Source organism: Bidens hawaiensis, unplaced genomic scaffold (assembly GCF_021521415.1).
Source record: "Bidens hawaiensis isolate Kalapana, Puna unplaced genomic scaffold, B.hawaiensis_p1.1 tig00025638_1, whole genome shotgun sequence".
NCBI lineage: Eukaryota > Viridiplantae > Streptophyta > Magnoliopsida > Asterales > Asteraceae > Bidens > Bidens hawaiensis.
Window position 1 is genome coordinate 186,658 of NW_027494107.1, and position 72,089 is coordinate 258,746.

The 72,089-nt window shown below is 38.9% G+C and overlaps 4 protein-coding genes across 4 annotated transcripts; 1 reads left to right on the plus strand and 3 right to left on the minus strand.

The window, feature by feature from the left end:
- Positions 1-19,350: 19,350 nt before the first annotated feature.
- LOC143571975 (uncharacterized) lies at positions 19,351-21,292 on the minus strand. Its single transcript, XM_077057260.1, has one exon. It carries the CDS (start codon positions 21,290-21,292, stop codon positions 19,454-19,456), a length of 1,839 nt encoding a protein of 612 aa, XP_076913375.1. The 3' UTR covers positions 19,351-19,453.
- Positions 21,293-24,300: 3,008 nt separating this feature from the next.
- LOC143571965 (protein TIC 40, chloroplastic-like) lies at positions 24,301-31,402 on the plus strand. The gene is made up of 14 exons (XM_077057252.1): positions 24,301-24,565; positions 24,664-24,763; positions 24,858-24,915; positions 26,643-26,660; positions 26,757-27,096; positions 27,376-27,479; positions 27,564-27,627; positions 27,746-27,824; positions 28,515-28,555; positions 28,665-28,710; positions 30,090-30,184; positions 30,378-30,481; positions 30,608-30,655; positions 31,123-31,402. The coding sequence occupies exons 1-14, from the start codon at positions 24,367-24,369 to the stop codon at positions 31,180-31,182; spliced, it is 1,356 nt and encodes a 451-aa protein (XP_076913367.1). The 5' UTR covers positions 24,301-24,366; the 3' UTR covers positions 31,183-31,402.
- Positions 31,403-32,920: 1,518 nt separating this feature from the next.
- Positions 32,921-33,990, minus strand: LOC143571966 (small ribosomal subunit protein eS21y-like). The gene is made up of 4 exons (XM_077057253.1): positions 33,974-33,990; positions 33,358-33,437; positions 33,138-33,270; positions 32,921-33,004 (listed from the first exon to the last, which is right to left on the minus strand). The coding sequence occupies exons 2-4, from the start codon at positions 33,405-33,407 to the stop codon at positions 32,942-32,944; spliced, it is 246 nt and encodes an 81-aa protein (XP_076913368.1). The 5' UTR covers positions 33,408-33,437; positions 33,974-33,990; the 3' UTR covers positions 32,921-32,941.
- A 3,158-nt stretch (positions 33,991-37,148) lies between these two features.
- On the minus strand, positions 37,149-41,326 carry LOC143571967 (putative methylesterase 12, chloroplastic). The gene is made up of 5 exons (XM_077057254.1): positions 41,057-41,326; positions 39,900-40,139; positions 39,197-39,340; positions 38,306-38,440; positions 37,149-37,563 (listed from the first exon to the last, which is right to left on the minus strand). The coding sequence occupies exons 1-5, from the start codon at positions 41,324-41,326 to the stop codon at positions 37,291-37,293; spliced, it is 1,062 nt and encodes a 353-aa protein (XP_076913369.1). The 3' UTR covers positions 37,149-37,290.
- Between the last annotated feature and the right edge of the window lie 30,763 nt (positions 41,327-72,089).

Here is a 72,089-nt window from a genome sequence, read left to right on the forward strand (position 1 = left end):
TTAATAACTTGTGTGTGTATTATATTGAATAATTGTGCTGAAAAACTAAAAGAGAAAAAAAAATCAAAGTTAGTAGATGACATGTGGTTTAATTATCTAAACTTTCAAACGTACAACACCTGATGCAGGTCAAAGCCAAACATCTCTCAAAAAATTGCATATATAAATAAATTGGGTTTTAATTATTGAAATGGTATTAGGTTAATTGGGTTTAAATGGGTTTAAATGGGCAAATATATAGTTTATTGGATTATAAAAAGGTTATTGGGTTTGAAATCTAAATGTTATTCGGTTTTAAAATTTTATTGGTTTAAAAAGGTTATTGTGGTTTTAAAGGATTATTGGGTTTTAAAAGATTATTGATTTTATGTATGCTATATACTTTACATAAATCAAAATTTTCGGGCTCCGATGACATTGAGCTATGTGCAATCGTCCACCCCACACTTCTTCAGACCTGCCCTTAAAGCTAGTGATAATACATCCAAATATCTAATCACAGTATTAAAAGTTACAAGATGGGCTCTATTTGCAAAGATCTAGTTGTCACCAACACATGACCTAAAACAAAACAAAAAAAAACTTGATTAAAATATATAGTAGACAAAACTAATATAGTCTTTAATATAATAAAAAAATAACTTAAAGACATAAGAGTGATTACTTTTATTCACAACCTAACCCAACTTAACATTTTAATAAAAAATTAATTTCTCTCTCTTTCACCTACATAATCCAATCCAACCCAACTTTTCATTTTTATTAACAACTCAACCCTACCCAAACAAATTATTTTAATACATATATCTTATTAGTTTTTAATTTATTCTACAAAATTTAGTGAAATTAATAAAAATATTTATTTTTTAAACAATATTATTTTAAGTATAAAAATCATTAAAAAAGATAATATCATAATTCTATTAAAAAAAACCTTAAATTTTTACAACTATTAAAAAAACAAAATTTTATATATAATAATATTAAAAAATACATATTTTTAAAAGTGTTTCGTTTCTAATAAAATTGATATCGAAATATTCATAAAAATAAACTAAACAAGACTATGTTTTTAGATTTTTGAAATAAGTCAAATAATATAAATTATTAAATAAAACTCAAATTATATAAAAAACAAATTGTTTAAAAGAAAAAAAAATAATATTTAATTAAAAAGTGGGTTGTGACTTAGGTTGGGATTGCAACCTGGGTTGTAGTGTGAAAAGGATTTAATCTTTTTATTTATTCCTTAAATAGTGTCATGACCTCCTAAGAGGTCACCAATAAAAGTAGTAATCAACTATCAACATTTTAAAAAAATACATTAATTTTAATAGTCTTTCTTGTAAGGAAGAAAAAATAGATTTTATAAGGTATCCATGTATAATTTTACATAGTACGATACAAAGTAAAACGCGTACAGTGTGAGGTGTGGACCCCATTTCACCATCCAAAGGGGGTGAAGTGGCTGCCATATCCGTCAAGCATCAGTGAGGAAGAAGAGAAGTTAGTGAACAGCTACCAGGACTGTTCAAGTAGTAATCAACTATCAACATTTTAAAAAAATATATTAATTTTAAAAGTGTCATGACCTCCTAAGAGGTCACTAATAAAGTAGTAATCAACTATCAACATTTTCAAAAAATATAATAATTTTAATAGTCTTTCTTGTAAGGAAGAAAAAAATAGATTTTATAAGGTATCTATGTATAATTTTACATAGTACGATACAAAGTAAAACGCGTACAGTGTGAGGTGTGGACCCCATTTCACCATCCAAAGGGGGTGAAGTGGCTGCTATATCCGTCAAGCATCAGTGAGGAAGAAGAGAAGTTAGTGAACTACCAGCTACTAGGACTGTTCAAGTAGTAATCAACTATCAACATTTTAAAAAAATATATTAATTTTAAAAGTGTCATGACCTCCTAAGAGATCACTAATAAAGTAGTAATCAACTATCAACATTTTCAAAAAATATAATAATTTTAATAGTCTTTCTTGTAAGGAAGAAAAAAATAGATTTTATAAGGTATCAATGTATAATTTTACATAGTACGATACAAAGTAAAACGCGTACAGTGTGAGGTGTGGACCCCATTTCACCATCCAAAGGGGGTGAAGTGGCTGCCATATCCGTCAAGCATCAGTGAGGAAGAAGAGAAGTTAGTGAACTACCAGCTACTAAGACTGTTCAAAGGGTAAGACCTTACCCTTTTACCTAATACCCTACCCGGATTCTTTACCCTTTTAGGAAGAAATATGGACCCGAGAACTTACCCTCTAAACAATAAAAGGGTCGGGTATAAATAAGAGTTTCAAATATCCAACCCTTTACCCTTTAAAGCAGTAATCACAGCTCCTTTTCTGCATTTACTAGTTGCATATCTCGTATATGGCTTTAATAAATGAATCCTAGAACAATTATACTTTCATTTAATAACACAGTAAACTCTAACTTCGAAAGTTTATCAGTAATTTGAACCGATGCAAATAATATCACATTCACAAATTACATTAGAGAACAATTTAGTGATTTATATATATATATATATATATATATGTGTGTGTGTGTGTGTGTGTGTGTGTGTGTGTGTGTTTCCAATTAGTAGTATGACCTTTTATTTTTATTTTTTTTAGTAGTTGGGAAATTTACGATGAATCATATATAAAATAGAAACCTCTCATACATTTCAGATTAATCGCGAATCTGATGCATATCTATCTGGAAACTAGTAAACGGGTCAAGGGTTTGAAAAAGGGTCGAACCCTTGAAACCCTTTTATCCTTTAAGGTGAAATTTAAATACCCTTTACCCTACCCATATTATATATTCGGGTCTAATTAAGGATTTTACGAGTCGGGGGGTTTCAAGGGTCTGACCCTTATCTTGCTCACCGCTGCCAGCTACATAGAAAAGGAGGATAATAAAGGACTAGTATGTGCCAGATATCGCTTGCGTGCGACTGGAGGGGCCATCATCACCCCTAGAGAAAAGACACCGCCTCGCTGTGTCTGGGACGCCTAGCCCTCATATGACTACATAGCATCTACTAGGTTAGAAACATGTTAGGACATGTTGGTTTGATTTTAATTATGTACCCTGTCCCGAACAAAGAATTTAGATATACCTGTTGTTTATGTTTTGTTAGATGACAAAAATTGATAAATTTATTGCATATATACCTTACAGAAACACACTAACTGGCAAAATTGATCACTTGATTGCAAATTATACATGAGGAAACACATTAACAAGATTTGAGTTGACCATTGTTCAACCATCATTAGGCAGAGAATGTTGAATGGTCAATATCATAGCCTATGTGGATGTCCAGGTGGAAATGAGTCAGCATTTATTTTTTCGTTTAATCTTTACTTTTCCGTTCCTAAGAATAAGTATGTAGTTGAGTAGTGGTTTACTTTTTCTTAGAGTAGTTGCTGTTTTTAAGGATGTGGGTACTGTCCACGTTTATGTTTATTTGTTTCCTATTTAATGTAACTTGCTTTAAGAGTTTAATGATATTCAGAAAAAGAGCAAACTTTTTGCTCAGATCTCCTTTTTCTTACTTTTCATCTGTTTATATCTACACTCACAAAAGCAGCACTTTGCTTACCAATTTATCAATTGGTATCAGAGCCAATACCCATAATGTCTGAGTTACAGTTGATCGGTGGAGTGAAGAAACTCAACAATCAGAATTATAATTCCTGGGCTACCTGCATGAGCTCGTACTTGCAGGGTCAGGACCTGTGGGATGTTGTTGACAGAATGGATGTTGAACCACCAAGGGAAAATGAGCAAGGTGCTCTCCGTAAATGGAGAATTAAGGCCGGTAAATTCTTGTTTGTGCTGAAGACGACAGTGGAGGAAGAACTGCTGAGCCACATACGAGATGCAAAGTCACCAAAGGAAGCTTGGGATGATCTCAAGATTCTGTTTTCAAAGAAGAATGACACAAAATTGCAATTACTAGAAAATGAATTGCTTTCCGTGTCACAACGAGAACTCACCATTCCGTAGTATTTCCATAGGGTTAAAACTCTATGCAGAAAGATCGGAGAACTTGATCCAGAGGCTAGAATTGGTGATATGAGACAGAAGAGAATCATAATTCATGGACTCAAACCAGAGTTTCATAGCTTCGTGGCGGCCGTTCAGGGATGGCCAACTCAACCCTCGTTGGGAGAGTTTGAAAATCTCTTGGCGAGCCAAGAAAATGGGAGATATGTCAATGAAGGCTGTACCAAAGGTTGAAGCAGAAGCCCTATATGCAGATCGAACAAAAGGCAAAAGCCGATATAAAAGTTTTAAGCCCAACAATAGTGCCCGACCTGTAACACCCCGACCAAAGGCGGATTATACATCGGGGCGCCACATATTGTTTCATTACTCGTGACACTATTGGGTGTCAATATTTAATAAATACATTCATTCGCGCAAACGCAAAGTATAAATAAGATAACATAAATCATCACAAATTATAAATCATAATATTCGAACAGCAATAACTTGTCTTGATACATTTTAATCTAGGTCCAAAATAAAGAAAACTTCCTACGTGTCCACAAGCTCCAAAACAGCTACTGCAAACCTGAACATGTGTTAAAATAAACGTCAAACACTTGCGTGTTGGTGAGAAATCAAGTTTAATACAATACATAGATAACAATAAATCTGCGCGCAACATGTGTATGTCTGGGTTTCAACAAGGGTGTAATCAGATCGGGACCAACTCTAAGAGACAAGACTGCCAGTGCTCACAATTGAGCTCACAAACAAGACTAACTGTGCAAGTGTAACAAAAGAGAAAATCATAAACGATAGTTCTCCCGTGTTCATCTAATGGTACCATGAAAACTGCGGAATAGACCGACAAGACGGTTAATGATCCACACATACAAATAACAGCCAAGTCTACGTCCTCAACACATGGGATACTGCGCGACTAAAGTTCATAAACAAGTTTAAGACTCCAAGTTTGTATGAACACATGAACATCCCAAAACATTAAAAGCAAAAAGGGATTAGGTACGAGATTACTCACTTGATAAACGATGCGGTGTAAGATAAAGCAAGAACCAACTTTAAACAAGCACAAGTTAACCTATAAATAAGATTATTGTTTTAACGATCGGTTTTAAGTCTTGATTATAAGTTAGCATAATTAATAAGTAAATTATTATATATATATATTACCGGAAAAGCAGGGCAGAACAGGGAGGAAGACGGAGGCAAGAGAGGAGGGAGGCGGCTGAAGAACAACGGCAGAGAGCAAAAAGGGAGGAAGAGAATAAGTGTAGTGTGTGAAGTGTTAAGAAAATAGTACTATATATAGGCAAACCCTAGGGGACACAAACCCTAGGAAAGATCTCCAAAAGTAAAAGAAAAGATATCAACAGTAAAAAGTTCTGAAAAATAAAGATATCAAAAGATATGGTAGCAGGGAAAAAGAGAGGCTGACAGGATTCAGAAAAAGGCATGGGAGAGGACAGATAAAGTTACTGGTTAAAACATGGCAAAAGCAGATCTCAAAAGATAATGTCAGTCACTTTTTCTACCAACCAATGGGGTTGGTACGCATGCTGCGCCGAAAGTAACTATTCAGACATTAGATAGGTTAGGTCAACAGCTCAGAAGAAAAGACATTTACAAAAGCAAACGGCTAGAATAAACAGAAGATACAAGGGTTAAGCGCGGGAAGGCTGAGTGCGCGAGCGCGAAGGCTGGCACAACAATCCTTAGCGCACTGCGGGAAGAATCACAAATCCTTAGCATGCTGCGTGAAGAACTAGAATTCTAAGCGCATCGCGGGAAGAACATTTCTTAGCGCATTGCGGGAAAAACATGCATTCTTAGCGCGCTGCGAGAAGAGTTCTCTTCACGCATCGCAGGAACAAGATGTCTTCACGCAGGCTTCCATGAAAGGAGTCTGGCGCGTGGAGCTGCAGACATCCTTAGGCGGGAAGAACCAAAGGACAAGCAAAGAGTTAAAGAGGGAAACAAGGCGTAAGGGCGGGACGGCGACAAGAGGGAAAAGAAGGCGGAAAGAGAGAAGGAAGAGGGAGGGGACGGCGGAAAGAAAGAGAGAGAAAGAGGCGGGAAGGAAATATATATTATTATTATTAAAAATAAAATATAAGTATAAATAATAAAAGAAAGAGATCGGGTCAGAGAAACGGGTACCTGGGTCGGGTCGGATCGGGCAGATGTCACAGTCTCCCCTACTTTAAGAAATTTCGTCCCGAAATTTATCTCGAAGTAGGTTGCGCAGAGAACAGGTGCGGGTACTTGATCTTCATTTGATCTTCCCTTTCCCATGTAAACTCGGCTCCGCGCTTGGACTCCCAGCGAACTTTCACGATAGGGATACGACTGCGCTTGGTTTGCTTAACCTCGCGATCCATAATCTCAACAGGCTTCTCAACGAAATGCATAGATTCATCAATTTGAACTTCATCAAGTGGAATGTGAAGGTTCTCGTCAGCTAAACACTTCTTGAGATTGGATACATGGAACGTTGGATGCACATTACTGAGCGCGGGCGGCAGGTCAAGTCTGTAGGCAACTTTTCCCACACGCGCGAGAATCTTGAATGGACCAACATAACGAGGAGCAAGCTTACCTTTCTTCCCAAAGCGGACAACACCTTTCCAAGGCGACACTTTGAGGAGAACAAGATCACCAACTTGAAATTCGAGAGGCTTTCGCCTACGATCTGCGTAACTCTTCTGTCGGCTTCTGGCAGTCAGCAGATGATCACGGATCTTGGCGATTTTATCGGTTGTCTCTTGAACAAGTTCGGGTCCTGTGATTTGAGTTTCACCCACTTTGCTCCAACAAATCGGGGAGCGGCACTTACGACCGTAAAGTGCTTCAAATGGGGCCATACCAATACTGGAATGATAGCTGTTATTATAAGAGAACTCGATCAAAGGCAGGTGCGAATCCCAATTACCTCCAAAATCAAGAACACAAGATCGGAGCATATCCTCAAGGGTTTGAATAGTTCGCTCAGACTGACCGTCAGTCTGAGGATGATATGCCGTACTCATGTCCAAGCGAGTTCCTAGCGCAGATTGGAGAGATTTCCAAAAGCGAGATATAAAACGGCCATCACGATCGGATATGATGCTCAAAGGAGTACCATGGCGGCAGACAATTTCCTTGACATAAAGCTGCGCGAGATGCTCAACACGGTAGTTTTCACGAATGGGCAGAAAGTGAGCAGACTTAGTCAATCGATCCACTATCACCCAAATGCTATCATGTTTGCTTGCTGTCAAAGGTAACTTGGTAATAAAGTCCATTGCTACACATTCCCATTTCCACGTAGGAATTTCTGGTTGTTCGAGCAAACCAGATGGGCGTTGGTGTTCAGCTTTTACTTTAGAACAAGTCAGGCATTTAGCTACGAACACAGCAATATCCTTTTTCATACCGGGCCACCAATAAGTTATGCGCAAATCCTTGTACATCTTATCAGCGCCAGGATGAATAGAATACCGAGATTTGTGCGCTTCACTCAGGATATCAGCGCGAAGATTCTCATCAAAGGGAATCCAGATGCGATTGAGATAGCAGAGAATTCCACTCAGATTAGGGACAAAGAGTGCTTCCGCGCCACACGCTAACTCGGCGCGAAGGTTACCATTACTGATGGATGCGCGCTGCGCGTCGCGAATGCGTGATTCAAGATTGCTCTGAATCGGCGCAAAGTGAAGCTGCGTGCGCGGCAAAATACAGTTAAGCTGGCAGGGTTTTCGGCTGAGCGCATCGGCTACCACATTAGCCTTACCAGGATGATACCGGATCTCACATTCGTAATCGCTGATGAGTTCGTTCCATCGGCGTTGCCTCATGTTAAGTTCCTTTTGATCAAAGATATGCTGAAGGCTTTTATGGTCAGTGTAGAGGATACACTTAGTACCATAAAGGTAGTGTCTCCAGATCTTCAAGGCAAAAACAACTGCACCAAGTTCGAGGTCGTGAGTTGTATAATTCTTTTCATGAACCTTAAGTTGCCTTGATGCGTAAGCGATAACCTTGCCTCGTTGCATAAGAACACAACCGAGACCTTGGTTGGATGCATCGCAATACACGACAAAATCATCATTACCCTCAGGTAGCGCAAGAACAGGAGCTTCACACAACAAACGCTTGAGCGTTAGAAAGGCTTCTTCTTGCTTCGAGCCCCAAATATATGGTTTACCTTTGTGCGTTAGAGCTGTTAAAGGCAAAGCGATCTTTGAGAAGTTCGAAATGAAGCGCCGGTAATAACCAGCTAAGCCCAGAAAGGAACGGATCTCGGAAGGAGAGGATGGCGTAATCCAGTTCTTGATTGCTTCAATCTTGGATGGGTCGACATGAATACCCATCTTGTTCACAACATGGCCAAGAAACTGTACTTCATCAGACCAGAATTCACACTTGGAAAGCTTAGCATAGAGCTGCTCGGTTCGAAGCTTTTGCAACACCAACCGAAGATGTTGCTCGTGCTCGGCCTTGGTCTTAGAATACACCAGAACATCATCGATAAACACAATCACGAATTTATCCAAGAAAGGCCTACACACCCGATTCATTAGATCCATGAAAACGGCGGGTGCATTGGTTAGACCGAAGGACATGACCAAGAATTCAAAATGGCCATAACGAGTTCGAAAAGCAGTCTTCGGAACATCTTCATCGCGGATGCGCAACTGGTGATAGCCAGAGCGGAGATCAATCTTCGAGAAACAAGAGGCACCTTGGAGTTGATCAAAGAGGTCGTCAATACGCGGCAAGGGATACCGGTTTTTAATGGTGAGTTTGTTCAACTCGCGGTAATCAATACACATGCGAAACGATCCATCTTTCTTTTTAACGAACAACACCGGAGCACCCCAGGGCGAAGAGCTAGGGCGAATGAATCCTTTAGCAGTCAACTCTTGAAGTTGGCTTGCCAATTCTTGCATCTCAGCGGGCGCAAGACGGTAAGGAGATTTAGCCACGGGGGAAGCACCAGGGACAAGATCAATACGAAACTCGACTTCACGAGCGGGAGGGATACCAGGAAGATCATCAGGAAAAACTTCAGGGAAATCACGCACAACAGGGATATCGCGAAGCTTCTTTTCTTCAGCAGGTTTAACCACATGGGCTAGAAATGCAACACACTTCTTCCGCATGAGTCTTCGGGCTTCGGCGCAAGACATAAGCTTAAGACCGCGGGAGGGTTTCTCGCCGTAGATGTGAAGATCACCATTTTCTCGAGGAATGCGAATCAACTTCTTGGCGCAAATAACTTCGGCGCGATTATGCGAAAGCCAGTCCATACCAATGATAACATCAAAGCTTCCAAGAGGCATAGGGATGAGGTCAATCAGAAAATCGTTTTCGTTAAGGTTAAGCGTGCAATCTTTAATCACTGAGTTTATTAAAACAGTTTCACCGTTAGCCAATTCAACTGAAAAATCTTCTTTTAAATCGTTGCGCGGTCGCGCAAGCTTCTGCTCGAAGGCGCGAGAGATAAAACTTCGATCGGCGCCAGTATCAAAAAGTACAGAAGCATAAAATCCGTTAAGTAAAAATGTACCATTAACTACGTCATTATTCGCTTGCGCTTGGTGCGCGGTTATGTTAAAAGCTCGTCCACGCGTTACTTGGTTTGAAATCTGGTTCACCGGATTCGCTTGTGTGATTTGCACTTGCAGTCTCGGGCACGCGTTCCGGAAATGACTGGGATCACCGCAGTTAAAGCACGATCTGGGTCGTGGGTTTTGGTAGGTTGGTTGTGGGTTCTGCGGGTAGACTGGTGGTGTTGGCGCAATTGGATTGGCGGGAAGGACTCTACAGTTCTCAGCAGTGTGACCAGTACGGCCACATCGGTTACAAAGTCGACACGGGGTTTGGGTTGGGTGGTGAAATCTACAGGTTGGGCAAAAGGGGTGGTTTCCTGTGTAAGGTTTCTTAGTTGGCGGGGCAGGGAGTGCTGGATTGGTTAAGGCATAGTTGTGGACTATAGGGGGAGTTGGGTAGGCTGACAGAGGGTTAGGCGCGTAAACTGGGGGTTGGTATGCGGGTTGCTGGACAATGGGCGGGTTGGTAAGCGCATAGGCTTTGCGCCTGCGCTTAAGGTTGTTACGGTTTGAGGGTTCTGGTTTGGTTTCTGTTGGTTCAGGGACAGTCTTGGTGAGTGTGGTCTTTTCTGTTCCCCGCAGGAACAGGGTTCCTGCTCTGACATGGTTGTCGCTGAGCACAGCGGCCAACTCGATGGCGTCAGAGAGGGTAACTGGGTTTCTGGCCCATACAGAATCTTGAATTTCCATGGGGAGACCCCCAAGAAATTTCTCTATGGCTCGGCGGGAAGGGGTAACAAGGTGAGGGACAAGCAGGCTTAGTTCATGGAAGCGCGTCGCGTACTCGCGCGCTTCTCCGCTGTATTGCTTCAAGTTCCAGAATTCTTCCTCCAGGCGCTTAACTTCGTTGGGAGGGCAGAATTCTCGCGTAAGAATTTCCTTGAATTCCTCCCATGTCATGCTAGAAGCAGCCTCTGCGCCACGCGCATGAGCTACTCCATTCCACCATGTAAGCGCTCTGGATTCCAGGACACTGGAAGCATATAGGGTTCGTCTGTCTGAGGGGCATTGGGTATGGAGGAAAGTGTTTTCAATCTTTTCGAGCCATTGGAGCATCACGGTGGCTCCTTCAAGACCTGTGAACTTTGGAGGGTTACCCGCGTTAAAGGACTTAATGTTGTAACTGGAGGTATTGTTTTGGCTCAAGGCTTGGGCTATCACGGCGGCCATTTCCTGGGAACGTTGCTGTCTACGCATGCGCGAGGCTTCTCTTCTCTGAAATCGGCGAGATAGCGGAGGCATTCTATAAAAGTTTTAATTTTAGTTAATATCTTGGTTTTATCGCAAAGTATAACTTTATAAAGCTTGGTTTCGCAGAGTTAGATACTATCAAAAGTTAAAGTAAAATAAATGACCCTAAATGCAGACTTAATAAAGGTAACAAATTCGAATCAAGAATCGACAATTCATGTATCACCATGACTTTCCGAATTCCCAATTTAAAATATACGAGCAAACGAGTATTGGAGATTGACGATTCATGTATCACCATGACTTTTCAATCTTCAATATAAAATACACAAGAAAATGAGTATTGGAGGTTGACAATTCATGTATCACCATGACTTTTCAAGTCTCCAACCTCAGAACATAATCGTAAATGGAAATTGAAAATCAACTATTCATGTATCACCATGACTTTTCGGATTTTCAAACCCAACAAACGAATATGTAAGAAAAATCAATAAAAATCGAAATTCACAAAAATCGAAATATCGCGGAATAAAACATAAAATCATATACTGCGCAAGCGCGAGCATATTCATAAATAACGAGTAATTAACAATAAGCGCGCAAACATGAGATTTCTCTCATGCGCGAGAAGGGACTCTTAGGTATTCTAGGCCGTTACGTCTAACCACCTATCCTAAAGTCAACGAGCTCTGATACCAATCTGTAACACCCCGACCAAAGGCGGATTATACATCGGGGCGCCACATATTGTTTCATTACTCGTGACACTATTGGGTGTCAATATTTAATAAATACATTCATTCGCGCAAACGCAAAGTATAAATAAGATAACATAAATCATCACAAATTATAAATCATAATATTCGAACAGCAATAACTTGTCTTGATACATTTTAATCTAGGTCCAAAATAAAGAAAACTTCCTACGTGTCCACAAGCTCCAAAACAGCTACTGCAAACCTGAACATGTGTTAAAATAAACGTCAAACACTTGCGTGTTGGTGAGAAATCAAGTTTAATACAATACATAGATAACAATAAATCTGCGCGCAACATGTGTATGTCTGGGTTTCAACAAGGGTGTAATCAGATCGGGACCAACTCTAAGAGACAAGACTGCCAGTGCTCACAATTGAGCTCACAAACAAGACTAACTGTGCAAGTGTAACAAAAGAGAAAATCATAAACGATAGTTCTCCCGTGTTCATCTAATGGTACCATGAAAACTGCGGAATAGACCGACAAGACGGTTAATGATCCACACATACAAATAACAGCCAAGTCTACGTCCTCAACACATGGGATACTGCGCGACTAAAGTTCATAAACAAGTTTAAGACTCCAAGTTTGTATGAACACATGAACATCCCAAAACATTAAAAGCAAAAAGGGATTAGGTACGAGATTACTCACTTGATAAACGATGCGGTGTAAGATAAAGCAAGAACCAACTTTAAACAAGCACAAGTTAACCTATAAATAAGATTATTGTTTTAACGATCGGTTTTAAGTCTTGATTATAAGTTAGCATAATTAATAAGTAAATTATTATATATATATATTACCGGAAAAGCAGGGCAGAACAGGGAGGAAGACGGAGGCAAGAGAGGAGGGAGGCGGCTGAAGAACAACGGCAGAGAGCAAAAAGGGAGGAAGAGAATAAGTGTAGTGTGTGAAGTGTTAAGAAAATAGTACTATATATAGGCAAACCCTAGGGGACACAAACCCTAGGAAAGATCTCCAAAAGTAAAAGAAAAGATATCAACAGTAAAAAGTTCTGAAAAATAAAGATATCAAAAGATATGGTAGCAGGGAAAAAGAGAGGCTGACAGGATTCAGAAAAAGGCATGGGAGAGGACAGATAAAGTTACTGGTTAAAACATGGCAAAAGCAGATCTCAAAAGATAATGTCAGTCACTTTTTCTACCAACCAATGGGGTTGGTACGCATGCTGCGCCGAAAGTAACTATTCAGACATTAGATAGGTTAGGTCAACAGCTCAGAAGAAAAGACATTTACAAAAGCAAACGGCTAGAATAAACAGAAGATACAAGGGTTAAGCGCGGGAAGGCTGAGTGCGCGAGCGCGAAGGCTGGCACAACAATCCTTAGCGCACTGCGGGAAGAATCACAAATCCTTAGCATGCTGCGTGAAGAACTAGAATTCTAAGCGCATCGCGGGAAGAACATTTCTTAGCGCATTGCGGGAAGAACATGCATTCTTAGCGCGCTGCGAGAAGAGTTCTCTTCACGCATCGCAGGAACAAGATGTCTTCACGCAGGCTTCCATGAAAGGAGTCTGGCGCGTGGAGCTGCAGACATCCTTAGGCGGGAAGAACCAAAGGACAAGCAAAGAGTTAAAGAGGGAAACAAGGCGTAAGGGCGGGACGGCGACAAGAGGGAAAAGAAGGCGGAAAGAGAGAAGGAAGAGGGAGGGGACGGCGGAAAGAAAGAGAGAGAAAGAGGCGGGAAGGAAATATATATTATTATTATTAAAAATAAAATATAAGTATAAATAATAAAAGAAAGAGATCGGGTCAGAGAAACGGGTACCTGGGTCGGGTCGGATCGGGCAGATGTCACACGACCCAGTAACCACAACACCAAAGGAGAAGCCCAGTTTAAGAGGGGGTACGAAGTGGAAAAGGGTGAAAGTAGTAGTGATAGGAAGACCAAAGTTTATGGGAAACGGTTTCCTTTTAGATGTCATCGATGTGGCCAGAAAGATCACATGGTGAGAGATTGCCGGCAAACAAAGGAAGACCAAGGGAATGCCGCCGTTGTGAAGGAAGAAGAAGATTGGGAGGTTCAAGCAAACTCGCCTGTTATTGAGGTAAAGGGAGAATTGGAGTCTCAGGCCCTAGAGGCTGATGTTCAAGAAGTCGATGCTCTTACAGCATCGATTAACGGCCGAAGTCCAAATAAGCTTGATCAATGGATTGTTGATTCGGGATGTTCCAACCATCTCACCGGCGACAAAGATCAACTTCGCAACCCAGCAAAATACGACGGAAGGGGGGTTGTTATTCTGGCAGATAACTTAAGGCACTCTATTTCTCAAATAGGTGATGTTGTCTTTCCATCCAATGATCGAAGACGTGAATTGAAGTTGTTAGATGTCTACTATGTCCTGGGGGTGAAGAAAAATCTATTGTCGGTTCCCCAACTGACCTCTGAAGGCAAGTACGTTTTATTTGGTCAAAAGGATGTCCAGGTGTTTAAAGAGTTTGAAACACCTTCTATACCGATTCTCAAAGGTCATAAGAAGGAAACTGTGTATGTTTTGTCCGCTGAGCATGCATATGTTGAGAAAACTAAGGGTACACATAATATCGATTTGTGGCACTGTCGGTTAGGGCATGTGGGTTTCGATAAACTAGAATTGATGATGGATAAGGGTTTAGTCAGTGGTCTACCGAAGCTCAAGGTCAACAAAGATCTCGTGTATGCTGGCTGCCAAGTTGGAAAAGCAAAGCAAGAGTCATTTCACTCTTCAAATTATCGAGCAGCTGCACCACTTTCTCTGGTGCATTCAGACGTGTAGGGGCCAGCTAAACAAGCCTCGATAAACGGGTCACAATATGTAGTGACATTCATCGATGATTATTCCTGCTACACGTGGCTTTATTTTATGAAAGAAAAGTCCGAAGTACCTGCAAGAAACGGGTCACAAGGTGGGTTGTTTGAGATCGGACAACGGTGGTGAGTACATGTCCATTAATGTGCTTGAAGTAGTTTAATATTTATTAACTAAATTAACTAAAAATAAACACTAAGTAATACTCTAGACTCTCTAAAACTTGACTAAACTACTAACCGGCAAGTGAACCGATCGACTCTAGTAAAGCTAAGTAAGTCCGGATATCGAACCCACGAGACTCTCTAAATTACGTTTATTAGCTAATTAGACTCGACTACAAAACACGACTAATTAATTATATTTATTTTGGGGGGTTTTATTTAAAAAACCAATTTAATAATATAATTAAAAACTAATTAAGAAAATAAGTAATTTAAACGAAAACAAAGTTTGTTGTGAAAATAAGATGATGATGAGAAAACTACCTAGGCTAGAATCCCCTAAATTTCAGTTATGACTTAACCCGGGAAAATATTTAGTTATGGACTGGGATCGTAAAATAGACACTTAAAGGAAAACCCGAACAAGACCCCTGACCCTTCTCAAGAGACACCTATGGGTTTCTAACAAGTTTTAACGCACACCAGTATTAGAAATCAAGTTCCCTTACGGTCACCTAATTAATTATGATCTAGTTCCTTTATACGAAATCCTACCTTACAGCGCGGAAATCAAAGGCAATTTAAAATATTTAATTGACTTAATAGACAATAATAAATAATCAACCCTAGACGGACTCCTTACGAAGAACTAAATCTAGCAAGATTAAATAATAAAAATCTATCAATAACCTAGCACTTTATAGTTTTTAGGTTAGCGTTTATTTGACAATATTATTCCTATGATCTTATCATGAAATCAACCATAAAATAATCAAGAACACAAAGTAGCAACCTATCATATGACAAACAATAATCAAAGAAAACTATGGAATAAAACTCATCAAGCAATCCTAAGCATCCATACGCATCAATTTAATATAAATAAATCTTTTACTAAAACATAAAAACCATAACGATAAATAATCCCAAGTCAAATCAAAACGTCAAAGTAGGTTCATCATAAGCCTAGACAGTCTAAGAGTTTAGTCAACAACCATACTCAAGAACAATAGAAAGTAAATAGGTTCAAATAATAAATTCATAATGAAAATAATAAATTCAAACCGACTAATAAGGATTCTTGGATGAGTCGGTATTGAACCCGGATACAAAACTATTGTTGCTTCTTTCTTTTTCTTGGGATGAACTCTAACAAAACCTTTTGTCGATCTCTGTTCTTGCTAACTTCAAAAAACTCCTCTTTAATAATAATGATGACCCCATTTATAATTGCTTGTCCTTTTCTTCTTTCACAAGTCAAAACAAAAACCGACCCACAATTCTTTCTTCCGTTTAATATGTTTTTGTAGTCGGTTAAACAATAACTCAAATCTTAATTGGGCCGTGAAGTCCTCCATCAACGGGCCCCTCATCCAAAAAAAACATTTACTAATAAATCAAGTTATTTGTGATCTGCTTCACGTGAGCCTACATCAATCCACCATTATTAAGTACCAACATGAGTATTTCATTTAGAAACATGGAGTTTTAAATCATAACTTAATCAAATAGTATTTAAAAATAAAGAATTATTATCTAACCACGTTAGCTTTTAGAAAAAATTATTAACTATATTAAATTTGTTTTATATTTCCATTGTTGACTTCAAATTTAATAAAAATTACTCTGTTTTAACTTTCAAATTTAATAAAATTACTCTGTTTTAACTTGTTGTCTCTTAAAACCTTAAAACCCCACATATGAACCAATTAATGATAGCACTCAATAAAACCTGGTTCAAAAATACTTAAAAGTGTAGGAAATATTATATTATATATGTATATTTTAGACGATATCATCCATCTAGTTGATCAGTACCTGAAGGTGAAAAGGATCAGGCGGCAACTTACGTGTTCAAACACACCCCAACAAAACGGTGTGTCCGAACGTAAAAATCGCCATTTAGCAGAAGTCATGAGATGCTTACTTCATGATAAGAATCTTCCCGAACGGTTTTGGGCGGAGGCAATGCGAACAGCAGGTTATCTTATTAACCGAACGTCTCTACAAAACCTACAATTTGCATCGCCATTTGAAAGGTTATTTCAAACTAAACCTACTGTTCATTATTTTCGAGTGTTTGGGTGTGTATGTTATGTCTTTGTGCCTAATCATCTCCGACACAAATTAGAGAAAAAGGCACTACGGTGTGTGTTTGTAGGATATGACCCGGAAAGGAAAGGGTGGAGGTGCTACAGTCCTAGTACCGGAAAGGTCCACATCTCGAGGAATGTCGTTTTTGATGAGACGTCCTCGTGGTGGGGAGCTGATCACTCGGTTATGGAAGATACAAAACAGTTGGTTGAAGACTTGGAGTCTTCTTTGGTAAAGTGGCAAATGGTGGAAAAAGTCATTGAAGGTTCCAGCAACCTCGAAGAAGATCAGCAAGAATTTGTCCATAATGAGCCACAAGGGTCAGTACCTGAAACTGGGTTAAGGCGGTCACAAAGAAAAAGGCGGTCCAATCCAAAGTATGCAAATGTTGCAATAGTCGAAGAAGTATTTCGTGAACCAGAAACCTATCAACAAGCAAGTGAAAAACAGGAGTGTATAGATGCAATGAAGGCCGAAATGGATGCCCTGGTTCGAAATCAAACTTGGGAGCTTGTCCCAAAACCGTGTGATGTGGACCCGATCTCTTGTAAATGGGTTTACAAAGTGAAACAACAGGCTGATGGAACTGTTGAGCGGTTCAAAGCTCAGTTAGTAGCAAGAGGCTTCTCTCAACAATATGGTGCAGATTATGAAGACACTTTCAGTCCGGTAGCGAAGATCACAACAGTTCGTGTACTTTTAGCCTTGGCCGCATGCAAGGGCTGAAAAATGTGGCAAATGGATGTTAATAACGCGTTCCTATACGGGGAACTCGATCACGTTATTCACATGGAGCAACCAATGGGGTTTGAGAATCATGAACATCCGGAGTACGTGTGTAAACTGAAAAGGGCAATATACGGGTTAAAGCAGTCACCGAGATCTTGGTTTGGCAAGATAGCTGAGTTTTTGGAATTAAATGGGTATCACTTAACTTCTGCTGATCATAGCCTATTTGTTAAGAAAATTGAAGACAAAGTGGTATGTATTCTTGTGTATGTGGATGATTTAATATTGACAGGTGATGTTCAAGAAGAGATTGATCTGCTTAAAACAAACTTGTGCACTCGGTTTAAGATGAAAGATTTGGGCAGATTGCAACACTTCTTGGCTATGGAGCTGCAATATACAGAAAGTGGCATGATACTTCACCTGAAAAAGTATACTTCTGACATGTTGCATAAATTTAACATGCGGTCATGTAAGCCTGTAGTAATTCCAATGGATAGGTGCACACGATTATATGCCACTGAAGGAAGGAAACTCGATGACCCGACAGATTATCGGAAGATGGTAGGTAGCTTGATTTACCTTACCTTGACTAGGCCCGACATTGCTTTTGTTGTCGGTGTCCTTAGTCGATTTATGCAGGATCCAAGAAAGCCCCATATGGTAGCTATGAAAGGAGTTATGAAGTATCTAAATGCTACTATTGGAAAAGGAGTTTGTTTCAGAAAAGAATTCGAGGCCAAGTTACATGGATATTGTGATGCTGACTACGGTTCCAGTGATTTGGACGGAAGGAGGTCTATAACCGGGTATGTTTTCTTATACGGGTCAAGCTCTGTTTCATGGTGTAGTAAACGTCAACCGACCGTGTCCTTGTCCACAACTGAAGCCGAGTATCGGGCTACAGCCATGGCAGCCCAGGAATGTGTGTGGCTTGTTGAACTTCTGAGAAGTCTGAACCAGAAGGTGAACTACCCAGTTCAGCTATGTTGCGATAATATCTCGGCAATTAAATTAGCTCGAAATCCAGTGTTCCATGCAAGAACTAAACACATTGAGATTCATTATCACTTTATTAGAGAGAAGGTGTTGAAGAATGAAATTGATTTGGAGGCTGTGGGGTTAGAAGAGCAAGTAGCTGATGATTTAACCAAAAGTCTAAGTGGTGTAAAGCTGATGCAGCATAGTAAAAGCATGGGGATGATCAGTTATGATATTGAGATGGTCAATATCACAGCCTATGTGGATGTCCAGGTGGAAATGAGTCAGCATTTATTTTTTCATATAATCTTTACTTTTCCGTTCCTAAGAATAAGTATGTAGTTGAGTAGTGGTTTACTTTTTCTTAGAGTAGTTGCTGTTTTTAAGGATGTGGGTACTGTCCACGTTTATGTTTATTTGTTTCCTATTTAATGTAACTTGCTTTAAGAGTTTAATGATATTCAGAAAAAGAGCAAACTTTTAGCTCAGATCTCCTTTTTCTTACTTTTCATCTGTTTATATCTACACTCACAAAAGCAGCACTTTGCTTACCAATTTATCAGAGAATAAGTAATTAGCAGCTTAAATACTAGGCTAGTATATTGAGATTTTCAAAACAAGGTAATATTGATTCTAATAGCATGATTCTCATCACCTGTTGTGAGTTAACCAAATCTGAGCCATGTCAAACCCGTATCAAAATTTACCCTTGTTGACATGTACCCGTCTTAGCGCGCCCATTTTGCCACTGATTTAAGTCCATTTTACTTGATTGCGCATGCTAATTTACAGCAAATTTTTTTTACTTCGATTCACAGACATGTCGAAAATGATTGATAAAATACTTATAACTATTAGCACAAAAATTAAACAAAAGCCAACTTACATGTTGTCCTGCCGGTAATATGCTGTTATCAACCCTTCAAATCAGCCAACAAAATGCATTCAAAGAGACAAAAAGAACCTATAAAACTAAATAGATTATTTTTGTAACTTGATAACCATACAAAATAAACAACTCTATGCCAACTGTCAAAAAAAGGGAAATGAAAAACAAACTGATATTAATATAAGATTAAAAACAGAACCCGTTCGACTTATATGGGCATTGTACACTTTTTTTGCGAGTGCCCAAGCATGTGGCACCGACCACATTGCACAATTCGTTTCGGTCGTTTCAAACTCTCCATTCTAAGAACCTTCTTTTTGGGCCGGCCCGGTGGCCTGCGAGTTTTAGGTGGCCGAATTACCAAATCACCCTTCGCACCCTCATTAACATCTTTCCAAAGGCTTTTATCAGGAACCGGATATATCATTTGCGAATATGTTTCCCGATAACTCTCCACTTTAAAACAATGATCAGCAAACACATGCGCGTTTTTCCCACTAGATATTAACGCAGCTGCAGCATGTGCACACGGAAGCCCATATAACTGCCACCGTCTACACGAACACACTCGACTTCTTATATCAACAATATTCGTTCTTTCGGTTGAAACAACCTCAAACTCAACTTCATTCGCGCGTAACACCTGGTAACATCGCGCATCTGCAACCGCTTCTAGAATCTTCGTTTCAGCCGACGGGACCACAATCGAGTTCCACATCATACCCATGTTTTGCCTCGTTTCAAACCACGAACTCAACTGATGACGAATATGTTCCATCAATTGAACAATCGGGAGTTCGTGACCTTCTAAAGCCCAATTATATAAAACCTCAGTGATCCCTAACGTGAAATGACCATAACGAACGCCCTCAAAGTAAGCAACAGCCCAAAGCTGAGGAGGAAACTCTTGAATCCATAATATAACATCTTGTGAAACCTCCAACATTTCGTTTATTTTCGTTTCAAACTCAACTGGTGTAAGTGCATACACTGCACTCCAAAATATGTTAACTAGCTTAGAGTTTTTAAACGTGTCACGAAAGTTTTCACTCACATACCGTAAACAAAACCCGTGAAACGCGCTTGGAAAGTGCGTCTCAACCGCCTCCACCATGCCACGTTGGCGTTCAGATAATATCGTAAGCCTAGGCATGTTATCAGTATTCACACCAATAAGTTTTCTTAACTCTGACATAAACCACATCCAATTTTCATCACTTTCAACATCAACTACTGCAAAAGCTAATGGAAACAAACCATCATCAGCATCAATTGCTGAAGCACATATTAAAGTACCTAAATACTTCCCCTTTAAATGAGCTCTATCAATCTCCAAAAGCGGTCTGCAAGCATTCAAGAAACCAACAATCGACGCGCGGTACGATATAAAAAGACGCTGGAAGCATTTATCTTGACCTGTGGCAAAAACCGTCGCTACACTTCCCAGATTATTCTTTTTCACCTGTTCACAATAATCCGGCAGCAACCGGTACCCTTCTTCAAACGTACCATGTAACGCAGCCATACTCCGTTCTTTACCACGCCACGCTTGCATATACGACACCGCAACACCATGTTGATCACGAATATCCTGCAATATCTCCTTCGGTTTATACTGCGGATTATCCCTAACCCTCGACTCAACCGACCTCGCAACCCAACCCACCGAAGCCTGTTGATGATGCAAGTTCCTAACGCCTTCACACGTGTGCTCCGAATGAAGCGTCCGTATCGAAAAAGTCGGGACATTCGGGCATTTCGCAACATGAACACGCCACGGACAGCCTTCTTTCGAGCATTTAGCAATGAACCGACTACGATCCGATTTAACTATACGCAGGTCAAAGTGTAAAGCTATGGCTATATCTTTTAAAGCTCGTCTACATGTTTCAACATCTGGAAACTCTTGGCCTATGACTAACCCATGATTTGTTAAATCTATTGAATCTACCAAATCTTGATGCTGCTGAAGGTGATGGAGATGATGATGTTCAGTTAAATTGGCAAGTGGGTGTTGGGTAAAATGGGTTAAATAATCATCAGCCATAGTGAATTGATGATAAATCTCAGGTTAGGTTTGTTAAAGTTTCAATCTTGATTTGAAGGTTTAGATGGCAATTTGGTGAAATTAAATGGGTGACGAACACAAGGTTTAGGTTTAGATTAATTTACCTTGGAATATGCAGGTGTGGATCTGTGAGGATTGATTGTGTGAAGGAAAGAAATTGGATTGAAGCAATGAATAATAATAATAATAATAATTTGTGGTGTTGTTTTGAGCCCTAAAATCCCTTTCTTTTTTTCTGAAAATCTGCGAAGTGATGAGAACCTCACTCCGGGCCCATGCTTTCCTCTGTAGTGTTAGTGTATCGGGTTGTAAAAGGACTATTTTATCCTTGTTTTGTTACATGGATAAGTGGGATCTATGAATTCGGGTGGTTGTTCCATAAAGGCCAAGTTAGTAAGATTGCTATGGAGAAATGCATTCTTTAACATCAAGCTGATGTAGGGGCCACTGATGCGTAAGGGTGAGAGAAAGTATAATTCGAACATTTGAGGCTTTCATAAGGAGAATAATCAAGACCGGAAACTTGTGTAAAGCCTTATCTATCAATAGAGCTATCCGAATGAAGTTTAGTGTGAACCACCCACGTAAACCCAACAGCATTTCCATTTGCACTAGATCCCAAGTATTGTTGATAACAACTAATGCGGTTGTTTGGCGAAAAATTTAAAGCCCATAGGCTATTTAAGAGCAAACAATACACTATGGAGAGAATGATTGGGCGGGTTGGTATGTTCAATGGACTGTTTAGGTTTAAAAGTACCAACCTTGGATCGTGTAATCATATAGATCATACAGAATGCTTAAGAAATTATAAACCACCATTACTTTGGAATACTTACTTTCAGTGAAGCCTAAGTTTAAACAAATTTCAACAAAACATTTAAAGGTTTTGCAAACGTATAGGTTTTAATGGATAAAACCAATTGGGAAAAACCATTAATAAAAGTAACACAATAACAGTAACCATCATATTAGGCAACACGAGATAGGGGCACGATTTGATTCAACTGGGAAATAATTACTTTAAAGAATTAACATGGAGAACAAATAATTGGTTTAGGTAACAAAGTTGTAAGAAACAGATGACTTGAATTCTTTTAAGAATATTTACACCAAAATGAACATGTCAAAGTTCAAAAGAAGCCAACATGTCACATGTTGGCTTAGTGGCCATTGATCCTACAAAGATAGCAATGTGGCAAATAGAGGCCATGGCCTTGACCTCCAAACTAAGCACAATCTCGATTGCTTGGCTGACCACGAGGCCAATAAGCCGAGGGCTGAGTATAGGAGTTAAAGGCAGGAGGTGGGGTGGATGTTCCATGTACGTAGCAAGGTGAGATCTCAAAGTGCATGCCAAGGATGAACAACCTGTTGAGCAGTAGAAAAAGGTTCAAATACCGGGTCATAGACCACATAAAAACCAATGAGACTTATGGGATTCATCAACAATAAGGATAAGCAAATGGTACCGGGTACGAATTTGGTACCCACTTTTTGATATTTTAGGATTGATACCGGTACTAGGGGTGTTCACGGTCCGGTTTTCGCGGTTTTTGGGTTAAACCGTAAACCAAACCGTTAGTAACGGTTTTTGATTCTTGTAAACCAAAACCAAACCGTTGAACTCTTAAACCGAACCGAACCGAACCGAACCAAACCGCTAATTACGGTTTGGTTTCACGGTTTGGCCCTACTAGGTTGTGAATAAGTTGCAAAGTTTAACGTATTTAAATACAATTTGTTCAGTCACATTTAAGCACGAATTGTCAAAAAACATGAAAATACATTAACATAACTAGCATAATACATAAGATAACTGAAAAATAATTAATGGACTTGGCATTCAAATACATCAAAACAAAGTTATCACCATTTCACTGCCTGTGGGATTTGGGCTCAGCCCATTTTCAGTTACTATTCAGCTAATATGAATATTACCACTTTGTATTTACCACAAATTTTGATATATATAATTAAATTATCCGGTCCGGTTCTATACGGTTGGTTTTTGGTATAAACCGTAAACCAAACAGTTCGTTACGGTTTGAAATTTTTGAAACCGACCGACCGAAACTTAAAGAAAAAAACCAACCGTGAAACCGAACCAATGGCCGGTTTGGGCGGTTTCACGGTTTCAAACCGAACCATGAACACCCCTAACCGGTACTTTACCAATTTTTTTTCCTTCGGTACATTTTCAATACTAGTGCCCATTCTCGATACCGTTATAGATCCCAAGCTCATTTCTAATGAACAATATAACAAAATTCTTTTTTTAAAACCAAGTTTAATGGTGAGGTGGGGGTGCCACTCCTTTCCACCTCACCATTTAACACCCATTCAAACCATAACACACCCATTAATCCTCCCTAGGCACCAAAATATACCCCCCCCCCTCCCCCGCACATGGCTCGCAAGCTAATTCACCCTTATTTCAACCAATTAGTTACAAAAAAATCTTGGTTAGCTAACCCATTCATTACACTTGTTTTTTAGAGCATGTTTGGGATTAAGTTTAAAAAATGCTTATTGGTGTTTTCAAAGGCCAATAAATTAAAATGTGTTTGACAATCACAAAAATCTTTTTTATTTTAGATTTTTGAAAGGATTGAAAGGCAGATTTCTAAAAGACTTAAATCCTGGCTTTTAAAATGGTTTTTTAAAAAAACCAATAAGTTTTTTTAAATTTAATCCCACACATGCTCTTAAAAAGGTTAGTTAAAATCCTAATAAGTATTTTCAAACTCAATCCATGCTCTTAAAAAAAGGTTAGTTAAAATCTACTTACTACGTGACACACTTTTATAACTAATCAAACCATAACAAATTGTCTAATCACATGTTGTGCGAGAAAAACGGAAAATATAAAACTTAAAAAAAAAAAATAAAAGGAATCCAAAAACCCTTCTAACAAGATTAAAGTCGATGAGGTTATTATCGATTTCGCCGATATAACGAAACAAACCCCTTCTCAACTCCTCCACTTGCTTGCTTGCTTCTTCAAGCCACTTCAATAACCATAACCCATCCTCAATTCTCTGCATACAACTATGGATAATCTATCACTTTACGCTTCATCTCACAAACCAATTCTGGGTTTCAAATCCAACCCACAAACCGAATCTTTAATATCCACCAAACCCTCGTTCTGCACCTTCAAAACCCCCAAAAGAACCAAACCCACAACTCCAGTTTCAGCCTTTTCTCGCCGTCAAGACTCAACCCCACAAACAATTGGCAAATCAATCGGTGAATCTTCAACACCCACTTCTAAAGTTTCAATCTTTATCGATCTTTACATGATTTAGTTTATTTAAGTTGCAATTTTGATGTTAATGTGTTTGTAGGGAAAGATGGGTTTGCTAAGATTTCAAATTCAAGTAATCAACATACATCATCAGTTGGCACAGCTCAACCAATTGCAGTGCCACCTCCACCTTCTCAAGTGTAATTATGTGTTTTTAAGTGAATTATTGTTTTAAATGGTTCTTGATTTTGGTAAATTGTGATGTTGACTTATTGACTTTGGTTGTGTTTGTAGAGGTTCTCCTTTGTTTTGGGTGGGAGTTGGTGTTGCATTCTCAGCAGCTTTTTCATGGGTGAGTAACTGAGTATGATGATAATTGATAAGTTGTTTTCTTTTTATCAAGAATCTATTTGCGCAATTCGGGCCCGTTTACTTATGAACGTGTTGAATTTAGTTATGTTTGGGTTGAAAGTTGCTAGCTTTTTGTATATATAAAGAACTTTGTAAACCATTTTGTTTAAACTAAATGGATTATTGTTGAAGTAATATAGTTTTTGTAATTATAGTTTGTCACGCTAATTGTATATAAAGAAAAGTTTGGATTTTTGGGCAAAAAGTGTTTGGTTAACTAGTGGAAAGTTGCTCAATTTTTTTAACTCATAAAAACTTTGTAAGCCGTTTTATTAAAAAAATGGATTATTATTGATGTAACATGTAATTATAGTTTGTCACGCTAATTATATATGTATAAAGCTTAATTTTTTTGGGCAAAACGTTTTTTGGGTCAACCTATTTGATGAATGGGCTGATTCGGTTTATGTTCTATCTCTAACTTGTTAAAAGGAAACGAGCAGAAAGATGCTCAGTTTTTTTAACTCATAAAAGACTTTCTAAAACATTTTGTTCAAGTTAAATAGTTTATCTTTTAAGGGATAATATTTTGTAATAGTCTGCCAAACTAATTATATATAAAAATTTTGAACTTTTAGAAAAAAAAGTGTTTTGGATCGATCTATTGGCTTATGAATGGGTTGATTTGGGTTATGTTTTACCTGTTAGTGAGTCAAAACGAAACGAGACGAAAGTTGCTCACTTTTTTTAACTCATAAAAAACTTTCTTAACCAAATTATTCCAAATAACTAGATTATTATTATTAATGTATATAAGTTTTTCTAATTATAGTTTGTCATGCTAATTGTATACATAAAAAGTTTGGATTCTTAGGGAAATTTTTCGGGTCAACCCATTTGATTATGAATGTGTTAAGTCGGGTTATGCTTTAGCTCTTAACCTATAAAGAACCTCCTAAATCATTTTATTCAAAATAAAGGGACTATTATTGAAGTATACTTTATCTTGTAATTATAGTTTGTCACACTAAAAAAGGTTTGAATTTTTGGGCAAAAAGTGTTTTGGATCAACCCGCTAGTTTCAATTCGTACCAAAAAGTTACTTCTTTTGACCCATTCTGCCACCACTTCGGTTATTAGATTCGCACCCCTACTAAACTTTAATTATACTATGTTAATATGAAAAGTCTGTTTCTTATTTTTTATTAGTAGAGACGACAATTTTGACCCAATTACATATGAATGGGTTGATTCGGGTTATCTTTGACCTCCTAACGGGTCAACATGATACGGGTCGAAAGTTAACCGTCTTTTGTAACCACGAAAAACCTTCTAAATCATTTTAATAAAAACCAAGTAGATTATTATTGAAGTAATATAATTTCGGTATTTATAGTTTGCGACACTAATTATATGTTAAAAAGTTTGAATTTTTAGGCAAAAAGTGTCTCGGGTCAAGCCCTTTTATTATAAAACGGCTGGTTTGGGTTATGTTTTACCTCTAAATGGGTCTGACAGTTGGTCACTTTTCCAACTCATAAAAACTTTCTAAACCATTTTATTTCAAATAAATAGATTATTTTTGAAGTAATATAATTGTATATAATTGAATATTTGGGCAAAAAACGTGTTTTGAATCAACTCACGTTTTGACCCATTTTGCCACCTTTACTTATTAAAGTAACGTTCTCTACTATGTTTGACCAATGTTTATGTTTTGAATTGCAGGCGGCTTCATACTTAAAGGTAATCTTTACTTACATTTACTTACTTGCCCTTTTATTTAACGTAATATTTTTTATAATAGTTTTTGAAGATTTTGTTCTATGTTTGAATTTCTAGAAATATGCGATGCAACAAGCTTTTAAGACTATGATGGGACAAATGGACACACAAAATAACCAGTTTGCTAATGCTGGTTTTTCACCGGGATCACCTTTTCCATTTCTGCCGCCCGCTACACCGGGCTCGCCACCTGGATCCCCTTTTCCATTTCCAGCTGCCACATCAGCACCACGCTCAGCTGCAACGTCGGCACCACTCTCCGCTGTCACGTCAACACCTGCTTCTAAACGCACGGTGACTGTAGATGTACCTCCTCCTAAAACAGAGGCACCACCCGCACCCACACCTGCAAATGCTGAGAATGAGTTTGAATCATCCAAGGAGCCTAAGAAATCGGGTAAGGGGTAAATCTGGTCGACTCGTTTGCCTGTTTTTTATAATTTTAATTTTTATAAATAGTGAAGCGAATGTGATACTTATGATTACAATTTGCAATAGTAAGTTAATAACTTTTGCGAGTCAGTAGGGTATATTATAAACAAGTTCGGGTTAAACGGGCCAGGTTGTTTATGTGTCAACCCACGAATATTCATGTTTATGTGTCAACCCCACCCCTAGATAAATGCAATAATCCAATTATTATACTTATATTAGAATTTATAACCGTTTTTTTCAGCTTTCATTGACGTGTCTCCCGAGGAAACATTGAAAACAAGTTTTGAAAAGATTGGAGAATCTACCGACAATGAATCCCCAAAAGATTCACAATTTGCAGATCAAGTAAGATTTTTTTTTATTAAAACAATATGCTTCAATTTAATATCTTATTTTATGTAAATATTGATATTTTTATATGAAATGAAGGCTTCCCAAAACGGGTCTGCTTTTAAACCAACAGATGGTTCGTTCGAGGGGGCCTCATCCACAGGTGACTCAAAGTCTTGATATTTTTTCTATTATTTAAGCATAATATATAATTTGTTTATTATTATTGTGATGCTTTAAAATAGAGGCTAATTTAGTTTTATTTATTTGCTAATGTAAAGGCACAAAAGAACCAGTTATGTCTGTTGAAGCTTTGGAGAAGATGATGGAAGATCCAACCGTACAGAAGATGGTCTATCCGTAAGTTTGGATATTAAAATTGTTATTAAAAGTCATGATAATTAATATTTAGTGTTTTTGGATAGTTGATTTTGGTTATCTGATTAAGGGGGTGTTTGGAATTCCTTATTTTGCCTCCTTATAGCTTTTCATTAAGTTAATAAGTTACAAAAGTATAACTTATGGAACCTTTTCTTTCACAATATAAGCAATCCCAAACACCTTATTACTTTTTAAAAAGTAAATAAGTTATAAGTTGGTGAAAATAAGCAATCCCAAACACCCCCTAAGAGTCAGAAAAGCAGTTTCTGGTAAATATTTCATACCAGTTGCATCCAAAACAAAGAATATAACAGAGTAGTGAAGAATTACACATTTTGTCCTTTAATCGTAAGGGCAAAACGGTCATTTTCATAACACTAACCTCAAAAGTTTAACTTCTGTAAATGGAAAGGACATAAAGTGTGATAACTTTTCAAAACAAAGGACACTGAGTGGCGTAATTGGAACACTTTTAAAATTTGTAATTTACTCTTGTATATATTTCGAAAAATATGATCTTTAAAATATTTTGATGGTAATTTCTTCAAACTTTTTAATAAAAATTGTTGTTAAAAAGAAATTAAATCGTTTTTTTTATACCTCAATTTATCGAAGAATGTTTTTTAATCATTTTATTTGTTATATACTTAAGTTTTAAGTTCTTTTCAGCTATCTTCCGGAAGAAATGAGGAACCCTACCTCCTTCAAATGTCGGTATCTTTTTCTATAATTTCTGTAATTTCAAATAAATATTTTTCTCCATAAAAATATTAAATCTTGAAAACGTCATTTGGTTAATATTATTTATTTTTAAATCAGGGATGCTCCAAAATCCGCAATACCGTCAACAATTGCAGGAAATGCTGTAAGTTTTTCATTCGAGTTTCAACATGTTCCATCTTAATATTAGTTTATGTTTTTTATTTAGTAACTAGCTTAGCTACCCGTGTATTACACGGGTTTAACAATTTAAATTATGTAAGTAATAAAAAACTCAACATATATGAAATGTTTAATAAACATTCATATCCCCAAATTACATTTGAACCATAAATCATTTCAAACTTCTGTAAATATATGACATTATTAATATTTTTTTCTTGTGGCCTATATCACCAGGTCTTGTCACAAATTTTAACAACTCATACAAATTATACATACAATGAGATATTATTGTGGGCTAGCATATAACCTAAATAGACTAACATATATACCTCTTCAAACTTCTTCACGATTTGATTCTTCTTTAACCCGTTAGTAGTTTAAAAGAAAGCAAGATGCGTAAATGTTATTTTTAGAAATTTGACCTCTATCAAATAAAAAATACATGACAAAAAATATTGACTTTGAATCTAATTCGAAACCAAATTTTAAATTTCCAAAATCAGTCTTTTGATCTGTCACCAAAGTCATGACCCTAAAGATTTGTCACCTAAGTCATGACCTGAAAGTTGAAACATACTTTGGCCCGTTAACTCTTTTTAGATAAAAATGCTTTTAACCTGTATCAAATTTTGAATCGATTAACAATATTTTGTAGTAAAAAAGACGTTCTTAAACTGCCCTTGCTAGAGACTATAACCTGAAATTTATTTATTTTTATCATATTGTCCAAAACCCTTGATTCAGTTTTAACTAATCTACTATAAAAAATTGGCTATGATGTATAAAAATGCTTTTAACCTGTATCAAATTTTGAATCGATTAACAATATTTTATAATAGAAAAACGTTGTTCGTAAACTGCCCTTGTTAGAGATTATAACCTGAAATCTATTTTTTTCCATATTGTCCAAAACCCTTGATTCAGTTTTAACTAATCTACTGTAAAAAATTTGCTATGACAAAATACTCTTTTGCACTTAGAAACTTATAAAATTCTGATGATCAATTCTTAGTTTCTTAGCTACTTTGTTGTTTTTTCACACCTCTGTTTTTATTACTAAAAGGCTACTTGTAATAGTAATAATAATAGTAATAATGATGATATAAATAATTTTAGTAACAATAATATTATTTTTATTTCATTGTTATTATTAGTATTTATTAATTATTAGTTTGTATTCATTATGAGTATTTATTATTTATTTGAATTTATTAGTGCATATGTGTCAAAGTGGAGGATTAGAAAGCCTTATGAAGTGACACATAGGATATAGAGGTGTTAGGAGATGCCATGTGGCATTAGGGGTTTTCTTTTATTACTTATATGTAAGATAATCTTATTTTATATTATTTTATTCAGAAATAGCATGGGCGGAAGCCCCGAATGGGATAACCGTATGATGGAGTCACTAAAAAATTTTGATATTAGCAGTCCCGAGGTCAAGCAGCAATTTGGTAATTTCTCACAAAAGTTTTATTACTGATTAATGTGACGAATATGTTTTACTGACAATATATTTATTACAGTAATTTAGATATGACAAATTGTGATAAGAGATCAAGTTGAATTGTATTATTTAATAAATTGCTGCATCTGTAGATATATCATAAGATCTTATTTGTTTATATTTGTATTTTTTTGTTGAAGATCAAATCGGACTTACCCCAGAAGAAGTGATATCCAAAATCATGGCGAATCCCGAGGTTGCCATGGCGTTTCAAAACCCTAGAGTTCAAGCCGCTATCATGGATGTACGTTTGCACACGCACTTATTGTTTTCTTTTATTATTATTATTATTATTATTATTATTATTATTATTATTATTATTATTATTATTATTATTTTGAGTAATAATATTTTGATGGTATTTTTGCAGTGTTCTCAAAACCCTATGAGCATCATCAAGTACCAAAATGACAAGGAGGTAAGTTCATAAAACCAATGTGTATACATACACAAAAACCGTATGTATTTTTGTGATTTAAAGATGAGGTTAGAGACAATACCCTTTTTGAGTTTTTTGAAAATTCTGATTATTTAGTGATCAGGTAAATGAGCAAGAATAGCATTTTCATTTCCTTGGTTGGGTTAAATTTAGGGGTAGATAGGAAATTTTGTTTTACCTTTAGATAATCAGTTCCTTGAAAACTCTCATTAGAACATGAGAGATGTGATAAGAAACAGAATGGTATAATGGTCATATTATAAATTGTATTCAATGAAAAGGACATGAAATTTTAAGTATTTTGAATGGGTATATTTTATATTTTTGCAAGGTTTGATAGGTATATACGAAGTCACCCCAAACCATATATGATATGATTTAAAGATTATGCGTTAAAGACGATAGTAATGCATTATTTATTTATCATTCTTTTACTAATGTTTCAGGTTATGGATGTGTTCAACAAGATATCAGAACTCTTTCCGGGGGTGACGGGTGCACCTTGAACATGTTTTAAGTTACTTTTTTTCGACTAGTTAGGGTGTTTTGTCTTTTTGCTACCGAGTGAGCTTAAAGCTGCTGAAGAAAGTCACTTTAGTCATAGTTGATCTTATGAGTTTGACTTCAGGAGACTGTAATTTAGCTATTATTTTGTTCGGTTTTACCGAATTTGGTGTACTTTATGAAAGTTATTTATTACATTATTTTTGGTGTTTGGATGTTTAAGGTACCTTTTATTAAATAAATCTCTTTATTAAGGTAGTAGTAGTCCTTTTCCTGCATTTTGCCATTTAAGATTTCCTATTTAGTTGCTTCTCATTGCGAAATGCATCTTTTTAAATACAAGATTGTTAATTCTCTACGAGATTTTGAGGGGTAAAATAACTTATAGTAAATGAGATTTTAGTCATGTGTCATTGGCAAAGTTATGCTTATTTCTAGGTTATAAATTGGCTAGGGATTAACTAAGAACAGTCTACTCTTTCCAAACACTACTACGGTTTGCTTCAAGGTTGAGTTTGTTTGCCATGCACTACTCTTAATACTTTTGCAAGGCTAGATTTCAAAAAGCGCGGTGATTTAGTCCTTTTGACTACTATTAAATCACATACGGGTTCTTTTGTCCTCAACATGTCTAAGCCCGTTATTTCACAGCCATGTTAATGTGTTCTAACACATTGATTATGGAAAAGTCGTTGCAATAGAAAAAACAATGTTTGTTCAACACATCGGTTATCAAATTCGTTAAACTTTCTTTGAGTCTAAAACCAATCTCCTTTAAAAATAAAAAGTATTGTTTGGAAAGATTGTTATAGTTTCACTTATTGATTTTTTTTGTCTTGTTTAGTTTCTTAGTTTCTCACGCCTTGTCGATTAGGTTTTAATGAAATTTGTTTCTAGCACATTGTTGATTAGTTTTTAATGAAATTTAACTTTCCAAACAAAGAAATCGTCAAAAATATGTTCCACAAAGATAACTACCGTGTAGTAAAGATGCACAAACCGGGTATTCTCAAAAACTGGAACCGGGTAGGTACCACAACTAGGTGTAATCAACAAAAGTCAAAACCGGATCTGGGTAACCGGTTCCGGGTATAGTCGGGTATTTGACCAGGTTTTGACCGGTTCCATCGGTTTTTTTCAAGTTTTACGGCCAGGTTTTGCCCAGGTATTGGCGGAACCGGTTCCACCGAGTCTGAGTCGGTTCCAGGTACAGTTTCAGAGGGAAACACAAGGCCTAGTCCATACCCGCGGGTAGGGTAGGGTCAGGTCCGGTACCGGATAGGAACCGCCAGTCAGGTCCGCAACCGGTTGTTTTGTGCACCTCTACCGTGTAGTTATATTTCAACAGTACAAACCAGTTTTCAAGTAACTGACTACTAACCAGTTGCCGGCAAGAAATGTACAACCAACCTCTGCAACTCTCCGTTTGGGTCAGTTTTTAACAAACCAATTTTCATTTAGATTTCAGTTCTGAAATCAATTTTTTATGTTCTCTACTTTAAACCAATAATTTTCTAGAAAATGAATCAACAGACTGGCTCTTAAAACAACACTACTAGCAAGAAGCTCAGCTTAAGACGAAGCCTATAAAATCTCAACAAAATATTGCAAAAACCATTCCAAACATTAACATCAACAACTGATGCAATATGTCTTTCCTTAGCAAAAGTAAAAACCACGTCTCACATAAAAAACAAGAAAAAGTTTAACATAGTCCCAAATCCAATAGACCTTCCGGTGAAAACAAACCCGACAAAGAAACTACTGTCGGATCTCAACCTTCTTCTTTTGCCACAGCCTATCAAGTGCACTGTCAGCATCTCCCTGCAAATATAATATTATTAGTCATATATCAGTTTCAAGCCATATGGTTTTATGATTATCAATGCAATAAACAAATAATCCATTCTTTCAATATAAATAAAAACTTGATAATTGTAAATACAAAATATATTACCTGGGCTCTCACAAAACCACAAAGAGCAAAGGTGGAATACCCACCGGTGTATCGACCGGATTCGTCCAAATGACCAACGTTAATTTGGACTGAAGCGTGATCCTTGGAAGTGATCAGTCTGTTAGTAGCAGAGCTGCAAAATAATAAAAGTCTAATGAGCAATTACACGCATGATTTATTATGCAAATTAAAATATATGAATGCTAAATATATAACATACCACTTCCTGGGAATATAGAGATCCATGTTTTGTCCCTCTTCGTTCTGCATATTTGCAAGGTCTTTGAACACCGGCTAAATCTACAGACAAAAAACAAGTTAAAATAAGAACAAAACAAACATTTCTATGCATCCTCAAGTTTTGTTACTAAATGCTCAAGTTCTTTATATCAATTTAACTTACAAGAGTTGATTTTCATATTTAAATTACAAAAGAAAATCATTTTAAAAGTCTGTTAACCAGAGATAATATTCAGCAACAATAGCCAAAAGTAAACTTGACACAATAATATGACTAATACAAATATTTCACATAATAATAAATAAAAAAGAATTAAGCTAAACCAATACAAATCATTAATTAGGCATAAATACATAATCGCAATAAAAATTTGACGCTAATCAAACTATCTCCACCATAGATACCAAACAGAGATCAGTGTTTCTAGATTTTAACTCATCGATTTGAAATTAAAACCTAAAGCAGGTCAATTGACGAAAGAATCGATAGTCAAACTCCAATTGAAACGATGCGAGTACTGATTCGCAGTGGTCAATTTCGAAATCAGCATAGAATTAATTGACAACTTCAAAGTAAATAGCAGTATACTACAGACCTGAGATGACGATGGCTGCGTTGAGATGAGGCTGCGAGGAGATGAAAACCCTAATTTGATGAGTTTATATAGTTGTATGCCAGCTAGGGGTAGTAGTAGTAGTATTATTATTATTATTATGGCCTTGGTCAGTTCGGCCCATAAACTATCTTTTTATTGGCAATGTGGCCTCTTTAGTTAAATCTTTTCAATTAAAAGTTAAATGTAATGGTTTTTGGATAGGAATGATAATAGGACAGGTTTGGACGCAATTTTAGTTTTATATCTCGTTGCAAGCCATGTTTCAGTATATGGGTATATACTCGGACCCATGCTCAACCTGGATCAAGTATGCACATAGGTATCGGGTATGTCGTTAGCTTGTGAAATATTAATCATTTGATTTTTCGAATGCGTTTCTTACTATTTAAATTTATAGCTAATTTTACTATCCAAGAAAATTAAACTATGAGTGAGCTGCGGTTTTCGTCTATGTGGGTTGTCTAAATCTGCGGTTTTACTTCAATAGTTTCAAATTTGTGATTTTTGTCTCCGCGGTTTCATTTCACTTGAAATTAAATCTGACCTCACTAACCCCGTTAAGTCTGGTCGTTAAACCCATCATAGTGCCCTTCACATGAGGGGCCGTTTTGTTCTTTTTTCCCAAATACACCCTAGCTCCTCACGTGAGGGGGGCTTGCGAATTTGTAGAGAGAAAAGACAAAATTGCCCCTCACGTGAAGGGCACTCTGATTGGTTTAATAATCAAACTTAACGGAGATAGTGGGTTCAGGTTTAATTGCAAGTGAAATGAAACCACATGGACGAAAATCATAAATTTGAAACTATTTGACTAAAACAGCAAATTTAGACAAACCACGGGGACAAAAGTCGTACTTTACTGGGTGTTTGGGATTCCTTATTTTATCTCCTTATAACTTTTCATTAAGTTAATAAGTTACAATATTGTAACTTATAAAATTTTTCCTATCAGAATATAATCAATCCCAAATACCTTGCTACTTTTCAAAAAGTTAATAAGTTATAAGTTCCCAAACACCCCCTAAAGAATCTTAAGTTAGTTGAGTATTCTATTTTCCATGAGCAAAATAAAATAAAATAAAATGTTTATAGTGAGTTAAAAAGGTATGCACGTTTGGGGTTATCAGGTTAAACATCACCTAATGCAATATTCATAAAAAATGTAAAATTAATCTTTTGTCCATTTCCATACTCAAATACTCGTTCATACTGTTTCGATTTATTTAGAGTTTCCGATATATCTTTCAAATTTGAGTTCGTTTATGATTTAAAGGGCCTATTATATTTATAAACTTGGTGGGCTTGAAATTTAAAGGGCCTCAAGCAAATGAATTTAGTCATATTATGTTTGAGCCACTCAGCCACCTTAATAATCATAACTAGGTTCTTACATGCTCTTTGCTACATGTGACTATGTGAGCTTAGTGTTTGGCGTTTTGATTGCTTATGGTGGTGTTGATTTATCAAAATGTATGCATGTGGTGACCTTGAATTCGATGTTCGCCTCAAAAAATGAACAACAAAACAAATGTAGGTGGCACGAAAAAGCAGATGGCCGGAGGCAAGAGTTTTGAAGTGTTATTCTTGAAACGTTTCACCTACGAGATGCAAACGAAGAAGAAACAAGGCACGCAAGCACACACATTTGATTCCCCTAAAGAGTTAACTAATCATAGGATGCATATGAATGCATCATCACAAAGCTTAGTAATATGTAAACACAATGGAAATTTGATGTTGGTGGGATATACTGAGTACGATGAATGATGATGTTTGATGTTATTGTACCAAAGACAAACAAAAAAATGCAATTGATGAACACAAAAGCAACTTCACATTTAATAGGTCTTGATGCTATGAAAAGATTTCAAATTTATCTTCTTTTTTTGAACGGCAAATTTTATAGAAAAAAGCTAACGGGAAACTAGCAAAAACCCCAAGACAAACAGCCAACTAAACAACAAGAAATACTAAAACCATAATAAACCCCTAAGATACTAAGAAGGAAATACCTGAACAACTATCAAAGTAAAGTGACCTTGTTAACCAACCCCGTCTTGCAAACAAGATCTTCCATGCCCTCAAAATTCATCCCCAAGTCTCGAGCCAACCTAATGGTAGCCTCAACCTCCTTTGTGCTGTCACTTGCCGTATGATAATACATAACAACACCCTGGAAATTATCAAACCCTTCCTCACTTAATACATCATCCCGGAGATGTTCTTCAACCATACAGTTATCAATAATCTCCTCCACCTTCATAGGATCCGGCTGATTAATTTTGACTTTTTGTGCCACTAGTTTATTATGCTTAACACTCAAATTGAAGTCCATTAATGAAAAAGATGGACCCACCTTACTATTATTAGCACCGCTCACATTACCACTCGTACCCGAATTATTAACCTTGCTTGGAACCATAACCAATTTATCGTTGCCACTTTTCCTCAACAATCTACTACCTGTAGTATTACCATGAGCATCAGAATCAACGTTTTTTGACACCGGGACATGCTTAGGAGGGTCATTAGTGGTACCCTTTCCTTTGCATTTCTTCCTAATGACATGGGTAAAACCGTCAAGTTTATCACCATATGAAGATTCAACAATGAGTAAGAGTTTTTATAGGATGTTCTTTTGCAGCCTTCTCTGCGATCTCTTCCTTAGTACGAGGCCTTTTATTACAAAGATTAAATGAATGTCCAAACACAACAATGAGAAGTGAGAACATGGAGTTGGTTTCCATTGGTAGGAAACCTTCAACACACCAATACGAGCATTACAATTTGAACCAACCGGGTATTCCACATCAACTTCATCTGGTAAGTTAGATGCAGCTTTTGCTTCAACCAACATACGGGCATACCCCATTTTACAACTTACCAACTTCACGAGCTTGAGTAATTTTATCCAACAACCGAGGAGCACCAACACCACTAAAGACTTTGCTCATACCCCCTTTCGTCCATAATTCCATAGGAACATTATGAACGATAACCCATAAATGTATAGCAGATGGCTCAACTTTCTCAAGACAATCATTTCAATAAGTTTGATGAAGCAACTATTATATTTAATTGCTTTATTTCATATTTCAGTTAAAAAAAATGTTAAATACATTTCATATTTCAATCTCTCTTGGTGAATAAAAAGACATGCCAATTTCATTTTAACCTGCAACTATGAACAGCTTACAGCTCTCTAACCATCTCATAATAAATATATAATGTATATAAAAAATAAAAATAAAATATTTAATCTTCTACACGTGCAAACTAAAAAGTAGTCCATTTCGCTATGTGATTTGAGCAATCTCGACCAAAAGTTTATGCAACGCTTGTGGTTTAGAGAAAAACGGGCAATGATCACTACCTTTGATCTTGAAAACACCTTCAGGTGGATTCTCTCTCACGAGCTTTTCTTGAATATCCGGTGAAAGTGCGTGATCTTCTAGAGTTTGGATGTAGAACCTACGGCCCGCTCCATAATTTTCTTTGGATAGTGAGAGGTTTTGCATCATGGGCCCGAGTGGAACAGGCCGCATGGAAACCATAGCTAGAGCAATATCCTGCAATAAGTCAACCGCATGCCTTGATAAAGTCAACATTTTGTATGATGGTAGTTGCTGACATGAAAGGTTGTTCAAAAAGCTCATGACTCGCTCGAAAAAAACTCGTTTTTAAACGAGCCGAGCTCGAGCAAAGGTCGAGGACTCGGCACCTAGATACGATTTTTTGCAACCATGATAACAACAACATATAAAGATAATGAAAACAAACAAAAATAAAACATATATTATTACAAATTCTCTAGTTTACAACTTCTGTATTATGTGTATGTTATAAAAACTCTTTTGTCTTTTATATATCAAAATCTGTAACAATAATTACAAAAATAAATAAATAAATAAATTAACGAGCTGGCTCGAGCTTTTTACGAGCCAAGCCAGCTCGTTTAACTTCGAGCTTGAGCCCAACCTCGCTCGGCTCGCTTACAGCGGGACAACTAACGGGCCCTACATGTTGCGTGCAGGCAGAAAGTAAAGGTAACAATTTTGACTTATTCACTCATGAATGGGCCAATATGGATGATCTTTTATCACTTTGAAAAAGAATAAAAAAGGAAACGGATCTAACGGGTCGAAAGTGTCACAATAACAGATGCTATGCACAAAACCTCCTACATTATTCTTTTTCCAAAACATATATTATGAGTTTTGTTCTCATATTTAAGGCATTAGTTATCAATAAACATTTTTTTCAAAACATATAAAATATTTAAAATTCGTGCAGAAAATCATATAAAATCACCTTTGCAGGAGACTGATTGAAATATAATCCACGCATTTGATGCTTCTCGAACATGAATCCAGTGGCGGGATTATCTTTCCCATTTCCATGTATTAAAAACTTTGATTCCTTTATAAAGAATTCTGCAGACCCGAGCTGGGAAATAAAAACTCGTGTTAAGAATACGTAGATTTGACTTTTTCAGGGTCAAACAAACTACTTTTCATCTTCAAAAATCATATTCCTCTTCTAATATTAAGCAAAGATTAAAATAATGAATAAATAATGCACTTAACATGAATCACATCAACCCATAATTAAATATAACCTTAATTTAGCTCATAAACTTTTATATCCTAATACATTTTAATTATATTGTAATATATTAATCTCTATTTTCTCTGTAAAAATAATATGATTCTTACAAGTTTCGGCCCAATTACTTATGGATCGGTCTATTTGGGATATGTTTTTATCTAAAACGGGTCAAATGAGTCAAGTCACAATTTTAGCTAAAATGGAAACGGGTCAAACATCTTATATAATGAACAAAACAGACAAAGTGCACTTTAAATCATTTTATTCCAAAACTTTAGATTATAATTGTATTAATATATTTCTTTTCTATCGTATTTAATAAGTGATATATTAGCTATTCACAAAAGAAAAAAAATCTTATATAGTGGACAAAACAAATGTATGCAATTCAACCCAACCCGGTCAACCCGACTAGTTTTGGCATGTACCAAAAAAGATGACCTGATTCAACCCAAACCCGTCACCTGACCCGAGCCCGCCCATCTCACCACCTCCGACAAAAAGATGTCTAATCAATTCATGTCTTATTTGCGCCCAGAAAGTAGTATATTTGACCTGTAAAAGTCAACGTGTTGACTCATCAATTACACATACCTGTTCAGCAAACACATCAAAGGGCTTTTGCCCGTCAGAAACCATAGTACCGCATAAGAATACGGCTTTCGAAATATTTTTTTGAAATTGCTCCATTGCATAAGAAACGCAAGCACCGCCACTACTGTGTCCTACTAAGATCACCTAAAAGAATAACACATAAATAATAAAAATTTTAAAAGAAAAACATACCTAGTAAAATACTAAAATCACAGCCATAGCGATGCTACTGGCAGGGTTTGGAATAATAATAATAATAATAATAATAATAATAATAGAAATAGAAAAAGAAAAAACGACGTATTATAAAAATAAAAAATAATAATAATATACCAAAAAACAATCTTGTGATGATGGTAGGGCTGTTCAACAAGTTCACAGCTCGCTCAAAAGCGCTCGCATGTAAACAAGCCGGGCCGAATCTGTTGTAGATGAGTCGAGCCCGAGCCAAGGTTGGCTCAGCTCGTGGCTTGCTCAATTGGCGCGTTTAAATATTAATGAGCTGGCTCGACAAAGCCACGAGCTGGCTAGATCTTTTTACGAGCCAGAGTCGAGCTCGACTTTTCAGCTCATTAAATAAACGAACCAAGTTGAGGGGGCTCGTTTAAGTTCAAGCTCGAGCCCGAGCCCAACCTAGCTTGGATCGTTTACAGCCCTAGATGATGGTGAAGGTGAACGCATAATCTTTTTACTTTTTATTTACCTTATCATCTTCCGGCAGGTTTTGCAAATAATCAGTTAGCGGTTTTGAATATTCCTCAAGTGTAGTGACACTGTTTGTGTCTTTCAAATCGATACCCGAGCCTGTAAGATCTAAGGCCGTGGGATTCAAACCCGACTCCTCTAATAGAGCAATAGTTTTGTACCAACACCATGCCCCGAACCCTTCTCCGTGTATTAAAACAATATTCTTGGTTTCAAGATTTTCTAAGAATTCTGGTGACTGAAAATAAATATATTATAAAAGAATGTTAGAGTTGAAGAACAATAAACTGATAACACCCTTAACAATAACATTAACCATTCTTTTATTAATGGTTATGCGAAAATGAATAATCGGAATGAGATAATATGTAATAAAGTTACAAAAGGGTGTTTTAGTTGTTTGGAGTTGCAATAAGCAAATAACAAGAAACTAATAATAATCTTAAATCTTAATATATCCCATATCCGGGCAGTGGACAGTAATATGTTAAATTAAATGAAGTCATGAACTTATTACATCTAAAGTTTCATTACTATCTTGAAAACAAATCATCTACCAAATATATCAAAAATGGTCAGACAAGCCGTAAGACTGATGAAAAATGGTCAAACGGGCTGTATACCTAGCGGAAAATGGTCAAACAAGCCATGTAATTGGTGAAATATGGTCATGTGACTGGTGAAAAATGATCAAACGACCCGTGTGACTGGTGAGAATTGGTTAAACGGGCCATACAACTGTTGAAAATGGTCAAACAGGCCGTGTGACTGGCATCAAATGGTCAAACAGACCGTATGACGAGCAAAAAATGGTCATGGTGAGTATGATTTGAACAAACACCTCCTCATATGGCCCATATTAACAACATGGGCCATATGAATGCCATACGACCCGTATGACTAATTTCAGTCTGTTATACAACCCTGCACGACCAATTTCAGTCCGCTATAAGATCCGTATGAGCCATCAATGATATGTTAACTAGATATTTTTCCCTGCATAAATTAAGAGCATACCAAAATAGCCTACTCTACAAAAGGCTATATGATTATCAAGATCCTACTCGATAAAACTAAAAAAAAAATCCCCTTTTGGCCATTCACACTTTTCCCCAATATAAATAACCAAAGCCACCAAATAAAGCAAAAAAAAACATCAACCTGTTTGGCAGTATTATTATTCACCGGCGGATCAGAGGCAGTACTATTCCGGCGGCGAGAACTAGTGGACCCAATCCGACGAGACATAGAACCCTCAAACCGTTGAGAAGCTTGATGGTGTTGAATCGCAAGAGACAAAGCTTGAATATGCAACAACTCCTCATCCGTTTGCAACTTCCGGCTCGACCGGTTCCCACCAGTAAATCTCCGGCTGCTTCTTTTGGACCCATCAGGGTTGGATTTGCAGCTGAACCGATTACCCATTTGGAACTGAAGGTGGGTGGATCGGAGGGTATGAATTAGGGGATTTGAGTTGAGGACATAAATTAGGTGAATGAAGAAACGTGGATAGAGTTACTAGTAGACGACGATCAACTTTCCTCGGGTACGAGTATCCTATATCACCGATGGTTTTTCGGAGTATGAATTCTTTCACCTGCAAAACGAGCAGCACCGTGAACTTAACCCTCAGAAAGGGACAGAGGGGTCCTCTTTGGGGTAACCCTCCGGTGTGAGAATAAGATATCGTAGGAGAAGATAATAATAATCTGAAAGTGAGTCAGGACTTAGAGTGTATTTTCTTGCTTACCTCCCCTTGTGGAGGTGGTGTGGTATTTATAGTGTTAGGGTTTCCAATGATTGGGCTCAGACCCAATTAGGGCCTTTTTGGCCTCCTCCTATTGCTTCGCGCCACGTGTCCTTAGGACACCTGGTGCTTTTTCATTGATTATTCTCTGACCAAGGTATTTCACCTGACCCATGTGCAATCACGTGGTAGCACATGGGTTTTGCTGAGTTGTCCACCCTTTATTGGCAGCTGTCAACATCAGCATATTTGTAGGTTCCTGGCGGATCGTACACGGGATGTCGCTAACAACGCAGGTGCGGAATCCCTGCGTCGGTAGATACGAGTGTAGAGTATGTAGAGATCGAACACACAATCAATAAACCAAACACATTATATTGATAACAAACACGTGACCCGAGGTCACTATTACAGACAATGACACGTAACACACGAAGTGAACAGCTGAAACGAAAACCCTAAACGACCAACACTAACTGTTTCGGCTGAAACAGTATATAAACATGACAACTTTGCCATAGGCGAAGTTGTCAATAACTTCGCTGATTCAACAAGTTCGCCAGAGCGAACTTGTTGACAACTTCGCGTGTTACAAATATAAACATAATCAAAACATAATTGCATTACAGACTCGATTACAAATGCTAGACTATGAACTACTGACACACATGTACCAACAGACTCCCCCTTGGCAGTAGCTTCATATCTTGATCTTCAAATCTTGAGTCTTGTAATCTTGCATCTCTACGCATGCGCCCCTTCTCTAACACATACCGACACCACCCGTTGATATTTCCTAGTTGATCCTTCCAAGCAGGAATGTAGAAGATCTTCTTCTCGTTGAGCACTTTCAGATCAGCCTGCGATAGATTAACAAGATGCATCGGGTCGTAAACCCGAAGTACTTCTTGTTCATCCTCATCTTCCATTACCGCCTCAGCTGTCTCACAATCCACGTACCACCATTTTAGATCTTTGAGCACGTCCTTGGGCATGAACTTCATCGGTACTTCTTTAAGGCACCGGATCGGTTTGTATTTCATGACCATCCAAGGTTTTCCATCAACTCTCAGACCTCTATCCTTGTCTTCGACAAGTTTCCCCTTTTGTGGTTTCAGTAGCTCAAACTTTTTCTCTTTAACGCACTCTTTCCACACGATCTTCGCAATGATTCTAGCCATGTTGTCTTCACTTCTGTTTATCAATCCCAATCTGGCTAAATCTTTTACTTCACATTCTGGCAGTGTGTTTAGAGATCTCAACTTTCTCTGGAAGTACTGAATGCCATCGTATCTCTTGATCACGAAGAGCCGCAGCTGCTCGTCGTATAACCAGCAGATAATACCTTTCTTGGCTTCCGCGTATCCCTTAATATTGTAACTTTTTCTGAACATCTTAGGGACCGCCGGCTTCTTCGTCTTTACGAACCAGTGGGCACAACCCTCCTTCCATTTCGGTTGTTCCTCCCACTCAGCATCTTCCTCCGCGTTCTCATCACCCAACTCTGGTCTCTCAACCTCCGGAATCTCGTGTTCCACGGAGTCATCAACAATCTCCCCTTCCTCTAACACGTTTTCAACCGTAATCTGCTCTCCAATCCTCTCGATCTCATCAACTGGCAGCACATCATCTTCAATCATAAACTCATCATCCTCCTCATCCAACTCTTTCAATGCGTCAATTACATCTTCAACATCAGCATCATCATCAACCGCTACCACGTTGTCACCAGCTGCATTTGTAGACTCCCCCTCAGCTGTGGAAGCCCCAAGAGCCTGAGAGGTTCTTGGCAGCTCACCACCTGCACCTTCCGGTGCATTGGGATCATCGTCATGATCTTCTCTCCGTTTCGTCCTCAACTCATCTCCCCTACAAGTCTTCTCCCCCTGAGATGCCAAGAATGCCTTGAAGGCATCTATTACTTTTCCGTGTTCAACCAGGAGGGCTGCTTGTAGTCGATTGGATTCCACTAGGCTTTGAATGGTCTTTGTCTGATCAGCAACAATCCGCTCTAGTGATGTAATCCTCTCGGAATCTGAAGTAGGCGTTGGAGTTGGCGGGACATCAGCAGCAGAAGTGACCGCAGGTGGTACACTTGGTAACCCTGCAGTAGTAGTGACGGTCGACTCCACAAATCGTGCAACTACCACCGGTGGATTAAGCGGTTGGGGTGGTAGAGACACAATTGCTGGGGCCGACGTCTCGACAGCAGTAACCTGTGCTGTGGAAGGAATAAGAGACATACCAGACAAGGCAGGTGGAGCAAAACGTACCAGCCTCGAAGATTCTCCAGCTCCGGAACCCATACCTGTCCGTTCTCTTCGTGAACGTCTGAGCACAATCTGCACTGCCTCCTCTTCATCAACTTCGTCCTCATCCTCGTCTACAGTTCTCGGCCTCTTTCCCGTAGTTCTCTCCCGAGACACCATAAGTCGTCTCGCTTCAGCAAACGTTTCGTCTAGATCGGAGTCAGCTACCGAAGTAACTGCTCTAGTAACATCCATAAACTGAGGACCCGAGACATCCATATCAAACAAACCATGTCCGCCAAAGGCAGCATCAAGATCAACGTCTTCAGCAGTAGACACAGCAGGAGATACCGCAGCTGGCACAGCAGCAGAGGCAACAGTAGATACAACAGGCGCAGCTGATACAGCATGTGGTGCTGCCGCCTGATGTGGTTGCGGGTCTCTGAACTCGTCCCCTCCTGCAGGAACATACTCCGGATTGATGAGATACCCGAATAATGGAGTATGCCTGGGACGCAGCTCAGGCTTGCTACGAGTGCTCGAAGTGCGGCACTGAGCAAAGATACGTTTCGTCACGCATTCGACATATCTAATCGGGCGTCTCTGCGGTAGCGACGGAGCGACATGATTCAAAATCATCTGTAAGAAACGAGGATACATAGTGAATCGCTCGCGCGCCACAGCCCTTCTCTGACGATCGATCTCGTAGAATATCAGCTGACTAAAAGAATATCGGCGGTTGTAAGTCAGCGCTATCATGGCTGACTGCATCGTCGCGCCCATCCCATCTGTTCCTGCCTTCCTGCCGGACATGCATACAATCAATACATGCATCAGGAAGCGCCATTGATCCAGCAAAAACCCTTTCCTCCTCTGCGAGTCCCCCAGCGGACCCGAATAACCCATCCTCAAATAAGCTCCATCACGGAAAGGAGCTACGAACTCCGTTGGGTCATCTCTTGTTTCTTCACCGAACTGCAGAGCCAACCGTATATCTTCCGAGGAAAACTGTATGTCATGACCATTTACGGTTGCTCGCATCACCGGAGGCTCAGGCCTGCAATCATAGTACACTGTCTACCAAAAGTCTTCAATGTTAGGCAGAGAAATGGGCAGTGTATTTGTGATCGCATGAAAGACTCTTGATCGCTGGAGAAATGTGATTATCTCCCTGTAGTCTTCTACGCCTCTTGCGTCTGGATCTAAAATGATATACTGGTTATGGGCCGGAAAGAATTGTCGTTGATCATCACCGTCATCACCACCAGCACCGCCAACAGCAGCCATATCTGTACAAAACAAAACAAGTTAGACAATGTGTAAGCAACTCACAAGTTCGCTAGGTACCACGAGCGAAGTTGTGATTAAACCTGTACAGGCGAACTTAAAGGTGAGGCGAAGTTGGGAACAACTTCGCTTCATCTGTAAGTTCGTCTAAAAACTGTTAAGTGAATTGGTATAGGCGAAGTTGATGATAACTTCGCCTTGGCACAACATCGCCTCAGGCGAACTTGAGTTCAAGGCGAAGTTACGGATAACTTCGCCACAGGCGAAATTAAGCTTCAGACGAAGTTGCGGATAACTTCGCCTAAACCATAACTTCGCCTGAATCTGAAACGGCGACAGTTCAGATTCATAAGGCAATGATCCGATGTTTTCGGACCGATTTGACGATCCAGTTGAAGAGAACAGCTTATATTAATGGTTTTGAGACGTAAAGGTCGTCCATGAACACGTAATACACGGTTGAAAAACTAGGTTTTGAAGGTTCGACGACCCGAGGTCTCGAACCGGGTAAAACTATAACGAACGAGTATGTTTGGGAATGATATTGACAACACATACCGTCAATGAACACAAGAAACTGGAAACAAAGATCGAAATCGGAATGTAAACAAGATCGCCGGATTATTTGAGATGTTATGTTCGCCGGAAATTTTTGATAAATGGTACTGTTCCAGATTTAAAAGTCCTTATATAGGGCGGAGTTTGTTCAGGCGAAGTTACGCTTAACTTCGCCTAGGCGAAGTTAAGCACAACTTCGCCGAATTCAACAACTTCGCCCGTACTTTCAAAATCAACCCTTTAAGTTTGAAAAATCTTGCACTTAACATTAGAAGCTTCCAAAAAGAGTTAAACAAAAATGATCATGTCCAAGTAACCAGTTATACAATAATACAACTACAAAAACTTATAAAAATTTAACGAAATAAGGGATCAAATTTCAGTCTAGTCAGGGACCACTACGTATTTAGAAAAGATCCTAACAGGAATCATACTAACTACGTGACTGTCACTTGGATCCGTGTTTAGCTGTATTATGACATAGAGAAACAGGTTGTAGGCATGTAAATAACTTAAATGGTTTTCATCGTTTCTGTGATACGGATTAAGGTTCAGTTGAGCTCAAAATTTTAAGTAGACAACAACTCAACGATAATGAAGCCTTCTATCTATTCTCAAAGCGTATTTGGCTATACCCAAGTCACCCCGAATTGACTTCGACCCATAGTGTCTGATTAACTTGTAGATACTCGTTGTCTGCTTCCCGTTCTTTTCTTACTCCAGAATTGAGAAGTCTTGATTGTTACTATGTCTCATAAGTACTAAAAAAATATACATGTATAATAATTTTTTTTTTTTTTTTTTTTTTTTAAACCAAACATTCTTATTGACTTCGGAGTACTAAACCACTGCAAGTCCCGAATCTGGATCACTGCAGTGTCTTGAAATGCTTTCTTTACGGGAATCAGAACACTCACGGGCTCGTGTATGACTGGGTAGTCGCTTTTCTGCCTATCATTCGGAAAGATATGTATGAAGACATTCAACACTTTTAAGGAGTTTCCACGTAAATTCGAGTAGTTTAAGTTAGTATCACATACACTATTACGCACCATAAAAATTACCATGACATACAATGACTGTTCTAAAGCCTTTTAAGCCTAATAACTTCACTAGTTAAGCACACACAATCAGTATATATATCATTTTCCAAGGTTGGATCAATTTTCTGTTAAACACAGCAAAGAACTTCTTACGAAGTATTAGACTTGAAAAGTAATTTCATTTCCCAATAAAATTTTGATTTCAATCGCCCCGATCACGTCAAAGTCGTCAGGTAAACGGCAATCCTGAAGATCCAATGGATCAACTGGACCGACCACATACAAGTATGTGTCCTTCTTACTAAGAATGACCGACTAATTTTCAGCAACTGAAGAACACACGTCATAACTGCCCCGGTCACTTTCAGTCTTCCGGTTAATGGCTAACCTCATTCTCTAAGTCGAAACGAGGACCAAAACATATCCGAGGATATGTCCATCAAACTGAGGTAACCGACTAATTTTAAGCAATAATGACACAAATTTTTTTTTTTTTTTTTTTTTTTTTTTTAAATAAACACAAAGGCATGGTTACTCGGGATTGATCATCCCGTTCAGCTCAATTAGGTTTTGAAATCTGGATTTATCAAACACTTTTGTAAACAAGTCAGCAAAATTTTCAAGTGTATCAACTTTTTCGATCTTGATCAGTTTCTTCTCAGCACAATCCCGTATGAAGTGATGACGAATGTCAATATGCTTAGTTTTATTGTGCTTCACGGGATTGTTAATTACTGAGATGGCGGCAGTGTTATCAATTAAAATAGGAGTGAGTAAGAAATTCAGACCATAGTCGCGTAATTGTTGCTGAATCCACAAAACCTGAGAGCAGCAGTTGGATGCTGCCATGTATTCAGCTTCGCATGTTGAAATTGCAACTGATGTCTGTTTCTTGCACTGCCAGGAAACTAATCTTCCTCCAAGAAACTGACAGCCTCCTGTTGTTGACTTCCGACTCTGATTGCATCCCCCATAATCAGAATCTGTATATGCCACCAGTTCAACGTCTCCTCCCTTTGGGTACCACAACCCTAGTTTCGGCTTGCCTCTGAGATACCGCAAAATCCTCTTCACACCTTTCATGTGAGATTCCTTTGGGTTTGCCTGAAAACGAGCACAAAGACAAACAGCAAACATTATATCAGGCCTAGAAGCAGTTAAATACATTAAAGAACCTATTATCGCCCGATACAGAGTTGGGTCCACATCTGCGTCACCATCTGATTCAGCACCCAATTTGTGATTGACGCAGATTGGAGTATCATATGGAGAACTGTCCTCCATCTTGAATCTTTTCAGCACATCATGAACGTACTTCGTTTGATGAATGAACATCCCGTCCTTCTTCTGATCAACCTGCAATCCTAGAAAGAAAGTTAGTTCACCCATAGCACTCATCTCGAATCGTTTCTTCATGACAGCCTCAAAATCCTGACACATGGATACTCTTGATGCAGCAAAAATGATATCATCCACGTAGACTTGAACCAGTAGGAAGTCACATCCTTCTCTCTTCACAAACAACGTACTGTCAATCAATCCCCTTTCAAAACCATTTTCCAGCAAGTAGTCTGATAACGTTGAATACCAGGCACGAGGTGCCTGATGTAACCCATATAACGCCTTGCTCAACCTGTATACGTGATCAGGAAAGTCTGGGTCAGGAAAACCCGGAGGTTGCTCAACATACACAACCTCATCAACTTTCCTGTTTAGAAACGCGCTCTTCACATCCAACTGAAATACCTTCATCTTTTTAAATGCAGCAAACGCCAAAAACAATCGAATCGCTTCTAACCGGGCGACAGGGGCGAACACCTCATTGTAATCAATACCCTCTTGCTGATTAAAACCTTTAACAACCAGCCTCGCCTTATTTCTTACGATAATCCCCTTATCATCTCTCTTACACTTGAACACCCATTTTGTGCCTATAGCATGCACATTCTTTGGTTTTTCAACCAAAGTCCAAACTTCCATTTTCTTGAACTGAGCCAACTCTTCTTGCATGGCTTCGACCCACGAGCTGTCCTTTAAAGCCATTTGATAGTTCTTTGGTTCAATTTGGCTTATAAAGCAGGAGTACAAACATTCGTTCATTATACCCGTTTCTTTAATGCTTGTATAAACACATGTGTGCTCATTCAAGCTACTTCTGGTTTGAACACTGGAGGACACATCACCTATAATATTCTCCAATGGGTGATCTTTGTGAATTCTCGTGGTCGGAACAGCACCGACATGCAAATTATCTTCCAAATTTGAAGAGATCTCATCTATGGTTGTTTCTGGCTAAGAGTGAAAAGGATTAATAAACTCTTCTTCAGTTGAGGCCGCAGGGGTATCGATAGGGTTTGATGTGGAAGGTTGAGATTTCTCAAACATCTGATGTTGCAATAGATTCTCTTCCTCATCAAGTATCATCTTCGTCACAGCTCTTTCGTCTTCTTCAGAAATTTCCAAATCAGGTACGTTAAACGACTTAAAAAGTTTAACATAGTCGAAAAGCTCAGCAGGTCCATTGCTTGGTTTTGGCGGTTGGTAACTAGTAATGTCGGTGTTACAAACCACCTCCACCTTGCAAGTCGACGTATTGAAGACCCGTTTGTTGGGAGTCCCAACAACATAACCGACTAGGATTCCCTCATCGGCTACTTCACCAAATTTCGAATTAGTCTTCAAAATCGAACAAGGAGACCCAAATGGTTCAAGACCGCACAAGTTGGGCTTCCTTCCGTGCATAAGCTCGTAACAAGTTTTTCCAAGTCTCTTAACGGTTAACACCCTATTCAGAACATAGCAGGCTGTAGCAACTGCTTCAGCCCAGAACATCACAGGAAGCTTCGAGTCTGCCAGCATAGTTCTGGCTCCTTCAATTAACGTTCGGTTCTTCCTTTCAGCCACTCCATTCTGTTGTGGAGTATACGGAGCGCTGTATTGATGTTCAATTCCCTTCTGAAGACAGAAGATTTCCATTTCAAAGTTCTTGAACTCTGTCCCATTGTCGCTTCTGATGTATTTAACTGATTTACTCATGACGTTCTCAACTTTTGTAATTAGATTCTTCACCATCTGAGTTGTCTCGTCTTTTGTTTTCAGAAAATATACCCACGAGTATCGCGAGTAGTCATCAGTTATCACCAAGCAGTAAGAAGTACCACCTAGACTTTTTACATTCACTGGAGCGAAGAGATCCATATGAAGTAGTTCTAGAGTACCGGCAATAGAATTAATCTTCTTGGTGAGATGGGATTTCTTGTGTTGCTTTCCCTTCTTGCATGCTATACATTTGTCTTCAAAGTTAAAACTTTTTAAGGGAACGCCCATCACAAGCCCATTCTTGACAATGAAGTTCATCTTCCGAAGATGAATATGTCCCATTCTCCTGTGCCATAATTCTGATTCTGATTCGCTTGCTTTTGTCATTAAACAGGATTCTCCAGTGGCCATTTCAGTAGACCTCATATCCATCACATATGTATTCGTTTCACGTGGAGCTTTCATTACTATCCATTCGTCTGGTATTTGAAAACCAGGTTTCAATACGATCGCTTCATTCTTCGTGAAATGGACAGTGTAATCTTTATCACAAATCTGCGACACACTCAGCAGATTGTGCTTTAATTCCTCCACAAAGTTTACATTCTCAAGTGTCATTCTCCCATTCGACACAGTTCCTCTACCGGTAATCCTTCCTCCGCTCTCACCAGCAAAACTAACTCTTGCTCCCTGAACAGGTTTTAAGTCTTGCAACAAGTGTTTGTTGCCTGTCATGTGCCGGGAACAGCCGCTATCTACAATCCAAAGATTGTTGGCAGCCCTGTTCAACTGTTCATGCACAATAAAACAAAGAGTTAGAATCTTGGGACCCAAGACCAATTGGTCTTGGATCGATACGTCCCGTACCCTGGCTTTCTCAAGTTAGCATCAGGATAATTTCTGTAAGTCCTGTTAGGGAATCTCCTTGCAGATTGAGTGTTATGCCTTCCAAACCTATGAGAGTTGAAAGTATTATATCTTGTGGTTTGGTTGAAAAACTGAGGTTTGTTTTTATAAAAACTTGAATTAGTTACATTTTTGCACTTTGAAAAGTTTTCATTTTTAGCAGTAACAAAATGACGCTTATCCTCAGTTGTATTTGGCCTCACACCTCTAAATCTCGGCTTCAGAGGGCAGTCTGCAACTAAATGCCCTAATTTGTTACATCTAAAGCAACACCGACTCTCCATTTTCTTGTCAAATGTTGGTTTGGATGTAGAGGCAGTGTTACCATCCGTATGTCTCACATAAGGTGGGACGTACGGATTGAGTGGAGAACTCTTTTTAGAAATTTTATTTTTATCTCCACTGTTGGGTAACCCTACTTTCTCTTTTGTCTGACCAGATTCGGACAACTTATCCGAATCCGATGAGACTGGACTCGAAACAGAAATATTCACACTAGAAACAGGCGAACTCGTTTCGCCACAGCTAACACTTGGTTCTACCCTTGTAATCTTGATTGGAGTTGTCTGAGTAACCTCGAAATCAACAGATTTTTGAACACTCGGATTATAGGTATAGTTGTGGTTAAAGGGTGGTGGAACTTCGTGATATCCGATTCCTCCCCTCTTTGCAGAGGTACCTTGATCACTCACGAGGTGATCAAGGATGGCCGAGGAATTCCTGAACTGCTCAAGTTTGCGGTTCAGTTCCACCACCTTCACCTGGTGGTCAGCAATCTGTTTATCCCGATCAGCAATCAATTTAGTTTTTTCTTCTAAAACTTCATAACTAAGATCAATTATTTCAATTTTCTCAGCAAGTTTAGTTTTTAAGCTTTGAATGTCTTTTTCACATGCTTTTATTTTAACTTTATAACTGTTTTCTCTTGATTTAGTAAAATGGTGATCTTCTTTAATAGTTTTAAAATCAGCATCTAAACGGACGTACTGATCAGTTATCGTAGTGAGTTGCTCAGACAAATTCTCACAACTAGTACAAATATTCTTAGTACTTACCTCGGAGCGATTATCCTTGTCATCTGCCATGAAAGCGGTTTCTTCTTCATTAGCTTTCTCATTTCCATCAACCTTCTTACATTCTTCAACTTCAGACTCAGCCATGTTCGCTTGCTCACCAGAACCACTTGAATGCAGGTTCCAGTTGTACTCACCTGCTTCTCTAGTCAACATGGCGTTAATCTCTCTGTTAACTCCAGAGTGTTGTGTAGGCCGACCTTGTCCTCGTTCAACCCTCTCATTTCTGCATTCCTTGGCAAAGTGCCCGTACTGTTGACAATTATAGCACCTTACCTTGGATTTGTCGAACCCGGGCCTACCACCAACAAACTTTCTCCCAGTTTTGTTCATAAACCGTTTTACACGCCTCACAATCATTGCCATTTGCCATTGCAAATCCATCTCCTCTAGATCATCAGCATCGATCTGGTCGTAGTCCTCATCCAGTACAGCAGGGTCCACAATCTTCCCCTGGATGTAGTTTTCGTAGGAAGCAATAAATGATGCATAGACTGCAAACTGCTCTTCAGCAGATTTTACACTCATAGGCATCTTGGAATAATTATTGCTTGAGGCATTTGCAGAAAAACCACTTGATGATGCTTGAGGCTTTGAAGTACTTGATCCTCCAGCAACGAAACAGACATCACCGTTCATGTTCACAGAAACGTTTCCTTCATGAGACGAGTCAGGACCTGACTCCCCTTTCGAGTAAAAAGCAGCAGATTCAGGCCTCGAACTTGAGCCTGAGTTAACCTTTGCACCATACATACCAGGGTCTTGTATCTGATCTGTTGGTGTTTCTTTTCGAACCATATTAAGCTCATAAGTTCTGAGTTTGTTTACTGCTGTTTCCAGATCATAATTTGGAAAGTCTCTGTCTTCCCTCATAAGAACGGTGTACATTTCCCACTTCGGTGGGAGAGCATCGAGAAGCTTTTCAACAATCTCTTCTTCTCGATAGGCAATCGAATAATTGCTAAGCTCTGTCATTAGATGATAATATCTGGTGATAATATCATCCAGTGATTCGTTCTTCAAAAATTTGAAGACGGAGAACTGGGTTTTTAAGAGTTTGATCTTTGATGCACGGATACCCACATTCCCCTCGAATCTATTTTCAAGAGCATCCCAAAGCTCTCTCGCAGAAGTGTACTTTCTGAAAGTGTGGAGAACCTCTTGAGGAAGTGCCATTGTTATAGCTGCATGGGCCTTGCTCTCAGCCTCATACATTTTCTTTTCTTCATCCTCCATTTTGCTGTACTTCTTAACCACGTCACGGCCTTCGTATTGCATAGTTGGAGGGATATATCCATCCTGGATGCACACCCACATTTTGGCATCCTGGTATTTAATGTATTGGATGAATCTGTCCTTCCATGCCACGAAGTCAGTTCCTTTCATCAACCTCGGGGCCTTAGTGGCTGACCCCGCTTCTACTTCCATCTTGACCAAATCGGAGATGTTAATTGACGACATCCTTGCGAAAACCTGAAAAACCTGAAAATAAAAAAATATTAAAACAGCTCAGTAGGCGAAGTTAAGAGTAACTTCGCTTGAAAGTTAACTTCGCTGAAAAGAGAACTTCGCTGGGTCTTAAATTCGCTTGACTTGGCGAAGTTAAAAATAACTTCGCTTAGAATGAGCGAACTTAGGAGGTAAGCGAACTTGGGTGGAAAGCGAAGTTGCGGATAACTTCGCTAAGGCGAACTTATGAGGTAAGCGAAGTTGTGGTTAACTTCGCTAATCCTTATATCTTCGCCGAAACCCTAATTCCAGTGACGGCAACTTCGCCTGAAGAATGGTAACTTCGCCCGAAGAACGGTAACTTCGCCCGATAAACAAGGAAACTGTTCAGATCTGATTTCGTCAATCCAGCAGTTTCCGATCAATGCAATGGCTTGAAAATGACTGTCAAGCACGAGCAAAACACAATCCCAACAAAAACACGTCCCGCGAATAGGTCAAACGAGACGTTTTCTACACCCACGTGAAATCCCGAACCTCACAATCGAGCCGATCGCTCTGATACCAATTGTAGGTTCCTGGCGGATCGTACACGGGATGTCGCTAACAACGCAGGTGCGGAATCCCTGCGTCGGTAGATACGAGTGTAGAGTATGTAGAGATCGAACACACAATCAATAAACCAAACACGTTATATTGATAACAAACACGTGACCCGAGGTCACTATTACAGACAATGACACGTAACACACGAAGTGAACAGCTGAAACGAAAACCCTAAACGACCAACACTAACTGTTTCGGCTGAAACAGTATATAAACATGACAACTTCGCCATAGGCGAAGTTGTCAATAACTTCGCTGATTCAACAAGTTCGCCAGAGCGAACTTGTTGACAACTTCGCGTGTTACAAATATAAACATAATCAAAACATAATTGCATTACAGACTCGATTACAAATGCTAGACTATGAACTACTGACACACATGTACCAACAATATTCTTTATTCCTTAAAGGATACCTTCTGGAAGGTTGTCTGATGAGCACAATCATGGTTGTCCTTATCCTGATTTGGATAAGGACGTGGTTGATTATGTGCATGTGTGATATGCGCCTATCCTGGGGATGCGCGAGGTCTTCTCTTTATTCTCACGCGCAGATGTTTCATGCGCAGATGTGATATGCGCAAGCATATGTAATATGCGTGAGCATATGTGATATGCGCCACGCGCAGATGTGATATGCGTGAGCATATATGATGCGTGAGCATATGTGATACGCGCCACACGCAGATGCGCCACGCGCAGATGTGATATGCGTGAGCATATATGATGCGTGAGCATATGCGATACGCGTGAGCATATGTGATGCGTGAACATATGTGATATGCGTGAGCATATGTGATATGCGCCACGCGCATAGGTTTTGGCTTTGTGTCTTCATGACATCCTGATTTCAAGCCTCTTGTCTATATCTTGTGGGTTGACCCCCCCCCCCCCCCCCCGCTCGATGTTAAGGCGGGTGCATACCTCTTCAAGCCCCCCCAGTCTAATGTGTGTCTTGTCTCGCGCGAGCGAGGTAAGATAGATATTAGACTTAATAGTTTGCTCTTTTAATAGGGTTTGTCTTTTCTTTTTTATTTCTCATATGTGCGTTGCTCGAAATTCTATCCTTTTGGTTGAAATGAATCGTCCATGTACGTGGTTGGTTGGTGCTGACATGCGTCAGAGATGGAGACGTTATGTGTCAGACTTTTCGTGTGCTCGAGGTGCTACAGTGGCCTTTCATGTCTCCTCATACAGTGTCAGGAACACGTGTCGCGCTCATGTTGGCCTGCACCTGCGAGTGGGGGCGCGTGAGCGTAACTCTGATCAGTACCTGTTTCTTTCTCTCTCCTGGGCCTATAAAAGCAAGCCTTTTGAGTGGTTTTTTCTTCATCTTCATTGTTATTTTCAGAGCTCTTTCTCCTTCAATTTTCATTCCGATTAAGAGCCTTTATCTTTTGCTTCCAGATTTCCGTGCTTAAAGTAACCGCTGTTTGATTCACAATTGTATGTCTGATAACCCAGACACCACAATTTCCCCCAGCAGACGCCGTGTAAAATCGTTGGTTATGTCCACTTTGAAGAAGACCGGCAAGGGTAAACGGGCTGCCGAGGCCTCGTCGGAGGAGGTGGGGAAGAACAAAACAGTGAAGAGATGGGATGAGATTCCCTGCAAATTGAAACAGACTGACTTCGACAATCTCGTCGCCTCTCAGGGTTTTCTCCCTGAGTACAGCTGTCTGCTCCCGGCGACCGGGCAAACGGCGGCAGATCCGGCCACCGGCTATATCTCTTTATACTCTCATTTTTTCACTCACTGTAACCTTCGTCTTCCGATGACAAGGTTTATGAGTGCGCTCCTTCAGTTTTATGGGATTCACATATCCCAAGTCCATCCTTGTGGACTAGTGCGCATGACTCATTTTGAGTTCATGTGCAAAGCTCAGCGCGAGGAGCTCACCCCTCGACGCTTTCAATATTTTTACAAGCCAAAAATCCAAGATTCTTGGTTCTCATTCACACCGCGCAATCAGAAGGTTAAGTGATGCACTGTTTCCTTCAAAAGCCTTCATGACTGGTCTGAAAAATTTTTTTATATTAAGGCTGGTGTGATTCCCATCCGCATGACCATGCGCGCGATCACTTCTGCGCCCGCGGATGAGAATGTTCTTAAGAACCCAACGGGCACATGGGTTAACAAGTTAACTGCTGAACCATCCCCTGCCAAGAATATTTGCGAGGAGGCGCTGGTGGGGGTTGGTATGAGCAAGAGGTGGACCGACAGCGCGACTGAGCCTGTCATCCATGTTGATGGCTTGGGTGAGTTATTTGCTCATTGCATTATATCTGCGCGAATATAATTCGTTTTGCTGATATCATTTGTCTTGTATTATGCAGTAAGCAAGGAATACGTCCACGCCGCCTATGACGAGCATATGGAGGGTGGCTCTGTCGCGCTGAGCGCTGGGGAAGTTGCTTTCCCCGATCGCTTCGATGATATGTTCATCCCGGTCGATTTAGAATTTTGCTTTGACAGCGATGCGCCTGGTAAGCCTTTATACTTATGCTTAGGCCTTTAGAATACCAAATTTGGTTAACATTTCTGTTGCACGTATTGTAGATGCGCTCGAGAATTATGAGTTGGAGCTTGCGGAAGAGGAGGTGGAGGAGGAAGAAGCTGAGGCGCCACAACTCAAGCGCAAAGCTAAAGGCAAAACTGGCGCAGGGGCCAGTAAAACACAGAAGAAAAATGATGCCCCTGTTGCCCAAAATCCTCCTCCTACCCAAGCGAAGGGACTTGAGAAAACCAAGGGATTTACCTCCAAGTTTTCCTCGTCTTCTTTGCCTCGAGGTGTGGGCAATCCTCCCGTCCACACGAGGTATGGTGCTGCCACCTCATCTCTTCGAGCGGCGGACAAGGGAAGCGGCGCTGCGCCTGCTGTTTCATCTTCAACAGGTATACTTTGTTTATATTTTGTGGTTTTATGAGCGTGATTCCGATAGAGTTATTAATGAAGCTTTTGTTCACTCAAATGTTTGTAGAGCCGGCGACTTTGGTGGCTCAACCTCAGGCGCAGCAAGGTACCGAGGCTGCGCCGAAGGTTGCTTTGAAGTCCCATGTTTTACCCTCGAAAAGGGGGAAAATGGACTTCATGGCGATGCTCAATTCGCGGACGGCGGTGCGCCAAGGTATTTATTGCGCCTTGATTTTCTGATTTTTTCCTTTAGATCAAGTCATGAATCATTTCTCCTTGGTTTTTTCATAGGAATTACAGCTGGCACACAAGCTGCTGGTGGCACTGCTGGCGCCGGCGCGGGCGCCGTTAGTTCTGCTCCTGCTCCAACAAGCACTGAATCTCCTCTCATTGGGATTACTAAGGAGCAGGAGACTATTTTACGCGCTGATCTAACGGCGTCAAGACCTCCCTCGCCTCCTCCTGCGCAGCCCTCGTGAGACCGTTTTTGATTTTTCCAAGTCGCAGGAGAAGAGTCCTGTTACAGAGGATGATGAGGAGGTCAATTCTGAAGGCTCTGATGGTGGCCGCGCAAGCCCTGTAGCGCCACGAGATTTCGTGGCGCAGCCTTCTTCTCGTGGGGCTGGCGCTGACTTTTCTGCCGGCTTTCCGCAGGTATAGGTTTGTTTTGCTCCGCTGTGCGGACTTACAGATTAGTGTTTAGATGACAAACGTTTCTTTTGCGTTGCTTTGTGTTTGCAGGAAGCCGATCACATATACCGCCCGAGCTGGAATATTACTGAAGATAGCTCATTTCAATCCATGGGCGTGTGTGAAGACTTCTGGGCTCACTCTGTTCCTCCGGCTGAAAGGAGGTTTCAGGAGGACCGCGCTCGCGTGGACTTGCTCAACGACCACCTTTTTGCTGGGTCTGCGTTCTTTGCTGCCTCCCAAGAGCTTCGCAATGATTATATAAAAGTGCGTGATGCCCTTGCGGAGGCCAAGCAAGAGGCTAAGATTTCTGCTTGGAATCTTTCTGACGCTCGAGAGAGAGCTGAGAAACTCCAAGCAGAACTTAGTGAGAACCGAGCAAGTGCCAACGCTGCCTTTGTGAAGCGCGGGCATGAGCTGCAGGCTTCGCGGGAGAAGCTGCAAGCGGCAGAAGCGGATGCGGCCAGGTACGCGCGTCGAGCGCGTGACTTGGAGTTGGAGGCAGAGGCGCGTGATCAAACTCTTGCGCAGGCTAACACTGACAAATCTTTATTAGAGAGTGAGGTTGCGCGCCTGAAGAAAGAGCTCGATGCTGCGCGAGCAGAAAAGGATGAAGCCTTGGCGGCAGCAGCGTCTGAGAGAGAAGAGCTCGATGCTGCGCGAGCAGAAAGGAATGAAGCCTTGGCGGCAGCAGCGTCTGACAGAGAAGAGCTAAAACAAACCAAGGAAACTGTTGAGTTGTTAAACTCTCAGATTCCTGCTCTTGAGACGTCTGTTTCTTCCCTAGCACAGGATCGTCAATGGCTAGTTTCACAGGGTGTGACTCGTTGCGCTTATGCGATGAAATACTCAGACGAGTTTCAGACCCTTGTGATGGATTGCAATGCTGCGTCGCGCTTGGTGGGTCGAGCTGAAGGGTTTAAGGATGGCTATGAATATGGCATGCTGAAGAAGAATCCATCCGACTACCCTTATCAGCTCGACGTTGTCTGCGCTGACATGGCCGAGGTGGGGGAGAAGTACTTGAATACTCCGATTCCCATCCTTGAGCAGGTATTTTAACCTTAATGAGTTTACCTTGACTTATTTTCCTAATCTTTTGTACTCATACTTTTCCTTGTGACTTGCAGATAGCCGCGCTTGCTGACCAGCCCGATCTTGGCGCGCTAAAGAAATTACTTGACGAATGTGAGGGGACTGGTGGCAGCGATGATCGCGCGGGCAATGCTGCCTCTGCTAGCGGCTCTGGCGTGGCCAAAGGACCTACTCCTGACACTATCGTGATAGAAGACGACTCCATTCAAGACGAACAGCTTGATTATGGTAAGTTTGGAGATGACGAGGAGTGGGCTGCGCCAGATGCTGAGGGAGGAGGTAATGATGAGGACGATGAAGAGGCCGATGTTGATATAGAAACTTGAAAAGCCCTTCATGTTTTTTTTTGTTTGTAGTTTTTATCTCATCATTTTGTAAATTTGTAAACTTCTATGTTTTGGAATGAAATTTTGTTTTTCCCTTATTCGCATCTTGCGCATTCCCAATTCATCTCTTTATATTGCATGTTTATGCTCGTTGAATATAAGGTATGCTTACACATTGAAACTTGGACAAGGCTGTAAGGAAATTATTTTATTTAATCCTTAACAGTTGTCAAATTTCAAGTTATTTTGCAATATTCTGAATATGCTGACACGTGCCTTGGCACTTCATTATTCCTTCTTTGCGCGACGTTATCGCGCATTTATTATAGGGAATTATGAATGAGTTTTTTAGCCTTTACGTGTCAGTATGTGTTACTCTGATATCCATTATAATCCCATGCGCGACCTCGACCTGAGACCTTAACAACTATGTTTTGGCATGTGCTTTGCCTTAATTGTGCTTAGGTACTTTTATGGTCTAGCTGCGCAGCCTGTAGGATGGATGTTGTGAGTAATTTGAGCTAAGGCTCATATTATTGGGCTAAGGCCCTGACGTTTTAGAGTTAAAACTCGTTAACGCGTTTGAGCTTGAAGCTCGCGCATGTATGTTTTACTTCGTTTTATTTTTAGTTTGATGTCAATACAATGTTGTCATATTGCTCAAAATTAATAAAGGGAAGTGTGAAACATGTATGCAAAAGGTAATAGAACACACATTAAGAGAAAATAGCGCGCATCATTATTCATAGTGGCTTAAAGGGCCTTGATTACAAACTTGACAACTTTTACATGAAACATTTTCTAAGCTGTGTTGCGTTCCATGTGCGCGGGACATTCTTTCCATTCAAATCTTTTAAAGCGTATGCGCCTTTTCCCAATTCTTCCGAGACTTGATAAGGTCCCTCCCAGTTGGGGGACATCTTTCCCGGGGGTATCGCGCGACTAGCTTCATTGTTCCGAAGGACAAAATCATTCTTCTTGAAGTGGCATTCTTTCACGCGCTGATTGTAATATTTTTCTAGTTTTTTCTTGTATTTGGCTTCACTGATGATAGCCGCCTCTCTGCGCCCTTCAAGTAAGTTGAGATTCAACCTCCTTTCTTGCTCGTTGTCTTTTTTACCCATCATGAGCACTCTATAGGATGGGCATCCAATCTCTGCTGGGATCATAGCCTCCGTTCCATAGGTTAGGCTGAACGGGGACTCGCCATTGCTGGTTTTGCTTAATGTCCTGTGCGCCCACAGGACATTAGGTAACTCCTCGACCCATGCATGGGATTCTCCCTCCAGCCTTTTCTTCAGCCCATTCAGCAAGCTTTGGTTCGCGCGCTCCACTTGGCCATTCCCTTGAGGGTGGTATACTGAAGTGAAGACTTGGTTGATGCGCAATTCCTTGAGCCAACTGGATATCTTCCTGTCAGTGAATTGTTTGCCATTGTCGCTCACAATTTCCATTGGCAGGCCAAAACGGCATATGATGTGGCTCCAAATAAATTGCTTCATTGCCTCGGCTGTGATTTTTGCTAGTGGTTTGGCTTCAACCCATTTTGTGAAATAATCTACTGCCACTACCAAAAATTTTAACCGCCCTTGCGCTTGTGGTAAGGGACCCACAATATCGATTGCCCATTTGTGGAAAGGCCATGCGGAGGTCACCGGAATCAAGTTGTTCTTTGGCCGCATGGTGTTTGGCGCATAGCTCTGACACGCTTTGCATTTTTGGATCTCTTTTAACGCGTCCAAGTACATGCCTGGCCAATAGTAACCTGTGTTCATTGCCTTGGCAACCACCATGCGCGGGCCAGCATGTATTCCACAGATTCCTTCGTGTATCTCTCTGATCACATAGCTTGCTTCCTCAGCATCCAGGCATTTCATGAGCGGTCCAAGATAAGAGCATCGATATAACGTACCATCAAGCAGTTCGTAGTTCTGCGACTTGTGTCTTATCTTCCTCGCCTGTGCGCGATCGTCCGGTACCTTTCCCTCCTTCAAGAATTCCATTATTGGAGTTATCCATGATGAAGGTGTTGTATGAATTACAAGGACAGACTTCGCTCCCACCGACGGGTTGCTCATTACTTCCACCCTGACATCTTTGCCAAAGTGATCGAAGCTGGTTGATGCCATCTTGCTCAGCGCGTCGGCAGACTTATTTTCACTGCGCGGAATGTGTATGATTCTGAAAGATTCAAATTGTTCGATGAGTTTTTTCACCTGCTCTAGATACAGAGGCATGGTGTTCTCCTTGGCATCATAAAGGCCATTGACCTGTGCTGCTACCAAGTATGAATCGACATGGGCCTCTAGCTTTTTAACTCCGAACTTGTGCGCGATGCGCAGACCAGCCAGCAGGGCTTCATACTCAGCTTCATTGTTGGTGCTCTTGAAATCCAACCTGATTGCGTAAGTATACTCATGATTTTCTGGATCCACCAGTTTGAGGCCTGCGCCGGACCCTTCGTTGTTTGAAGCTCCATCAGTGAATAATCTCCAAACATTTTCTTCATTATTGGCTTGCGGAGGGTCTACTTCGCGCTGAGACTCTTCGACTTTTCCTTTAAGGATTTCTGCAATGAAATCAGCTAAAACTTGTCCCTTGATTGCTGGACGAGGTTTGTAGGTGATCGTGTGCTCCCCTAACTCCAGCGCCCATTTTGTCAGCCTTCCTGAGAGCGCGGGACGTCGCAAGACTTGCTGGATGTTGTAATCAGTCAGGACTTCAATGGGATGACCATTGAAATATCTATGAAGCTTGCGCGACGCATGTGTTAGTGATAAAACTAACTTTTCTATGATGGTGTAGCGCGTCTCAGGATCTGTCAGCACCCGACTTACATAATAGATTGGTGTTTGGATTCCCTTGCGATCCACCAACAACACTGCGCCAATGGCGCGCTCTCCTGCTGACAGGTACAACGTTAGAGTTTCGCCAGGTAGTGGAGCTGTGAGCGCAGACAGATTTATCAGACATTCTTTTATCTCACTGAAAGCTTGCTCGGCCTCAGGCGTCCACTTAAATTGGTTTTTCTTTAAGCAATTTCTCAATGTGTTAACGAATGGGGTAGATTTGCTTGCATGGTTTGCTAGGAACCTGTTAATTGATACCAATCTGCCATTCAACTTTTGAACTTCCTTCATGGTGGATGGTGAGGGCATGTCAAGGATAGCCTCCACATATCCTGGGGATGCGCGAGGTCTTCTCTTTATTCTCACGCGCAGATGTTTCATGCGCAGATGTGATATGCGCAAGCATATGTAATATGCGTGAGCATATGTGATATGCGCCACGCGCAGATGCGCCACACGCAGATGTGATATGCGTGAGCATATATGATGCGTGAGCATATGTGATATGCGCCACACGCAGATGCGCCACGCGCAGATGTGATATGCGTGAGCATATATGATGCGTGGGCATATATGATACGCGCCACACGCAGATGCGCCACGCGCAGATGTGATATGCGTGAGCATATATGATGCGTGAGCATATGTGATACGCGTGAGCATATGTGATGCGTGAACATATGTGATATGCGTGAGCATATGTGATATGCGCCACGCGCATAGGTTTTGGCTTTGTGTCTTCATGACATCCTGATTTCAAGCCTCTTGTCTATATCTTGTGGGTTGACCCGCCCCGCTCGATGTTAAGACGGGTGCATACCTCTTCAGTGAGAATTAAATTTAAGGGGATGATGATAGGAAGCTGAATTTGCGACGCATTAATTAATTATAATGGGTGGGTGTCTTTTGTTTCAGCGTTTACTCTGTCTGGGGTACGATTGTTTTTGTTTGTAAGCCCGTCTAAAGGTCTTCCGCCGTAAAGGAGAATCTCATCCCATGTTACCATTTGTTCATAAATATAAAATTCTAGTTAACTAATAACAACGCATTGATGTAAATTTAGTTGGTCTCGGTTGAACTTGTTCCGGTACGGATATCAAATTCAAAATGTAAATTTATAAAATCAGCATATTATAAATAACAATAAAAATCGGTAAATCTCAGGCATTGGCTGCCTAAACGACACAAACTTGATCGCTATTAGTTAAGTTTGTTATGCTATCAAAACCAAACAAATAAATTTGTAAATAAATATATTTAAAACATATAAAAAACAAAAGAAAGATATATTTTAAACAAAAAATTCAAATAAAACATTAAAAAAATATTTACGGCGTAAAGTTCTTATATTTATCTATATGGTATAATATGTAAAAAGGAAAATATAATAAGTTTTCTGTTTATGAGAGTTGTAAACCACTTATACATGTAGCTTGTGATATTTGAAATCTCAGTATGTAAAATAAGGAAGAGCACTTTACTACCACATCGTGTCACGAACCTTCGGGACAAATGAAAACTAAGTAAAAATAGATTCCTCGAATGGTATTAGATCTTAAGGTAAATTTGGACCCTAGATAAAGTTATACACTATCTTGATGGTCTTGTCCCTTGCAAACCAACCACCTAACACAACTTTTCCGATGAAAGGTACCCGGCCAAGTGATTCGGTTGAAATGTCCAAATTGATGTTAAGACTTTATGGAGATAGACCTACGTGGGGATTTTGTGTTCTTAAATGCAAATTTCAACATCGAGTGACATGAGTGGCATGGGACCAAAAACTCTTTCCACGTGTTTGATGTTTATATTTTAATGGCCATTAATTAAACTTTTAAGAATAAATGGTTGCAGTAAGCTACTGTGGTAACCCAATAGCAGAGGATGATCTCATAGGCTCGCGATCATAGACAACATTAGATAGCCCAAGCCCACTATCTTCTGTTCTGGAAAAACCCCGCCGCTCGCAAACTACAGTAAAACCCGGTTGGAATTGGATTCGAACTTGATTAATTGAGACCTTACGGTCTTCAGCATAAATTTTCACTTCAGCTCCAAAATAATTGATTTTGTTATTCGCAATTACTAATACTAATCATCCATCTCAAATCAATGAGTTAAAATCGACATATCAAGAAATCAAGATTAATCTAAGTAGAAAGATCAAAGTCAGAGTATCTAATTCTAAGGTGATGATGCTCGCACCAACAAAAGAATATACAAGATTGCTAGCTATAAGTGAATTCACTTCGACTTAAGTAGGTAAATGGAAGAAAAACTGAGTAATGAGGAGGAAGCCAAATCAGAATTATGATAAGCAACGCTCTAGGACAGTATAAGGTAGACGATGTAGACATGTGTGATGTGTATAAATATATTAAACTTGCATTTTATATATTTTAGTTTTAGAGAATTATTAAAAGTATAAAATAATCCTTATGGTTTATTTTTTATTTTAATAAACTCCATACTTTATAAATTTATTTAAGTATTACTATTGTTATATAATATATTAATTCAAACCCGTTTGAATAATGTTTTTTACTGTTTCAACTTTGTTATTTTTTCAATGATAATATTTTACGTTTTGGTCTACATCAGGGACCGTATCTGCAAGTTTTGAATTTTGATGATCAAGGACCAAAGCTTAAATTTAGATGAAATCACAAGGACCAATTGTTATATTTACTCTCTGAAATATTTGAACTAAAAAGAAGGAGTCTTTTTGTAAAGACACAAAATCACGAACCAATCTTGATCTACATCGAGATCACCTACCTTAAGTCTAGTTGCAGAGATCTTGAAAAACCTAGCAAACAATTGTGAAAGATAAAACCTTTTTTCCTTAACCTTGATGTTTGTGAATGAGACCCGACTAATGGTTCACACCCCAATACAACGTGGTCCAGGAGAAACTAGTCAGCACTCACAAATCACTAAACCCGAAAGCCCTTCGGCTTTATTGTTATTCGATCATCCAGCCGATAGCAACAACTTGATTCCTTCTTTGCTTGACGTTTGGCGATAAGAGAATGAGAGAAAGCAGGGTTTACACAGTAACAAAACTAACAGTGTGTTATATTGCATTACAGGCCATCTTAGAGTGAGGGAGTCCTCCACTTAGTTTTCCTTACATGCCATATAAGTTTTTTTTTTTCTTTACTTTTCCTTAGTTGCTTTCCAATTTCTCCACTTTTTCCTCAGTCTTTCCACTTTTTCCCTTCGTTTACAAGACTAATGTTCGCGCTCGAGGCTCGGGAAGTCGGGATGTTGCAAGAACATTGGCCTGAAATAGATTGGTGAAAAGTTATTATGTTTGATATATATAGCAACAATATTACTCGTGAAAAAAAGTAAGGTGTTGAAGTTTTAGAATATTAAAACATGTTTTTATCACATATGATATGACATTTCTAAGATGCGTCATTTAATAATTATGAAATCGATACAACTATAAAAGTATAAGGAACATGACAAATGACATTCTTTTTTACATGGAATTTATTGCAAAAATTATATATGGGAATGTCGAAGAAAAGAGAGACTCATTGATACATATGTTCTACCAATCCCTAACTATTAAAAACAATGATTGTATGTCTAATACTATATATCTTAAACAATGATTGCATCGATCTACTTCAGTTTTGTGCGATGCAAGCTACGTCCCCTCGTTATTTGTTAAAAGTGTGCCATGTAGTTTATAACAATGCTGGTTTTATGTTGATGATTTGTTACTTAATAGAAATGGTTGCAGGTAATTAAAAGTAAAAAGATTCTACATTTACCTTCACCATTATCTAGGGCTGTAAATGAGCTAGGTTGGGCTTGAGCTCGAGTTTGAACTTAAACAAGCCGGTTTGGTCTAGCTTGTTTTTTAATAAGCAGAAAAGTTGGGCTTGACTTTGGCTCGTGAAAAGATCGAGTTGGCTCATTAATATTTAAACGAACCAATCAAATGAGCTAGCGAGTCAGTTATCGGCTAGGGCTCGACTCATCTATAAATAGAGATGGCTTGGCCCGGCTCGTTTACGTACAAACTTTTTCAAGCGAGTTGTGAACTATATCAAATGTAAAACTTTGTCGGTCAGTATTTTTGGTGCAACTTTGTTTTCTATAAAAAAAATAGATTTTGAAGATTTAGTGACCTGATTTGGGGAAAACATGCATCAGTGACCTAATTGAAACACTTTTAAAAGTTGGTTATTATTCTATGAGATTTTTCAAAATAAATTATCAAAATGTGGATCAAATATACCTATTCTAATAAAGTAAAATAATTGTGGACATTTGTCATCTTTTGGTTAATTCTCACAATATTTTTCCTTCCAAAACCAATATCTTAATTAATCCTAATATATGTAATAGATCTCGCTTTCCTTTTATACTCAATTTATATTATATCTATACATTTTTATAAAAATAAATATTAACATATTATTTACTATGTATTAAAAAATACAATGTGAAATCCAAAAATCAACAATAAATCATGTTTGTCAAATATTGAAAAAAATAATAATTTCAAATGTTATCATTAACATATTGTACTATGTATATTATAGAAGATTGTAAAGAAAAACAAAACTCGAATATGTTTTCATTTTACAAAGTAATTTTTAATCATTAAATTATAAATATATGCTTAAGAACGTTGTATGGGAAACATGTCATGCAAAACTATGCTCAAATGAAGCAAAATATTCACAAAATAGAATGAGTTAACATGTTATCTTTTATGTTGTCATTATGACAAAGTCGAAAAGCTCCATGAAATTTATCAAAATCTTTTTCATAGTGTAGCTCAGAAAAACATAGTTTTTGAATAACATTCGTCGTTACAATTTAATGTTCTACTTTCCTTCGATGGGTGGCAAATTGATAAATATATCAACAAAGGTACCACTTATTCTGTATTTAGGCTGAGTGGTTAGAAATACTATTGTCTGAGAAGTCTTATTCCCGAAATTGGTTAATAACCAAAATTCTTTCAATTATACACATATGACACTGAGAATGAAATTTTCAATATAAAGAGCGTTATTGGGTACGTTTTTAAACACGCATTTTTTTATTAAGTTTATTTAAAAAAAATCATTTTATGATATATATAAAATTAATTTATGTACACATAACATAGATACAAACATAGATGCAATACATTTTTTCATATACATTATGTAATTATTTGTTTTATTTGTAAATTTAAATCATTCCGTGTGTGATACGGGCTCTAAAACTAGTTAAATATATCACTAAACATGTATTTTTTTATAAGATATTTTTATACTAAAACTTAGATATAAAATAAAATCTAAATGAATCTCTAATACCACTTCGTAGACTGCAAATGAGATGACTAGACACTTCACATCAACTTAAATTCAAGCCAAAGCCAGTGCTTTATCTTCTTTTCTTCGTTAGTGTTTTAAGTTCTTAGTTTTACTCGCAGAAACGGCGAAGTAACAGTAAGTTTATTCTTTGTTTAGTTATATAATATCTTCAAATAGCAGACAATTATTCATTCTTCTAATTAACGATTATATTCACAGGCACATGGCTTCAGATCGTTAATGCTGCTGATTTCCCCGAGGTGAGTTCATAATCCGGCCACCAGATCCGAGCTTTTTACCCCACTTTTGACGTATGGGTTAGTTTGAGTTTACTGTTTATGGTGCTTTGATTATTGGGGGGGGGGGGGGGTCTGTTAAAAAGGCAGTTGTCGTTCTGTTAAAAATATTTCAAAGTTAACAAAATAAAAAAATTTTAAATTTTCAAAAAAAGGTTTTTGGTAAGTTTCAAAAGTTTGACCATAGAGGTTGGACGACTGTTTTTATTATGTTTATGTTTAGAATGACTGTCATGATATTGGTCATATGACAATAATTTTCAAAGTTTGACTTCTTTTGTCAGAACAATCGTTTGATAGAGTGAAATCAGATAAGGGTGGTGTTGCTATAGCATGACCAATACATATTATATCTTATGCTCAGGATATATAATGGAGACACAAAACCAGAAACTTAAGATCATTGCTTGTACCGGAGGGGCGTGGGAGGCAGTTCACGGGGTCTTACGGTATAGGCCGGTAGGATTAGCCAAACGAATCTTACATTTGCCACAGAATGTAACATATTCCCAGTTGATGACTTGTGTTGCTAGTAAGCTGAATGTATCTTTGCAAACTGGTTTTAGAGCAACTTACCAGTTTCCGCTTTCATCTTCAAACCGAAACAAGATTGTAGTCGTCGACATAGCTGACGACAAGGACGTTGAGGTATTCATGGACACGGCACTTAAAGCGTCCCATGAACTCATTACCTTATATGTTGTCGAGTCTGTTCCAAGCCGCCAGGAACAATCAAATGCCGGGTAACAGTGAAAGTAGGCCTTTTTTCACTTATGAACATCTTTTTCCTGAACATGAAACTGTGCATGCTGCTGGTACATCGAAAAATTATACACATCTTTCCGAATCAGAAGATGATTACGGGGATGTAAAGGATTGGTTTCGTGATCAGAAACTTGGTTCGAATGGAGTTGATGGTAATGCCGACAGAGATTTGCGGTCATCTACACCGGATGTTGTTCCTCTGAGAACATCAGTGTCTTGTAACCCGGAAAAGCAAGGTGAAAGTAACACGGGTAATGGTATCTTGCAGTGGATGGCGTCCCCAACCGCCACCAACCCGGGCACCTGATACCACTGTGAAACCACCAGAAAAAGATAATTTTGAGGGTATGCCTTTCCCATTAGCACAAAAAGTGTTTGACAAAAAAGAAGCATTGAAGACAGTTTTGAAGTTGAAGTGTGTTGAAGCGGGTTTTAAGATGAAGACAACAAGGTCAACTAAGGAGGTGTATCAGGTGAAATGCGTATCGTATACATGTGATTGGTGCATCAGTGCCAGTAGAGTTCATGGTACTGATATGTTTCAAGTTAAGAGCTTTAAGGTCCAACACAAGTGTTGAAGATCGCAATGTTGGAGATGAAATGTTTAGCAAGTGGAGAATTTCACTATTTTGTTATCTTGTAATTGGTATGGGTTTTTAAGACCAGTTTATCCCATGCATTTTGTATGTTATTATTAATATCGTTTTAAGCAGTCGATTGTTATGCTCTTGTAAAATAATTAGAACTAGTATTTTGACCCCCCGCAAACTATAGCTGAACACAAAAACAAAAGCGAACGATATTTCATCGAACACATCGTGTGCATCAAGAAAAAGACATCTAAGAGCATTCTCATCCAACCCCTTATATTATGTGAGGGGTGTTTTTATAATTTAGAGAGTGATTTAGGGTGTTGTGAGTGAAGAGTTTTTATAATTTAGAAAAAGTAGTGATTTTTCTGTATATTTGAAAAGTTACCGTTCATCTTCTATAATTTTTTAATATATTTTGAAAGTGGTTGTGAGTGAAGAAAAGAGAAAAGGTAATGATAAAAGTTATAAGAAATATTATTTAATTGAAATGAAGAGAGAAAATAAAGTAAGTTTTAATGTAATTTTTGATTTAAAGATAGGGGATGAGATTGCTCTAACACCTTTATTCCATCAACATCCATTTAAGTGATATACAATCTAAAAGTTAAATTTACATCTAGTTGTAAAGCTAAGGTGCTACAAATTTGATATATACTTCCAATCACCAAAAATTCAAATTTCAATCTGTAAATAGATTATAGAAATTCCTAAATACCCCTGATCAAACAACAAATGACATGAAGTATTAAAACCATTTACGCAACTAATTAAGAGAATACTGTATCTGTAAATTAAACTACAAATTGACCGAATGCCCGTGAGTCCATGCCCAATATGTAGAACCTACACTTTTTGATGGGTTAAAGCACAAACAAAAAGAAAATAAATATATATAAGCCATTTGGTTTTTATTCTTATAAAATCCTTTTAATTATTATCTTTTGAGTATCAAGTTTGAGCCAAAAAATTTGTTCATTTAACCATGATCGAACACAAACACCATGTGTAGTTCGTTCATTTACGTTCATGAAAGTTCGTTTTATGTTTGTTCATTTGACCCATTTGCCCATGTAAATGGGTAGATTTTTAAAAAACCATAAACGAACAGGAAGATATTCATTTTTTAAACAATCGCACATGAATGCAAATGTTTGTTTTCTTACAAATCTTGAGCATATTTTTCCCAAATTAAAATCTTATTATCAATTTTAAGGTTTCAATCTTGTGACAAGAGGTGCACAAATCGGGTTCAACTGGAAAACCCGAACCGGTTCGAAACCGGTTTTTTCACACCGGGTTGTAAAATGGCACCGGTTCCAATCAAGAACCGGTTCGATTCCCGACCCGAACCGATGCCCAGATATGCTAACTTTTAAGAACCGGGTAGGGTATGAACCGGAACCGGTTTTTACGTAAAAACCGGTTCCACCGGTTTTTTTTTAAATTTAAATATTATAGCCGTTAGGAACCGGTTCCAACGGCTATATAGCCGTTTTTGACCGTTGGAACCGGTTTTTTAACTATAAATAGGTTATTTTTTTACTCTAAATAGCAAGGTTTGTTTGTGTACTTGTTAAACCACTTTCAAAACTATAAAACACACTCCAAACCACAATTAACCTTAAACCGACAACAAATGGCAACTAATGATGACGTTGTTATGGTGATCGAAACAACAAGATGCCCCGATGTTTGGGTTCATTATGATTTGTGTCTCATGACCGACTCACATGAGTTGGCACGTTGCAAATATTGCTCGAAGTTTCTTAAAGCAGGGTCCAACTCGACATTACGAAAACATATGAATAAGTATTGTCGAGAGAAAAGAAGTTTGGATGCTAAAAAAACGGAAGTGGAAGAGTCGTCCGGCTCTACAATCCAAAAATAAGTATTCCCGGATTAAAACGACGGACTTTGTTTTTATGTTTTAGTTGTTATGTTTAGTATCGTTTATGTTTTAATAATGTTTGTAATGGTTATTTTTTAAATAAATAAAATGTTCGTCGTTATTAAAAAAGTAACAAAAATTAATCATGAGTAACAAAAGTAATTATAATAAAACAAATCAAAACTAAATATTAGTTGAACAAGTTACAAATAATTTTACCAAAACAAATAATTACAACTCTTCTTCGTTTTCATTCTCGTCTTCACCCTCGTCTTCGTTATCGGAAGAAACCCCGTCCCCCGCCTCCTCATCATGAATATGACGCTCTATTGGTATTTCGTCTTCAAAGTTCGCCTTGTGTTGTACACGATCCACCGCATCCAAATGGTCCTTTAGGCAAATGCAAACCTCTAGAGACTCGGGAGTTAGTTTTGTTCTTCGCATAGATAACACCCTCCCACTAAGAGAAAAAACCGATTCGGAAGCAACCGTTGAGGCTTGTACGGCAAGCAAATCACGAGCCATGGCGGATAGAATGGGAAATTCGTTTTGTTTACCTTTCCATCAAGCCAACAAATCAATATTGCGAATTTCGTCGACCGTTGCGCCCTCAACATAGTTTGCTCCACTATATCGACCAAGTTCGCTACTTGGTGTGTTTCCTCTTTGCCTCTTAGATGCCGATTCACGAATCCCATTCATCAAGTTTATAAGTGGGTCATTGCACGGCCTACTAGTTGTTTTTTTCACAAAAGACGATCTCGTGCTTGGACCATACATTTGAAAATAATGGTCATAAAGGTAGAGATGTTCAAAACGGTTTGGGACTAGGAACCGGAACCGGTTCCTAACCGGTTCCTATATTCAAAACCACCTTTTAAACCGGTTCCAGGCTCGAACCGGTTAGGGAACCGAACCGGATCTCCCACCCTCGGACCCCTAACCTATCTAACCGGTTCCTAACCCGGTTCCTGTACCATAACCGGTCAAAAAACGGCTATTTTTGACCCCAACGGTCAAAAAACGGCCAAAAAAAACGGTTAGGAACCTGTTCCGGTTCCAGAACCGGTTCCGGTTCGGTTCCGGTTCCTACCCGCCCCCACTCAGAAATGCAAGAACCGTTCACGGATCATCGGGTTGAATCAGATAGGGTCCGGTTCCTACAAAAAACGGGTAGGAACCGGTTCGAGTCCGGTTCGAGTCCACCGGTTCGGTTCCAGGAACCGGTTTTGTTGATCATCTCTACATAAAGGTCTTGAAGGTTTTTGTTGAACTTGTCCTTCGCTTCCGTCGACAACTTCGGGTCAATCTCGTGCATACCTAAATTGTCGAATATTTCCTCAATCGTTGTTTCAACCCCATTAACATTCCAATAGGGGTTTAATGCGACGGCACAAGTAAAGACTGGCGGTATGTTTTCAAAATATTTTATGAACTTTTCTTTCATCACCGCAACAATATTTTCGAAGAGTTTGTTCTT

Bases quoted from the DNA above. Each gene is read 5' to 3' on its own strand.
- LOC143571975 (XM_077057260.1), bottom strand. From the start codon at position 21,292: ATGGCTGATGATTATTTAACCCATTTTACCCAACACCCACTTGCCAAT.
- LOC143571965 (XM_077057252.1), top strand. From the start codon at position 24,367: ATGGATAATCTATCACTTTACGCTTCATCTCACAAACCAATTCTGGGT. The intron at 27,480-27,563 runs GTAAGATTTTTT...TATGAAATGAAG, and splicing joins ATTCACAATTTGCAGATCAA to GCTTCCCAAAACGGGTCTGC. The intron at 27,825-28,514 runs GTAAGTTTGGAT...AGTTCTTTTCAG, and splicing joins GTACAGAAGATGGTCTATCC to CTATCTTCCGGAAGAAATGA.
- LOC143571966 (XM_077057253.1), bottom strand. From the start codon at position 33,407: ATGCAGAACGAAGAGGGACAAAACATGGATCTCTATATTCCCAGGAAG. The intron at 33,271-33,357 runs GTATGTTATATA...ATTATTTTGCAG, and splicing joins CTCTATATTCCCAGGAAGTG to CTCTGCTACTAACAGACTGA. The intron at 33,005-33,137 runs GTAATATATTTT...TTATATTTGCAG, and splicing joins GTGGTTTTGTGAGAGCCCAG to GGAGATGCTGACAGTGCACT.
- LOC143571967 (XM_077057254.1), bottom strand. From the start codon at position 41,326: ATGGGTAATCGGTTCAGCTGCAAATCCAACCCTGATGGGTCCAAAAGA. The intron at 39,341-39,899 runs GTAAATAAAAAG...TTATTCTTTTAG, and splicing joins ACCTGCCGGAAGATGATAAG to GTGATCTTAGTAGGACACAG. The intron at 37,564-38,305 runs GTGATTTTATAT...GACTTATTGCAG, and splicing joins TCAATCAGTCTCCTGCAAAG to GATATTGCTCTAGCTATGGT.